This window comes from Xenopus tropicalis, chromosome 7, assembly GCF_000004195.4.
Source record: "Xenopus tropicalis strain Nigerian chromosome 7, UCB_Xtro_10.0, whole genome shotgun sequence".
NCBI lineage: Eukaryota > Metazoa > Chordata > Amphibia > Anura > Pipidae > Xenopus > Xenopus tropicalis.
Genome location: NC_030683.2, coordinates 126,508,683 through 126,579,267, shown reverse-complemented (window position 1 = coordinate 126,579,267; position 70,585 = coordinate 126,508,683). Strand labels below are relative to the sequence as shown.

General features: G+C 45.3%; 5 protein-coding genes across 6 annotated transcripts in view; all 5 read left to right on the top strand.

Annotated features, from left to right (window-relative positions):
- The first annotated feature begins 4,121 nt into the window (after nucleotides 1-4,121).
- LOC100488132 (sodium/potassium-transporting ATPase subunit gamma) lies at nucleotides 4,122-21,007 on the top strand. Its single transcript, XM_031906260.1, has 6 exons — nucleotides 4,122-4,431; nucleotides 13,566-13,601; nucleotides 14,764-14,838; nucleotides 16,969-17,002; nucleotides 18,401-18,432; nucleotides 19,286-21,007. Exons 1-6 carry the CDS (start codon nucleotides 4,401-4,403, stop codon nucleotides 19,303-19,305), a joined length of 228 nt encoding a protein of 75 aa, XP_031762120.1. The 5' UTR covers nucleotides 4,122-4,400; the 3' UTR covers nucleotides 19,306-21,007.
- A 6,437-nt stretch (nucleotides 21,008-27,444) lies between these two features.
- On the top strand, nucleotides 27,445-40,825 carry LOC100488380. Its single transcript, XM_002942647.4, has 11 exons — nucleotides 27,445-27,639; nucleotides 29,534-29,585; nucleotides 31,605-31,661; nucleotides 31,863-31,943; nucleotides 33,119-33,193; nucleotides 34,775-34,825; nucleotides 34,948-34,998; nucleotides 35,453-35,497; nucleotides 38,295-38,369; nucleotides 39,666-39,708; nucleotides 40,687-40,825. The coding sequence occupies exons 2-11, from the start codon at nucleotides 29,537-29,539 to the stop codon at nucleotides 40,709-40,711; spliced, it is 552 nt and encodes a 183-aa protein (XP_002942693.2). The 5' UTR covers nucleotides 27,445-27,639; nucleotides 29,534-29,536; the 3' UTR covers nucleotides 40,712-40,825.
- A 2,401-nt stretch (nucleotides 40,826-43,226) lies between these two features.
- On the top strand, nucleotides 43,227-53,821 carry LOC101734343 (chymotrypsin-like elastase family member 2A). The gene is made up of 8 exons (XM_031906580.1): nucleotides 43,227-43,266; nucleotides 43,719-43,813; nucleotides 45,559-45,656; nucleotides 47,538-47,666; nucleotides 49,962-50,098; nucleotides 52,417-52,562; nucleotides 53,523-53,675; nucleotides 53,750-53,821. The coding sequence occupies exons 1-8, from the start codon at nucleotides 43,227-43,229 to the stop codon at nucleotides 53,819-53,821; spliced, it is 870 nt and encodes a 289-aa protein (XP_031762440.1).
- Nucleotides 53,822-59,702: 5,881 nt separating this feature from the next.
- LOC116412071 (chymotrypsin-like elastase family member 2A) lies at nucleotides 59,703-65,654 on the top strand. Of its 2 annotated transcripts, none has more exons than XM_031905454.1 (8): nucleotides 59,703-59,784; nucleotides 60,345-60,442; nucleotides 60,583-60,680; nucleotides 61,247-61,375; nucleotides 61,584-61,720; nucleotides 62,121-62,266; nucleotides 63,780-63,932; nucleotides 65,415-65,654. In XM_031905454.1, exons 1-8 carry the CDS (start codon nucleotides 59,745-59,747, stop codon nucleotides 65,430-65,432), a joined length of 819 nt encoding a protein of 272 aa, XP_031761314.1. In that variant the 5' UTR covers nucleotides 59,703-59,744; the 3' UTR covers nucleotides 65,433-65,654. The 2 variants fall into 2 exon arrangements, with proteins under 2 accessions (XP_031761314.1, XP_031761315.1); XM_031905455.1 differs by having other exon boundaries at nucleotides 59,708-59,784; nucleotides 60,348-60,442.
- A 2,989-nt stretch (nucleotides 65,655-68,643) lies between these two features.
- The window catches only part of LOC100498609 (chymotrypsin-like elastase family member 2A), a 10,284-nt gene continuing 8,342 nt past the window's right edge, over nucleotides 68,644-70,585 (top strand). Inside the window, exon 1 of the mRNA XM_031905456.1 lies at nucleotides 68,644-68,706. Coding sequence (XP_031761316.1) covers nucleotides 68,667-68,706 — 40 coding nt within the window. The 5' untranslated portion in view covers nucleotides 68,644-68,666. The remainder of the gene's footprint in view (nucleotides 68,707-70,585) is intronic.

Below are 70,585 nucleotides of genomic sequence, written 5' to 3'. Positions count from 1 at the left end.
AAGGGACTGGGGCTGTGGGATAGCAGGTATAGTAGGGAGAGATGGTGCCTATAGTAGCAGTGGGATAATAGCCTCTGGGAAGGGACGGGGCTGTGGGATAGCAGGTATAGTAGGGAGAGATGGTGCCTATAGTAGCAGTGGGGGGATAATAGCCTCTGGGAAGGGACTGGGGCTGTGGGATAGCAGGTATAGTAGGGAGAGATGGTGCCTATAGTAGCAGTGGGGGGATAATAGCCTCTGGGAAGGGACTGGGGCTGTGGGATAGCAGGTATAGTAGGGAGAGATGGTGCCTATAGTAGCAGTGGGGGGATAATAGCCTCTGGGAAGGGACTGGGGCTGTGGGATAGCAGGTATAGTAGGGAGAGATGGTGCCTATAGTAGCAGTGGGGGGATAATAGCCTCTGGGAAGGGACTGGGGCTGTGGGATAGCAAGTATAGTAGGGAGAGATGGTGCCTATAGTAGCAGTGGGGGGATAATAGCCTCTGGGAAGGGACTGGGGCTGTGGGATAGCAGGTATAGTAGGGAGAGATGGTGCCTATAGTAGCAGTGGGGGGATAATAGCCTCTGGGAAGGGACTGGGGCTGTGGGATAGCAGGTATAGTAGGGAGAGATGGTGCCTATAGTAGCAGTGGGGGGATAATAGCCTCTGGGAAGGGACTGGGGCTGTGGGATAGCAGGTATAGTAGGGAGAGATGGTGCCTATAGTAGCAGTGGGGGATAATAGCCTCTGGGAAGGGACTGGGGCTGTGGGATAGCAGGTATAGTAGGGAGAGATGGTGCCTATAGTAGCAGGGGGGGATAATAGCCTCTGGGAAGGGACTGGAGCTGTGGGATAGCAGGTATAGTAGGGAGAGATGGTGCCTATAGTAGCAGTGGGGGGGATAATAGCCTCTGGGAAGGGACTGGGGCTGTGGGATAGCAGGTATAGTAGGGAAAGACAATAAAACATATAATATACATCTTTTTCTTTATGAGGGCGATATTTTACACCCCATCTTACTTTATGCTCCTAATGTTCTACAAACCCCCTACCCAGGGAGTGAGCAGTACAAGGCAGTTGGTCGCCCCAGAGCACTATATACACGAGTGCAGACTATGTATAATGCATTAATGGAAGCAAAATATAGAGCTTTAAATATTTCAGCAGCGCCGTTCCATTTATCAGCCACACCTTATACCGTCGTTCCTTCGATGTCCCTGACCCACTGTGTACGGATTGGACCATCAGTAAAACCTTTTTACCCTCATGTCCCCGGTTCTAATCAAGTTCTCCGCTCATTAGTTCCAAGGGGTTTACTACAGGGTTGGACTGAGTCTCCTTGGGCTCCTCCTTGGGCTAATGGGAAAGGCTTTTATACTGGATGATGGTGGGAATAAGGATAGGCTGGACATGGGCCTGGACATACCACAACCTGGGCCAATGGAAGGTCCTCATAGGACCCTAGTCCCAGATTACTTACCCTCTCATTTTGCCCCTCCATTCTGCTTTCCAAGTTTTTCACTAAAGGGAAAGTATTTTGCAATTTGCCCTCCTTTACGTTTTGGAAAATGAGCTGGAGCATCTCATTAGCACTAACGATTGTTGCTCAATACATTCCAATCAAAGGACATGGCCCAGGGGGAGGGGTTTATATGTCTGTGCTGTTCTGCCACTGGCTCCTAAGTGTTAAGGTAATACCCCCAGGGGTTCATTGATCATATGTTGTGACAACAGAACTGGCTCGTTCAGGTGTGGATCATTCGGACGTTGGGAGTATTCTCCCAGAGGGCTGAGCCCAATGACCTGCTTGACCATAAAGCAACCAATCATTGGATCTGCCAGCTGTCAGTCACAATGTGCTGATTACAAGCTAAACCCAGTGGTGTGCATAGAATTTAATGAGTCCAACAGTGATTGTAGGGCCAAAGGTTCACCAAAGCACATATTGATGTTGAGCATCAGTAGATATACCCAACTGTTACTCTATACCAGGGATCCCCAACCCTTTTTGGTTGTGAGCCACAATTAGATGTAAAAAGTGTTGGGGAGCCATTGTGATTGGCTATTGGGTAGTCTCATGGGGACTGCTGGCCTGCAGGAGGTTTTCTTGGAGTAAAACTCTCTGGGCTTGCAACTATAAAAATGTAAAAATGGCACCTACTTTGAGACCACTGGGAGCAACATCAAAGGAAGGGGGAGGGGTAAGCGACATGTTGCTCACAAGCTATTGGTTGGGGATCACTGTTCCATACTCTTGAGTTCTTCAGCAGCCTCCAGGTCTGGTACCTTTCTAAACAACCTCCAGAACTGCCATGCCTTTGTTATGCCCTAGGCTAAAACAAACTTATCTGAGATGTGGTGGATAACCCTTTCCCCAATGTGCTTTACCTCATCATCACCCAAATTAACTGTACACAGTAGGTAGGGTGTTCCTTACTCACCTACTTGCATTTTACATCAATTATTTATGTTTAGGATATCTGTACTGAGCCCCTACACTGGAGGCAGAACACAAATAATTGCCCCAAGCATTTACCCAGACATTTACTGGGATGAGATGCTTCTAAAGATACTTGGCAGGACACCAGGTTCTAGGAATAATATGATGGGACCCTTTCTCGTAGAGATAGTAGAGACAAATACTTCTAGAGATAGTGAGGTGGAACACTTCTTCTGCGGATGGGACAGTTGCTCCTGGAGATACTAGGGCAGGATACTTTCTTATGGAGAAGCTGGAAAGGGACGTTTGCTTCTGGAGATACTGGAGAAGTGACATCTGGCTTATGGAAATACTGGTATGGGTAACTTTCTTCTAGAAATACAAGAGTTAGATGCTGGGTTCTAGAAATACAAGAGTGTGATTCTGGAAATGACTTTAATTCTGAAGATAAATGTTCAGGCAACTTGCTTCTGGAGATACTGCAGTGGGATGTTTGCTTCAGGAAATACAAGAGTGGGATTCTTACTTTTGGAGATTCTGGAAAGGGACACCTGTTTCTGAAGATGCTGGGGTGGGATACTTGCTTCTGACATACAAGAGTAGGATCTGGCTTCTGGAAATACTGTTATGGGTTACTTTCTTCTAGAAATAGAGGGGTCAGATGTTTGGTTCTAGAGATACAACAATAGGATTCTTGCATTTGGAATTAACTGGACTGGGTAACTTGTTTCTGGAGATACTGGGGTGGGATGTTTTCTTCAGGAAATACAAAAGTGGAATTCTTGCTTTTGGAGATACTGGAAGGGACACTTGTTTTTGAAGATGCTGGGGTGGGATACTTGCTTCTGACATACATGAGTAGGATCTGGCTTCTGGAGATACAGGCATGGGTTACTTTCTTCTAGAAATAGAGGGGTCAGATGTTTGGTTCTAGAGTCAACTATCTAGAGATAGTGGACTCGGCAACTTGGGATGCTTTCTTTTGAAAATACTATACTGGTATTCTTGCTTCTAGAGAGACTGAGGGGGGTGCTTGATTCTGAAGATACTGGGCTGGGCAACTTGCTCATGGAGCTACTGGAGTGGGATGCTTGGTTCTGAAGATATATTTTTGGTTGTACTGGTCCTGGAGATACAGAAATAGGAGGCTTGGTCTTGATGACACTTGGGTGGGGCATTAGGTTCTGGAATGGGATGTTTTTGGAGACAGCGAGGTGAGACAATTATTTGCCAATGAGGGGCTGGCAATGTGCAAGTACAAGTCATTGGGCAGTACAGGCATAGGGCTAAAATCTGATAGGAACCAAGCAGAGGTGGGAGAATCTTGTCAGGGTGTGGGGAGAGCAGTGCAGATACGGCCGTAATGGTTGGGGGAATGAATGTGGGTGAGTTGAGGACAAGGCATGGAGGAAGCCCTGATGGAGATACGGAGAGGGAGCCCTGGCAGAGATAAGAAGTACCAAACAGAAATAATACAACACAGGGAAACTATAAGGAACGGGGAGCAGCAGGAGGAATATGGGGCAGATGTTAGCACTTCCCTGCAGCTCCTCTGCACTCCTAGCACAAAATCAGCTGCAACGGACCCAAAGCATCTCTCCGAGGGCCTGCACCAATCAGAAGGCTGTCGGTGTCTGAGCCTGCTTGGGATTGGCTGCTGGGGAGGGCCCCCTGGGAGAGAGGGAGTGATAGAGAATAAATGAAGAACAGGCATCCCCCACTCATGCACCTTTCCCAGCTGTGAGAGCCCAGGTCTGCGGCAGCATCAGCATCCGCTGTATCAGCCACATACACACATACACACATACACACAACTCCCAGCATCCCCCTCCAACCTGCACACACAACTCCCAGCATCCCCCTCCTGCATTCCAATGCACACACTTTCCCACTAACACACACACATACAACAAGCAACAGTGTCTGGGACAGACAAAGTGCCACACAACTAAGTGCCACAGTTTGCTGCATCGTCCGCCATGGCGACACCAACTGAGCCAAGTAAACAAGGTAGGGTGGCAACGTGGGGGCTATGCCGGGCGGGATAGAGTATTGCCTTCATTTAACCTGTTATTCAGTTTTGGCGACTTAACCAAAGGGTTAAGTTGATGTGTGTAAGTGAAAGAACACTTTCAGCTCTACGGAACACCATTGTCTTTTTTTTTTCTTTTTCTGTTTAAGATGCTGCACAGGGATGAAAGGGTTGATATAACTTGTCTGCGGCAAAGGATTAATGTTTCCCCGTGGCTGTTAATGAATCCATTTCATCTGTAGCCTTATTGCCTCCTGCTGGGGGTTGAGGGGGGGGGAGGCAGATCCTGCAGCTCCCACATAAGTGCTCTCACTGCAGCAAGCGCTAAGATCCTCACTCCCACCATCCCCACTGTAGGTGCAATGCAGTGTCCCGGCTGAGTATCCGGCTAAGCCCAACCCCACGCACACTTACGGGCAAATGCACGCCGGCACTGAATGCAGGGGGTTAATGGAACATGTGTCCTACATATGTTGCAGCACAGAATGGGAATGGATACACGTGTTGCAGGGTTGGGCAGACTGCAGCTTTGCAGGCGTTGTTGCACTAAAACTCCCAGCATCCCTTAAGCATCCAGAGGCTTTTAGGAAGGATGCTGGGAGATGTAGTTCAAAGCAACTGCAGTAGTTTCCCATGGGTGACATCATTAATGGCTTTCTATAATTAAAAGCATGGAAATGGGACGGGGGGGCGGCATATGCCCGGGCTTAGGACCCACTTAATGCAATCAGGCCATTAATAAATGAAGCCCCAGTGACTCCGCCTCTGGGTTGCGAAGAGTTAAATTACATATGGACGGACGGCCGTAAAAATCGGGGCATTTTCAAGCCAGAAACGGGATAATCTGCGGGGGAAACTGGGTCGATAGAATTAGAAGAGAATTTATATCCAAAAGATTAATAAAAAGGGTGGGGGGGAATATTCTGTATATATATATATCCGGGGAGTAGTGTGTGCTGAACTGCAGCTCCCAGAATCCTTAACGAGGTGGGAAATCACAGCAGTTGGAAAATAAAAGGCATATGGGCTTGCTTGGTATGGCTGCTTTATAGTTTAATTTAATGTTTTTAAGCCCACTTTATGCCCACGCTGCTGCTGCAGAGACTGGGGGGATAGGAACCTGCTTGCCCTGCAGCTCTCAAGGGCGCTCGGCTCGGCTTGTATAGGGACGCAGGGTTTCCCCCAAAATTGATTTGTGATTGGTTAATGTGGGAAACAGGGCTTTCCAGGGATGGGGGGATATCCAATCATTATCCAACCTGCTACTCTTTAGCTGTCACTGAACTACAACTCCCACAAATGTAAGGTGGAGGCAGCACTTTGCCCAACCCTCATATAATGTGTAACTAATACCAACCTGCCTCTCTACAGACACTACTGTATCATCATATTCCCTTGGGTGAGATTAATCTGGGGAATATGACAGCTACCTACTACACAGGTACTACCTCTCTCCCTACTATACCTGCTATCCCTCAGCCCCAGTCCCTTCCCAGAGGCTATTATCCCCCCACTGCTACTATAGGCACCATCTCTCCCTACTATACCTGCTATCCCACAGCCCCAGTCCCTTCCCAGAGGTTATTATCCCCCCACTGCTACTATAGGCACCATCTCTCCCTACTATACCTGCTATCCCACAACCCCAGTCCCTTCCCAGAGGCTATTATCCCACTGCTACTATAGGCACCATCTCTCCCTACTATACCTGCTATCCCACAGCCCCAGTCCCTTCCCAGAGGCTATTATCCCCCCACTGCTACTATAGGCACCATCTCTCCCTACTATACCTGCTATCCCACAGCCCCAGTCCCTACCCAGAGGCTATTATCCCCCCACTGCTACTATAGGCACCATCTCTCCCTACTATACCTGCTATCCCACAGCCCCAGTCCCTTCCCAGAAGCTATTATCCCCCCACTGCTACTATAGGCACCATCTCTCCCTACTATACCTGCTATCCCACAGCCCCAGTTCCTTCCCAGAGGCTATTATCCCCCCACTGCTACTATAGGCACCATCTCTCCCTACTATACCTGCTATCCCACAGCCCCAGTCCCTTCCCAGAGGCTATTATCCCCCCACTGCTACTATAGGCACCATCTCTCCCTACTATACCTGCTATCCCACAGCCCCAGTCCCTTCCCAGAGGCTATTACCCCCCCACTGCTACTATAGGCACCATCTCTCCCTACTATACCTGCTATCCCACAGCCCCAGTCCCTTCCCAGAGGCTATTATCCCCCCACTGCTACTATAGGCACCATCTCTCCCTACTATACCTGCTATCCCACAGCCCCAGTCCCTTCCCAGAGGCTATTATCCCCCCCACTGCTACTATAGGCACCATCTCTCCCTACTATACCTGCTATCCCACAGCCCCAGTCCCTTCCCAGAGGCTATTATCCCCCACTGCTACTATAGGCACCATCTCTCCCTACTATACCTGCTATCCCACAGCCCCAGTCCCTTCCCAGAGGCTATTATCCCCCCACTGCTACTATAGGCACCATCTCTCCCTACTATACCTGCTATCCCACAGCCCCAGTCCCTTCCCAGAGGCTATTATCCCACTGCTACTATAGGCACCATCTCTCCCTACTATACCTGCTATCCCACAGCCCCAGTCCCTTCCCAGAGGCTATTATCCCCCCACTGCTACTATAGGCACCATCTCTCCCTACTATACCTGCTATCCCACAGCCCCAGTCCCTTCCCAGAGGCTATTATCCCCCCACTGCTACTATAGGCACCATCTCTCCCTACTATACCTGCTATCCCACAGCCCCAGTCCCTTCCCAGAGGCTATTATCCCCCCACTGCTACTATAGGCACCATCTCTCCCTACTATACCTGCTATCCCACAGCCCCAGTCCCTTCCCAGAGGCTATTATCCCACTGCTACTATAGGCACCATCTCTCCCTACTATACCTGCTATCCCACAGCCCCAGTCCCTTCCCAGAGGCTATTATCCCCCCACTGCTACTATAGGCACCATCTCTCCCTACTATACCTGCTATAGGCACCATCTCTAAATGATCCATCTCTAACAGTCAGTCACCTAGCAACCAATCTGTTCTAGATAATTGCATTGCTAACATACAATCCTATTAACTGGTCTAAAAAGCAATACCTGCTCATTGACAGATCCACTACGGCTCTTCCTTTCATACAGTATGGGTGAGGGTGAACATTGGCTTTCCCTAATGTCTGTCAGTGCGGGGGAGGCCTAATGAGTTCATTAAGAAAGATGCGAGACTCGGCAATGAGCCCATGGGTACGGCAGAGGGATAACATATTTATCCTGGGGCTGCGTCTGATTGGGCAATGAGGGAGAAGCAGAGGGGGATAATTATTTACGGTGGCCCAGATATACAGCTATTAATATCCCTCACACTTACACTGTACAAGTGCTGGGAAAGAACCTGCCTCAGATGCTGCTGAGGAGATTAATATGGTTACATATGAGTAGATACTGAGTATATTACAGCGAGTAGGGTAAAGTGTATGAAAAGTAATAGACTGACCAGAATGATGGACTTTCCTCCAATACTTTCTTTGTTCTTCCTGTTCCTGGGCTGCTCTCCTCCCCATGGGCAGGAATGGACTTCCATATTTAGCACCATGGCACTTTAACCCCATTTCTAACCCCTACGGTGGCCTAGTGGTGATTAAAATATAGGGCATGGAAATGCTGTGTCTATGGGAGACACGCTTGGTTACAGACAGCGACGAGAAGTAGATTTGGGGGTGATTTGGACCCCATGCAGAGCAGTATAAATGTAAAGTAGTTTGATGGAACAAGAACTGCCCTACTGGCCCTGTACCTGGGCATGTAAGTATTATTAAGGTGTATTCACATACCCAGTTGAAGGTTGATGATAATATGGCTAATTTAAATTGACCCAGGTTCTTATCGGCCCGTGTAGGGCAGGAACGAGGGGCCTCCCTGACCAATATCTGGCTTGAAATTGGGCAGATATCGATTGGGCAGGTTAAAAGATTTGGTCGGATCGGGGCCACATTGGCTCATTGATATGGTCCCCCGAACTGACTGCCCCATTGCCGCCATTATAATTCAATCGTTTGGCCCCAGGGCCAAAAGACCGAATTACCCTAAATTCCCCCGATATCGCCCCCACCCCCCCCCTTAGGTGAGGATATCGGGAGAAGATCTGCTCGTTTGGCGACCTCTTTACGTGTATGGTCACCTTAACCCTTTAAACAGGGAATGATATAGAGTTCAAAGGGGCTAATATTCAGTGGGGGCTTTGGTTGGTAGGTCCAGCAGGAAGAGAACAAGTGTTGGAGGGAAGAGGGATTTAGTGAGCAATGTAGGGTGGAATTGGGGGGAAGTACAGAGATGGGGTAGGTAAATGCACCAGTGGGACAATGGGAAATAAACAGGTGGGCCCCACTGAGCCAGACCCGATCCCAAGCATTGGCCCTTTCCCACTGACCAACGTCCCCCCATTGCAGCAAACTTAAGTATAAGGTAAGTATGGTAGGGCGGGGATTGGGCAGTCAGCGGAGGCCCCTGAGGTTACAGGCCCGGTGGGCCCTACACACCCCAATGCCATGCAACACAAGTCAGACAGAGTATAAATGGGACAGAGAAGGAGAAGAGCAATTTGAAGTTTAGTAAAAAAGTTAAAGAAAGAGCAATAGACAGAAAATGGACAAAGCCGGCCATAAACATAAGCTGCCAACTCGGCCCCGCCGGACCCACTTAGGTGGCCAAACCAGCCCAAGTATTTAGTAGGGAGGGGTCTATGGAGCAGAAGAATGGGCAGGATGGATGTCAAAACCTAAATTAGCAAAGTATTAGAGGCCTGAAGGTTTTTGGGCAGAAGTAGACATAGGTTAAAAGAAGAAAAATGTGGGTGAAATGATGGAAATAATAATAATGGGGGGTGAGGGGAAAGGGCACAAACATATATTTCTGCTTTATAAATAGGGCCCTGAACTTTGGGTCCATCTGGGACCATTTACCCTTTGGAGGTTTCACTGGGTCACGGATTAAAGTGCCTCTGTCTATTGCCCAGAAGGCCCAATCATGATGAATAAATAATATTTAATATTGATCATGATCTGCAGGATCCCCCCACAGACCTATTCAGATCTCTTGGCAGATGGGATAAAGCAGGCAGCAGATTGTCTCTGGCAGTCTATGTCTCTGGCAGTGTATGTCTATGGCAGTCTATGTCTATGGCAGTCTCTGGCAGTCTATGTCTATGGCAGTCTATGTCTATGGCAGTGTATGTCTCTGGCAGTCTATGTCTATGGCAGTCTATGTCTCTGGCAGTCTATGTCTCTGGCAGTGTATGGCAGTGTATGTCTATGGCAGTGTATGGCAGTGTATGTCTCTGGCAGTCTATGTCTATGGCAATCTATGGCAGTCTATCTCTATGGCAGTCTATGTCTATGGCAGTCTATGTCTATGGCAGTCTCTTGCAGTCTATGTCTCTGGCAGTCTATGTCTATGGCAGTCTCTTGCAGTCTATGTCTATGGCAGTCTATGTCTATGGCAGTCTCTTGCAGTCTATGTCTATGGCAGTCTATGTCTATGGCAGTCTCTGGCAGTCTATGTCTCTGGCAGTCTATGTCTATGGCAGTCTATGTCTATGGGGGTTGGATTCCCTATAGCAAATAGGGGGACACAGCAAATGGGGGAGACTGCAAACCACTCTGTGTTTTCCAGCTCATTGGACATTACACTGGGGGGGGGGGCAAAGTGCCTGCAATCTCCCCATTGCCCTCTTACGGCTCCAGACACTGATATTCTTATGAAGAATTTGCCCCCACAGATTCACTATATCAATGCTGTGTAGGGACAGGAGGGGAATATAAAATCTACACACAGTATATATCAGAAGGCAACGTCTGCCCCCTCCCACTTCCCGGCTGGGGCTCTAACGCTTGGATTTATTTCTATGCCCCACCAAGCCCCACTAAGGCCTATTGATTCCAGCAACCTTTAAGTCTGTTGAGTTAAAATAGATTCATTATTACTTTCTGGCTGCCGAATGCTCTTGGCAAACAGAACTGCAACGGAGATGGGGGATCAGATCCTGAGCCCTTCTAAATATATCCAGTATCCGAGCATGAGGGGGGGTTTGCCCCTACTCCCCCTTATCTTTCTTATTTAGTGAAATTACTGGGAATAAAGGAGCTAGAATCCAGCAGCGTAACAAGTCGGCACTTGGCCCCCCAGCAAAAGAAAAATAATTAGGAGGGGCCCAACACACTGTCACTGGCCCCCAGCCCTACTGGCCTCAGTTCCCCATACCCACCCTGTGAGCCTCCCTGCTGGCCTTAGCTTCCCATATCCACCCTGTGAGCCTCCCTGCTGGCCTTAGCTTCCCATATCCACCCTGTGAGCCTCCCTGCTGGCCTTAGCTCCTCATACCCACCCTGTGAGCCTCCCTGCTGGCCTTAGCTCCCCATATCCACCCTGTGAGCCTCCCTGCTGGCCTTAGCTTCCCATATCCACCTTGAGAGCCTCCCTGCTTGCCTCAGCTTCCCATATCCACCCTGTGAGCCTCCCTGCTGGCCTTAGCTTCCCATATCCACCCTGTGAGCCTCCCTGCTGGCCTCAGCTTCCCATATCCACCCTGTGAGCCTCCCTGCTGGCCTCAGCTTCCCATATCCACCCTGTGAGCCTCCCTGCTGGCCTTAGCTTCCCATATCCACCCTGTGAGCCTCCCTGCTGGCCTTAGCTTCCCATACCCACCCTGTGAGCCTCCCTGCTGGCCTTAGCTTCCCATATCCACCCTGTGAGCCTCCCTGCTGGCCTTAGCTTCCCATATCCACCCTGTGAGCCTCCCTGCTGGCCTTAGCTTCCTATATCCACCCTGTGAGCCTCCCTGCTGGCCTTAGCTTCCCATACCCACCCTGTGAGCCTCCCTGCTGGCCTTAGCTTCCTATATCCACCCTGTGAGCCTCCCTGCTGGCCTTAGCTTCCCATACCCACCCTGTGAGCCTCCCTGCTGGCCTTAGCTTCCCATATCCACCCTGTGAGCCTCCCTGCTGGCCTCAACTTCCCATATCCACCCTGTGAGCCTCCCTGCTGGCCTTAGCTTCCCATATCCACCCTGTGAGCCTCCCTGCTGGCCTCAACTTCCCATATCCACCCTGTGAGCCTCCCTGCTGGCCTTAGCTTCCCATATCCACCCTGTGAGCCTCCCTGCTGGCCTCAACTTCCCATATCCACCCTGTGAGCCTCCCTGCTGGCCTCAGCTTCCCATATCCACCCTGTGAGCCTCCCTGCTGGCCTTAGCTTCCCATATCCACCCTGTGAGCCTCCCTGCTGGCCTTAGCTTCCCATATCCACCCTGTGAGCCTCCCTGCTGGCCTTAGCTCCTCATACCCACCCTGTGAGCCTCCCTAGAAAGGAAACAGGGGAATCAGAGAAAAATGAATATTTTATTGACACTTTGTTATGGTGGGCGCATTATCAGAGTTTGTAAAAATCTTCTGAGACCCATTAAATATTTATTTGTGGAGGATGCAAAATACTATTTCCTACTGGAACCCTCAGGCAGTAGCCAAGTCCCACTTTAATATGACCTTGAAAAACTCTCCTGGTAAAAAAGCTTTAGTGCTGAGGAACCCGCGGGGGGGGGGGGGGGGGGGGGCACATGGAGTCACACTTTATAAAAAGCATGGCAGCTCCAACCTCTGCTCTCACTTCTACTAAACGGTTTAGCCTGATATTAATAGCAGGAGAGCACCCCCCCACCCCACACTCCTATGGTTTGATTCCAACAGAAACAGACTGTTGCTGAGTCCCAATACCCCCCCCACCTCTATAATGCAATCACTTGAAGCAGTGTAACGTTGTATCAATTTAATTTGCCATTTACTATCATCACCAGCCCCATTCCCGGCAGAACTATAATACCCTGCAGGCTTCCGTGTCCTCGGCCAACCCTGAGATATCACACTTGAAATAATTAAGAAGAACACTGATTTGTTAATGGGCAACTTAAAAGCAGTGGTTTATGGCCCTCAGGTATTGTGTGCAATGGGGTGCCCATGTACCCCAAATATACTACTGTGTCCAACCCAACCCCCCCTCTGTCTTTGACAAAAGCTTCCCGGGGCCAAGGATATTTAAAGACAAGACTGATTGCCAGTAACAGTTACCCCAACATTTCTATATATCTTGTTATGGGCTAAGGGGGCTAAGGGGGCCCAGCCTGAAGGCCAGTTAGGGGGGATTTGGGGTGAGTGCTTATTTGTGCCCTGGGTACCCCTGGAACTATAGCAGGGTGACTGTTACCCCAATGTTTCTATATATCTGTAACCTTGTTATGGGCTAAGGGGGCCCAGCCTGAAGGCCAGTTAGGGGGGGATTTGGGGTGAGTGCTTATTTGTGCCCTGGGTACCCCTGGAACTATAGCAGGGTGACTGTTACCCCAATGTTTCTATATATCTGTAACCTTGTTATGGGCTAAGGGGGCCCAGCCTGAAGGCCAGTTAGGGGGGGATTTGGGGTGAGTGCTTATTTGTGCCCTGGGTACCCCTGGAACTATAGCGGGGTGACTGTTACCCCAATGTTTCTATATATCTGTAACCTTGTTATGGGCTAAGGGGGCCCAGCCTGAAGGCCAGTTAGGGGGGGATTTGGGGTGAGTGCTTATTTGTGCCCTGGGTACCCCTGGAACTATAGCAGGGTGACTGTTACCCCAATGTTTCTATATATCTGTAACCTTGTTATGGGCTAAGGGGGCCCAGCCTGAAGGCCAGTTAGGGGGGGATTTGGGGTGAGTGCTAATTTGTGCCCTGGGTACCCCTGGAACTATAGCAGGGTGACTGTTACCCCAATGTTTCTATATATCTGTAACCTTGTTGTGTGTGTATATAACGTTTTCACATTTACGCTCCCTCTCTCCAACCTGGAATTCATTACGAGACCTGGATTGTATCACTGACAACTAGAGAGCAGACTGATTTCAACTATAATTGTCGTTATGCATTAAGACGCACTGCTATGCTGTACCACTAAATATATTAACTGCGTAAAACTGTTTCTCAGTATCATGTTGGCTGGGTGAATGTACAACTGTGGGTTCACATATCTTACACTGTATCTCTCTCTCTCTGTAGCCAGCGTATATGGAGATAAGGATCCATTCCGCTACGGTAAGTATTAATTTGGAATAGCAATATGGTTATTTCTACAGAAAAGTAAAAATAATAATAATAATAAAGATATCATGGTTGGCTCCTTCAGAAATGATATGGGGACCTCTAGTGGGAAATCCAGATCTTGTTAAAGCCCAGTGGGGATTTCCTATTGCACTTCAGCCGTTAGGATGTTAGCCCTTGTACAGGAGAAACATTTGCACCATCGCATTAAAGGGATATAGCCATGATTTTTATGGGATACTTTTGATTTCTAAGTGACACTGTTACACAACAAATAATTCCCTCTGCCATTTAACCTTTTATTCTTGAACCAACAAATGTATTTGTAGCTGTAATATTGGTGTGTAGGCGCCATCTCAGTGCCTTGTGCCTGAGTCTGAGCTTTCAGCCAGCGCTACCCATTAGAACTGCTTTCAGCTAACCTATTGTTTCTCCTACTCCCATGTAACTGGAGGAGTCCCAAGCCAGACTTGGATTTCTTACTATTGAGTGCTATTCTGATACCTACTGGGAGCTGCTATCTTGCTCCCTTCCCATTGTTCTGCTGATCGGCTGCTGGGGGGGAGGGGGGGGCAACTAACCTGCTGACTGATGCTAGGGTTGCCACCTGGTAGGTATTTCACTGGCCCAGCAGGTAAAACGCCAGCCAAGGACAGAGCAAGTATCACAAATTTACTGACAATGTACTTCTAGTCCTTCTGCCCCCAGCTGCCTCTGATCTGCCCCCAGCTGCCCCATTATCTCCTCCTAGCTCCAATAGACTTACTAAATCCTGTCAAATTCAATCATTGAGGAGAAGGGGAGGAGTCTACTCCTTAATGTCATAAACCCTCCCCTTTGATGCAGCCCTGCCCATTTCTGTCACAGCCCACCCCCTTGCAGGACCACCCCCTGTCCAACCAGTATAGGCAGCCAAAAAGGCAACCCTAAGAGATGCAATGGAGGAAGTTGTGTTCTGGCTATTATGTTAGACATCTATTCACTCCAGCCTTTAGCTTTTTGGCTAACTAACTAAATAAAAAAAACATTTTTTTGTACAGCCTATTTACTTACCTGCTGTTGCTGTAAGCACAGGAAAGACTTGGCCCCGAGGTAACATCCCCTAAATAGTGTCTTAGTATCTGAAAAAAATGACACAGTTTCTCTTTTGATTAAGATTACGACACCGTGCGGATGACCGGCCTCATTCTCGCCATTGTCATGTTCAGTTTGGGGATCATCGTTGCTCTGAGTAAGTGTTCTCTTTCAGCATGTGTGCACCTTAGCCCCGCCCCTGAGGAACAGTATTGTCCCAACAGGTTGATTTCCTTTATATTAGCTTCTTACAACATGTGTCAACCTTCTACTGATCTTAATGCCACCTCTGAAGAGCAAAATGATGCCACAAGTTTGAGCCACTAACAGTGTTCTTATGTGCATCCATTTTGATCTAAGCCCCTTTTCTCTGTAATAATAAAACAGTACCTGTACTTGATCCCAACTAAGATATAATTACCCCTTATTGGGGGCAGAACAGTCCTATTGGGTTTATTTCATGGTTAAATGATTCCCTTTTCTCTGTAATAATAAAACAGTACCTGTACTTGATCCCAACTAAGATATAATTACCCCTTATTGGGGGCAGAACAGCCCTATTGGGTTTATTTAATGGTTAAATGATTCCCTTTTCTCTGTAATAATAAAGCAGTACCTGTACTTGATCCCAACTAGATATAATTACCCCTTATTGGGGCAGAACAGCCCTATTGGGTTTATTTAATGGTTAAATGATTCCCTTTTCTCTGTAATAATAAAACAGTACCTGTACTTGATCCCAACTAAGATATAATTACCCCTTATTGGGGGCAGAACAGTCCTATTGGGTTTATTTCATGGTTAAATGATTCCCTTTTCTCTGTAATAATAAAACAGTACCTGTACTTGATCCCAACTAAGATATAATTACCCCTTATTGGGGGCAGAACAGCCCTATTGGGGTTATTTCATGGTTAAATGATTCCCTTTTCTCTGTAATAATAAAACAGTACCTGTACTTGATCCCAACTAAGATATAATTACCCCTTATTGGGGGCAGAACAGCCCTATTGGGTTTATTTAATGGTTAAATGATTCCCTTTTCTCTGTAATAATAAAACAGTACCTGTACTTGATCCCAACTAAGATATAATTACCCCTTATTGGGGGCAGAACAGCCCTATTGGGGTTATTTCATGGTTAAATGATTCCCTTTTCTCTGTAATAATAAAACAGTACCTGTACTTGATCCCAACTAAGATATAATTACCCCTTATTGGGGGCAGAACAGCCCTATTGGGGTTATTTCATGGTTAAATGATTCCCTTTTCTCTGTAATAATAAAACAGTACCTGTACTTGATCCCAACTAAGATATAATTACCCCTTATTGGGGGCAGAACAGCCCTATTGGGGTTATTTCATGGTTAAATGATCCCCTTTTCTCTGTAATAATAAAACAGTACCTGTACTTGATCCCAACTAAGATATAATTACCCCTTATTGGGGGCAGAACAGCCCTATTGGGGTTATTTCATGGTTAAATGATTCCCTTTTCTCTGTAATAATAAAACAGTACCTGTACTTGATCCCAACTAAGATATAATTACCCCTTATTGGGGGCAGAACAGCCCTATTGGGTTTATTTAATGGTTAAATGATTCCCTTTTCTCTGTAATAATAAAACAGTACCTGTACTTGATCCCAACTAAGATATAATTACCCCTTATTGGGGGCAGAACAGCCCTATTGGGGTTATTTCATGGTTAAATGATCCCCTTTTCTCTGTAATAATAAAACAGTACCTGTACTTGATCCCAACTAAGATATAATTACCCCTTATTGGGGGCAGAACAGCCCTATTGGGGTTATTTCATGGTTAAATGATTCCCTTTTCTCTGTAATAATAAAACAGTACCTGTACTTGATCCCAACTAAGATATAATTACCCCTTATTGGGGGCAGAACAGCCCTATTGGGTTTATTTAATGGTTAAATGATTCCCTTTTCTCTGTAATAATAAAACAGTACCTGTACTTGATCCCAACTAAGATATAATTACCCCTTATTGGGGGCAGAACAGCCCTATTGGGTTTATTTAATGGTTAAATGATTCCCTTTTCTCTGTAATAATAAAACAGTACCTGTACTTGATCCCAACTAAGATATAATTACCCCTTATTGGGGGCAGAACAGCCCTATTGGGTTTATTTAATGGTTAAATGATTCCCTTTTCTCTGTAATAATAAAACAGTACCTGTACTTGATCCCAACTAAGATATAATTACCCCTTATTGGGGCAGAACAATCAGTAGCACTGACTTTCCTCTCTTTATTTCCCACTGCAGGTAACAAATTTAAATGCAAAAAGAGGAATCCAGAGTAAGTTTCTCTCTCCTGTTTGTGTCCTGATCATCCCTATTGTGTGCCCCAGGCTCCTATTGCTGTGTATATGGGTATTTGCCCCCCACACTCAGCTTGATACGGTGCCCGCTGAGCCAACTCAATGCCATTCCCAGGCTTTCACTGCTCAATGGTCTCTGGGCATTGACTCTGTATTACAGGGCTTCGCTAGCTTTGTTCCCCTAGTGAGCGCTCAGCCCTGCGTGATCTCCTTCCATCCACAGAGCTGGGGGTGAGCTTATTCTTAGTATATTCCCCTTTTATTCCGGCAACAAAATCACAGCGGTGTGAACTTTAAAGCTGCAGGAAAGGGCAAAAAAGATACTATTATTAACAGTTATAGATACCTGCCTGCTTGTTTGTGAAGAAGGAAAACAAACATTCATTTTAAAGTGATACTGAAACTTTTTGTTTATTTGAAGTCACTGAGGGGTTCTGTGCCCCCCATATAAAGGCACAAGGCTGCAGGCTGAGTTATACAGGGAACTCTGAGTATCACTCATGTATTATAAGGGATAATGTACCCCCTACTGTAAATGATAAGGATATTAGCAGTCACTGAGGGGTTCTGTGCCCCCCATATAAAGGCACAAGGCTGCAGGCTGAGTTATACAGGGAACTCTGAGTATCACTCATGTATTATAAGGGATAATGTACCCCCTACTGTAAATGATAAGGATATTAGCAGTCACTGAGGGGTTCTGTGCCCCCCATATAAAGGCACAAGGCTGCAGGCTGAGTTATACAGGGAACTCTGAGTATCACTCATGTATTATAAGGGATAATGTACCCCCTACTGTAAATGATAAGGATATTAGCAGTCACTGAGGGGTTCTGTGCCCATATAAAGGCACAAGGCTGCAGGCTGAGTTATACAGGGAACTCTGAGTATCACTCATGTATTATAAGGGATAATGTACCCCCTACTGTAAATGATAAGGATATTAGCAGTCACTGAGGGGTTCTGTGCCCCCCATATAAAGGCACAAGGCTGCAGGCTGAGTTATACAGGGAACTCTGAGTATCACTCATGTATTATAAGGGATAATGTACCCCCTACTGTAAATGATAAGGATATTAGCAGTCACTGAGGGGTTCTGTGCCCCCCATATAAAGGCACAAGGCTGCAGGCTGAGTTATACAGGGAACTCTGAGTATCACTCATGTATTATAAGGGATAATGTACCCCCTACTGTAAATGATAAGGATATTAGCAGTCACTGAGGGGTTCTGTGCCCCCCATATAAAGGCACAAGGCTGCAGGCTAGTTAGGAATTTAGGAATTTAAAATTAATGTAACTCCTACTTGTACATTTGTCTGTTTTTCTGACTAAAGTATTGTGTGTGCCCCTTACACTATATCTGTCTCTCCCACAGTGGAGCTCAGACTAACGGCCGGCTATCCCACAGTAAGTAACTGTGTAGTAGTGAAAGTAAGTAACTGCGTAGTAGTGACAGTAAGTAACTGTGTAGTAGTGACAGTAAGTAACTGTGTAGTAGTGACAGTAAGTAACTGTGTAGTAGTGACTATAAGTAACTGTGTAGTAGTGACAGTAAGTAACTGTGTAGTAGTGACAGTAAGTAACTGTGTTGTAGTGACAATACGTAATTGTGTAGCAGTGACAGTAAGTATCTGTGTAGTAGTGACAGTAAGTAACTGTGTAGCAGTGACAGTAAGTAACTGTGTAGTAGTGACAGTAAGTAACTGTGTAGTAGTGACAGTAAGTAACTGTGTAGTAGTGACAGTAAGTAACTGTGTAGTAGTGACAGTAAGTAACTATGTAGTAGTGACAGTAATTGTGTAATAGTGACAGTAAGTAACTGTGTCGTAGTGACAGTAAGTAACTGTAGTAGTGACAGTAAGTAACTGTGTAGTAGTGACAGTAAGTAACTGTGTAGTAGTGACAGTAAGTAACTGTGTAGTAGTGACAGTAAGTAACTGTGTCGTAGTGACAGTAAGTAACTGTAGTAGTGACAGTAAGTAACTGTGTAGTAGTGACAGTAAGTAACTGTGTAGTAGTGACAGTAAGTAACTGTGTAGTAGTGACAGTAAGTAACTGTGTAGTAGTGACAGTAAGTAATTGTGTAATAGTGACAGTAAGTAACTGTGTCGTAGTGACAGTAAGTAACTGTAGTAGTGACAGTAAGTAACTGTGTAGTAGTGCTACAGTATTTGTGTATGAATGATGAGTAAATGAGTTTAGAGGGGGACTCTGTGTCTCTGTAGCCCCTGACTGTTTCTCAATGTCTCTTTATCCCCAGCCCCAGCTGGAAGTGTATAGTTCCCTGGTTCCTTAACCTTATCACAAGCTGCTGGATCCTGTCTCTGGACCTCCATGAAGAACTGAGGGGAAGGGAAGGAAAGGAATCTGACCTCTTTTCACAATGTTGCAGATAGCGTGTTACATGCATGTACGACATTCCTGCGTGACCCCCCGTTTCCTACATGCACACAGAGCTTCCATCTCTGATCCCCCCCCCAAAAGACTGATTCAGAGAAGCACCACAACCCCCAATGTCCCTTTTTTCCAATACACAAGAGACGGAGATACACAGAAACAGAAAGCAGATAGAGAAGCAGAGAAAAACATAGACCACGCCAGGTCTCCAACACAAAACCCAACAACTTACTGGTAAATGTTTAGTAAGGATGTCCCTCTGTATCCCTTCAAAGAAATGTTCATCTTTTGTTGAACTCAAAGTCCCATCATCCCAACAGTTGGACATAGAAAGTCCTTTGATTGCCTTCACAGGTCTTTGGCAGGGGTCAGAACATGGTGGCATCCATAATTGTTCTATATCACTGGTCAGTAAATAATAGTATCTACCTGATAGAAAGGGTTCATCAGTGTCTAGTGGCCTCCAATGGTCCGTAGAAAGTCAGATAGATACTACTAGGTAGTCATTGGAACCTCTTTTCAGTGTCTGGAAGGCTGTATAAGTTATCGCAAAATTGTAGCTACTACTGGAAGACCACAGGAAAGTTTTAGAAGTGTCTATTGTTCTACAGAATTCTTTGGCAAAGGCCAAGAGGTGTAGGAACTGGAACTTCTTTTTCCATGTCTGGAAGGCTGTAGAAATTATAGCTACTACAGGTGGCTAAGGGTTTCATTGATGACTGGTTTCCTCCAAAGATCTAGATTAGTGGTTAGGAAGTGGTACCTACAATTTTTATCAATTCCGGTGGCTTCCAAAGGTCTCTGTCATTGGTCTTTATCAAAGGTCTCTGTCATTGATCTTCATCAAAGGTCTCTGTCATTGGTCTTTATCAAAGGTCTCTGTCATTGGTCTTTATCAAAGGTCTCTGTCATTGGTCTTTATCAAAGGTCTCTGTCATTGGTCTTTATCAAAGGTCTCTGTCATTGGTCTTTATCAAAGGTCTCTGTCATTGGTCTTTATCAAAGGTCTCTGTCACTGGTCTTTATCAAAGGTCTCCTCCAGTATCCTCTAAAGCTCGATAACAGAGGTTGGGAAGAGGTAGCCACCACTTGGTTTCCATATGAAGTTCTTTATCATTGTCCATTATCTTCTAAAAGTGCTCAGTAGGCCGAAAATGGTACTTCCTGCCATTGAGAAGAATGATCTGTAGTTAAGGTGACATTGCCCTTTATAAAGGGATATTGCATTCCATGACTATTACCTCTTGTGGGTACAGCCTCTAATCCACTCATCTAAGCAGTTGGTATGGGAACACATTTGGGACAATCATTACCCACAATTCAGTGGCTCATAATATAGGGGCCTATTCCTATCTCCTGGACTGGTCTCTAATTCTCTAATGAAGGCTTAAGCAGGCGCGGGGCGGATACTGGGAAGGTGGCCTCTTTTATTTTTCTGTATATATAGCATGTCGGAGAAATAGAAATATATAGAGAGAGAAATATATAAATATAAGGTTGTCGAAGACTGATCTCTAAAAGATATATGCAGATGCAACCAAGTCCCTACCTTGATGTTCTAATAAAATGACACAAATATCTTAGATATTTCTGATGTTTCTTTATATAAGCGGCCGCACATGTTTTACTACTTGATGGACACAGTTGGTAAGGATGATGGGTTCATGGCCAAGTGAGGCTAGAGATGGCATGTTCCATTCCAACACAGACCCACGTAGAAAGTCCTTCTATCTCACAAGCTTCCCTGAGAATTTCAATTTAGAAGAAATTTCAAGCAACGTGAAATGTGTGGCCAAGTGGGGAGAATTTGGATGCAAGCGAGGAATGGGTGTGCATCCGCACAATGTACAAACAAATCCCTGTGCCTACTGCTTGGCCAATGCCAGGGGCAAAGTATTGGGCCCCCTTGCCCTTCTGTGCCCTAAGCCTAGTGCTTCAGTCATAGAAAAGACTCAAGACTCAATTGTCACATCACAAGTAGATGCAAAAATACATAGGTGGTATGGCCCAGACTAAAGTAATCTCTATTTTAATTAATATAGGTACTACTGTCACCATTTTGCCCTCTTTTGCCATCATCTTGCCCTATTGTCTCCATCTTATTCTACTGTCTCCATCTTGCCTATTGTCTCCATCTTGTTCTATGGTCGCCATCTTGCCCTTTTGCCCCCGTCTTGTTCTACTGTCTCCATCTTGTCCTACTGTCTCCATCTTATTCTACGGTCTCCATCTTGCCCTATTGTCTCCATCTTGTTCTGTTGTCTCCATCTTGCCCTATTGTCTCCATCTTGTTCTTCTGTCAACATCTTGTCCCATTGTCTCTATCTTGTCCTACTGTCTCCATCTTGCCCTCCTGACTCCATCTTGCCCTACTGTCTCTATCTTGTCCTACTGTCTTCATCTTGTCCTACTGTCTCCATCTTATTCTACTGTCTCTATCTTGTCCTACTGTCTCCATCTTGCCTTACTGTCTCCATCTTGTCCTACTGTCTCCATCTTGCCCTACTGTGCCCATCTTATTCTAGTGTCTCCATCTTGCCCTATTGTCTCTATCTTGTCCTACTGTCTTCATCTTGTCCTACTGTCTCCATCTTATTCTACTTTCTCCATCTTGTCCTATTGTCTCCATCTTGTTCTATTGTCTCCATTTTATTCTACTGTCTCCATCTTGCCCTATTGTACCCATCTTGATCTATTGTCTATATCTTGTTCTATTGTCTCCATCTTGCCCTATTGTCCTCGTCTTATTCTACTGTCTCCATCTTGCCCTACTGTCTCCATCTTGTTCTACTGTCTCCATCTTGCCCTATTGTCCCAGTCTTGTACTACTGTCTTCATCTTGTCCTACTGTCTCCATCTTATTCCACTGTCTCTATCTTGTCCTACTGTCTCCATCTTGCCTTACTGTCTCCATCTTGTCCTACTGTCTCCATCTTGCCCAACTGTGCCCATCTTATTCTAGTGTCTCCATCTTGCCCTCCTGACTCCATCTTGCCCTATTGTCTCTATCTTGTCCTACTGTCTTCATCTTGTCCTACTGTCTCCATCTTATTCTACAGTCTCCATCTTGTCCTATTGTCTCCATCTTGCCCTACTGTCTCCATTTTATCCTACTGTCTCCATCTTGCCCTATTGTACCCATCTTGATCTATTGTCTATATCTTGTTCTATTGTCTCCATCTTGCCCTATTGTCCTTGTCTTGTTCTACTGTCTCCATCTTGTCCTATTGTCTCTATCTTGTCCTACTGTCTCCATCTTATTCTACTGTCTCCATCTTGCCCTACTGTCTCCATCTTGTTCTACTGTCTCCATCTTGCCCTATTGTCCCAGTCTTGTACTACTGTCTCCATCTTGCTCTATTGTCCCAGTCTTGTACTACTGTCTCCATCTTGTCCTATTGTCTCCATCTGGACCTATTGTCTCCATCTGGACCTATTGTCTCCATTTTCCCTACTGTCTCCATCTTGCCCTACTGTCTCCATCTTGCCCTACTGTCTCCATCTTGTCCTATTGTCTCCATCTTGTCTTACTACAGTATTTCCATCATGCCCTACTTTCTCTCTTAATGCCTTACTGTTGCTATCTTGCCCTTTTCTTACTGCCTTGCCCCACTGTTACAATCTTTGCTACTGCCTCCATCTTATTCTGTCACCATCTTGTCCTATTGTTTCTATTTCGCTTTACTTTTGTAAATGTGCCCTACTGTTGCCATCTTGTCCTACTGTCTCCATCTTGCCCTACTGTCTCCATCTTGCCATGCCATCTCCAGCTTGCCCATCTCAATCTTCTCATACTATCTGAGGGTCTCAGAGAAGTCATGCTCTTTTCCTAAATAACTTCTGATCACACACAATCTGCTGCTGGGAGCAATTAGACTGACTAGAGATTAGAGAGTTGCCTAATGGAGCCCCCTCTATGGTCACCTCCCCAGCCTATAATCTGTAGCCCTTTAGAGTTCAATAGAATCAAGCAGATTGGTATCTGACTTAATTTGACCCTTCTGTCTGCAAGTAATTGATTGGCTTACGTGCACCATTCTATACACAATTCCTGTGGGGTCAGTTTGGGGGCCCAATGGCATTTAGCAAGCCGCTGAAGAGATGGTGGGTGACCAGAGGGGACGGCTAGCTCCATGCCCAACATACCTGCCCAGATCTTTTCTTATAAATGGAGCAGATGAAATATTGATTGCACTGGACTCTCTGCATTATTCATAAGCATTGCCTGCGAGTGATTGGCAGTCAGTCCTAAAGCCCCCCTTGGGCTAAACTGCTCCCTGCGCCTCCTGGGATGGAAGGCCGAGGCTTACAGTGACCCTTGCCTAAAGGGAAAGCTAACCCAAACATGAAAACATTCATTTATGCACAGAATAAAGCTAAACACTTGTCTTGTTCCAGTTATTTGCTTCTCTGTTTGCCCTTTCTCCAACTTTGCTCCCTAGCAACTAGTAACTAGGGGATGTATAGACTTTTAGTATGATTTAGAGAGTAATAGTCTGAGACAATTTGCAATTGGTCTTCATTTTTTATTATTTGTAGTTTTGAACAATGACACCATTACTGGAGCTCCCATTGTGATGGGTGGGTGTGTCCAAAAACACAGTAGGATATGGGTAGCCAATCATAGCTCTGCCCTTGTACAGGGAGGGATAGACTGCAGTTCCCTATTCTGCCTAGTTGCTGATTGGCTGGCATCCTACAGTGATTCCTGGGAAAGCAGCCAGCAGGAAGTGGAAGGGATGGGTGGGGCTAGTAGGGTGTTCAGTAAAGCAGTAGCTAAAGGAACTTTTAAAGGCACTTTCCTTCTATTTGTGGGAGAATAAAGAAATGGCGCTTGTGTTTCAGAGTAAGTTCCCTATAAGTATTTCATACTGAGCTCTGCCGGAACCCAAGCACCAAGCAGAGGGCTCTACGGAGTCACTTACACAATCACTTACACAATCTCTTGGCCCCATTGCCCTGTAATAGGGGGGGTGGTCGCTTTATGTACCAATGTGCCTGGGGGGGAATAGGGGGAGATGTGGGAAAGTGACAGTTATTTCAGGCAATGCAGGAGGGCCCCTAAGTACCAGGAAATACCAACTCTGGGCCACTTGGCCTTTATAATATGTGTCGGCTGAATCTCCCCCCCCCCCCAGTGCCGGCTGTGCCAGAGGGGGTGCAGAACAGCCCAGAGGTGGGACTCCTATTGGCACAGACATACCAGCAATTTATTATGATTTATTATTTATTTATCTAAATCCCCCTGCATCTCCTGAGAGACTGATCCCCATTTCCTGCCTTCATTTCAGTCCATGCCGATAGGGTGGCCATCTTCTTTGTGATGTAATAAGGAAGTTATGTCACAAGAGGCAGGGAAATAAGCTGACTGGGAGGGGAAAATGGCTGGCTGGGCAGGGAAATGAGTGGCTGGGCAGGGAAATGGGCGGGCTGGGCAGGGAAATGGGGTGGACTGGGAAATGGGCGGGCTGGGCAGGGAAATGGGGTGGACTGGGAAATGGGGTGGACTGGGAAATGGGTGGGCTGGGCAGGGAAATGGGGTGGACTGGGAAATGGGCGGGCTGGGCAGGGAAATGGGGTGGACTGGGAAATGGGTGGGCTGGGCAGGGAAATGGGCGGGCTGGGCAGGGAAATGGGGCAGGCTGGGCAGGGAAATGTGTACCCGGCTGGGTATCAATCCTATGTGCCAAGGAAGGATAATTAAAAAGTCAGATAAATTGTAAATAATATCAGAGACATTTCTCTCTCACCTGCCATGAAGCAAAACCGAATGTGTGCAGGATTAACCCTGTACTTGCCAAATTAACCTACAGGCCCTGTTTTATTGAGTGCTGGCCAACTGGACAAGGAGCCCTGCGGGATCAACCCTGCGATGGCCAAATTAACAAGGATTTGTGTAGCTCTCGCATAGTCAGGCTTCTGCCCCGTGTAGCTGCGCCCAGGCCGAACCTGCCGTTGTCAGTTGTAAATGGAATACAAGGCTTTGTAAATCTTATACTAAATACAATCTTTTATGGGGAAAACGTGCCAGGGCGGCTAGTAGGGAACGACTTTGGATTCCAATAGAGCAAATCTAACCCCAAAGTGATGTTAAAAGCTGGGCTTTGTGATGTATGTATGTATGTATGTATGTATGTATGTATGTATATCTGTATTTATAAAGTGCTACTTATGTACGCAGCGCTGTACAGTAGAATACATTAATACAAACAGGGGGTTATTAAGATAATAATAGATAAATACACAGAATAACAATAAATACAGATAAATACAAGATACAGTTGCAATAAGTTAAGAGTTAAAGACACAAGAGGATGGAGGTCCCTGCCCCGTAGAGCTTACAATCTATATGGGAGGGTAACTTACAGACACAAACAGGCAAATATAAGTGCTGTAGGTCACAGTGGGTGACACTACATGTATCTAGAAGAGTGAATAATGATTCCCATACTGGGCCCCCATACCCCCATACCAAGCCCCCACAAGTGCCCAAAGACTGGTGCTGCAGAGGTTAATGCTAGAGTTTGTATAGACAGGAGCCCGTCTGGCTCTCAGTATCCAGCAGTTACACTGTGGCCGTGATATATAACAATCCTCTTAATAATTCATCACTAAATATATATATATTTAGTATCAGTCTGGAACCTGTGGGCAAAAATCAATGTAATGTTCCCGTGCCATAGGCAGCCGTCTGTACCAGGCAGATTACTCAGCAGAATTTCACATACAATTTGACTTAATTGATAAATACACAGTATAACAATAAATACAGATAAATACAAGATACAGTTGCAATAAGATAAGAGTCAAAGACACAAGAGGATGGAGGTCCCTGCCCCGTAGAGCTTACAATCTAGATAGATTGCTGGGTATTAGTGAAAAATTTTGCGAAACAGCGAAAATGTCGAGCGGCAAAAAATTTTTATTTATTTTTTTTAATTTTGTTGCCCACGGCTATTATTTTGTTGCCCGCGGATATTATTTTGTTGCCCGCGGATATTATTTTGTTGCCCGCGGATATTATTTTGTCTCACGGCTATTCATTTGTCACCCGCGTCTATTATTTCGTTGTGCGGCTATTATTTTGTTGCCCGTGGCTATTATTTCGTTGTGCGGCTATTATTTTGTCGCCCGCGGCTATTATTACGTTGTGCGGCTATTCTTTTGCAGCTCACGGCTATTATTACGTTGTGCGGCTATTCTTTTGCTGCCCGCGTCTATTATTACGTTGTGCGGCTATTCTTTTGCAGCCCGCGGCTATTATTACGTTGTGCGGCTATTCTTTTGCAGCCCGCGTCTATTATTACGTTGTGCGGCTATTCTTTTGCAGCCCGCGGCTATTATTACGTTGTGCGGCTATTCTTTTGCAGCCCGCGGCTATTATTACGCTGTGCAGCTATTCTTTTGTCGCCCGCGGCTATTATTACATTGTGCGGCTATTCTTTTGCAGCCCGCGGCTATTATTTCGTTGTGCGGCTATTCTTTTGATGCCCGCGACTATTCTTTGTTGATGCCGGCGACAATTTTTTGACGTGCAGCAAATTTTTCCACGGCGGATTTTTTCATCCATTTCGCGAAACAATCCGCCATTGGCGAAATGCGGAAATTCGCCGCGAATCCATGCCTGGCGAAACATTTTGCCCATCACTACTGGGTATATTCCGTGTCCATCACGTCGAACCCTTTGTTCATGGAATCCATGTTCCAGAGGAGGGTGAAACCCCCATGTAAAGCCCTCTCTAATTTATCTTAATATGGGAATAAAGTCCCCCTGACTGGGTCTATTGAGTAAAGGCAAAAAGAGCCTTTACAGCCCCACCTGCTGGTAGGACATGGCTCAGCAACAGGTGTTTGAGCTCCATAGTGCTGATGGGATGTTTCTTACACGCCCCAGTAAATCAGACCCAATACAGGCTAATGGTGGGGCACCCGTGCCCTAGTTACTGGGCTGAGAGCAGTGGGTACCAGCTCCCTCCCGTCTCTCAGGGTTCGGTTAGTCACACAGAGGATGTGGTCTCTGTAGGAAATGACACACTCTCTTACTTCCTCTCATGCTGAATTCACCTTCTCGTGCTCCGTCTCAGATCTAACAGCTCCCTGCCCTCAGCGTTGCCCCTCTAACCCCCCTCTGTATGCTGGGGCCCCTCACAGGGTGATACAAACCCCTACTGCTCAAGTGTGTGCTCTTCTGCCCAGGATAACCCTGCCCTCACTCAGGTAAGCAACCTGCTTGTGCTTATAGTATCCCCCCACTTGCTGCTCATTCTGGGGTCCCCCCATACCTACTGGGGGTACTGGTACCACAATCAAATCCAGTCTCATTGCCTAACCCAGAACCTATTCTGTATATAGGTATCAGAACTTGTGACTAGGAGCTGCCATACTGCTTTTCATTTCCCATACAGATCATTTTGGACATACTGGAGAAGATATGGGGCTCGTTTATCAACAGTTTGACTGGTTGCCATGGGTTACTGCCCACAGGCAAGATTGCTCAGTGTTGATAAATGACCCCCCCCCCTGAGATTCTGTAGCCCTTGTGTAGCTGTAGGATTATCAATAACCGCAGGAATATTGCACAACGGAGATATTATATTCATTACGCTGATTATCACATTGGCTGTACGGGTCTTTTTTCAGTCTCAACTACTATTATACTTAGTATAAAGACCAGCATAACTTGGATGTAAAGTGAAGGGTTTTTAATGGCTTTAGCACAGGTTACGACCCATGCAGGGTCAGACTGCCCCCAGTGCAGAGCCCACTGTGCCCCCCAATGGGCCCCAGCCACAGGCTTCACAACCCCCCAACACCCATCCGACCCCCTTGCCAAATGCACGTAAATGAAACTTACCTTCAGCACGTCGGGGGAGGGAGACCGACGGCTTGGGACACGCCCTGCGTGGATTGGGTGTGGGCCCCCGGGGCCAGTCGGACCTAGAATTGCCCAGATTTGCCCGTACAACCTCATTCAACCCCTCTCTGTATATATTCTCTGTACTGTTACTTCTAACCCCTGAAACAATGCAGCAGAAGCCATTAACTACCCTGGGGGGACAACTGACTTCTGCTACATTGTTTCTAGAGTCAGAACTAGAGGACAATAAAAAGGAATGAAGAAACACTGCTTTAAATGTAATTAAATAGCAATGAGATGTACAAATATAATTGTGAAACCATAGACAATATGCCATGAATGTATGTGGGGAAGTTGCTTAGAATGATATTTTCCTTTATTGTGCAACGTAGAATGCACTCAGTGCCAGTTATCAGAACCCTCGCCCGCCTTGTCCTGTGCCCCTTCACAGGCAGAACCAACCCCAGTCCAGTTTAGTCCAGGCTGGACCCCATCTATATGGCACCTACCATGTCCATTGTGAGAATGGGGCAGCTCTTTCCCATGGGATATACCAAGTGCCTCATGCGTAGGGGCTACAGGTCCCTTCTTGCCCCATATTGGCCCGACAGCCTCCACCAACCCAGCGCCACCCCAGCTCTGGCCTCCTCCCCTGCTGCATGTCTGCATGTTTGTGGCTGGTTCCAGTCATTACCGCTAACAAGTCAGCAGCAGGACCGGTGCAGAACAATAGGAACCATAGGAAGGTGCTGTGACTGTCTTTTATACTCCTTCTGGCCCACGGCTAATCAGTCGGACCTGGTTGGCCTGTGTATGGCTGCTTTAACTCTATAAATGCTGCAGCTTTGGGCATCTGTACCCAAGGCCCCCACAGGCCTTTAGCAGGGAAGATCTGTGCCCCCAAAGATGCCCCAGTAGCCCCCCATCTTCTTATTCCCAGCACATACTCTGTGCTGCTGTCACTTACCTGAGCTTAGGGACCCACCCACAATATATAGAATATGAATATGATATAAAAGTCCTAGGACAAAGATAATTAGTAATTCAGATTCAAAACACAACCCTAGTCAGCAAGCCCCGCCCCCTTGCTTGGCCTTGGGAAAGAGAGCAGCCCAGGAGAAGGAAATACAGACAATCAGACAAAGTTGGTGCAGATTCACATTAATAGTATCAAAGAAATAGAACAGTTGAGGAATTGGGCATTTCTGTCTGTTTCCTGCATTATTTTCTGTATTTTTGTGCTTCTCTCCATAGAACATGTGGTCTCTGCTGCTGCTGCTCTGTGTCTCCCAGCTACTGGTCCAAGGTAGGATGTACAGTAGGTGCTGGGGGGGCAATGCTATCCAAGAACCAATCAGAACTGGAATTTTCCCAGGGCTGCACCAACCAAAGCTCTAGGAATTCACACGTTGCAAGTAGCACAGCCTCAGACTATTCTAAGGGCTACATTAACACTCAGCCAATCAAATGTTTCAGACCTAATGGGGCAAGATAAACCTGTTTTTTTTCACTTAATAGAGCTTCTCCAGCAGAATCCTGCATCTAGCCATATTCTTCATTTCCCAGGGTGCCACAGCCATGTGACCTGTGCTCTGATAAACTTCAGGCACACTTTACTGCTGCGCTGCAAGTTGGAGTGATATCCCCCCCCCTCACCCCCAGCAGCCGATCAGCAGAACAATGGGAAGGGAGCAAGATAGCAGCTCCCAGTAGGTATCAGAATAGCACTCAATAGTAAGAAATCCAAGTCCGGCTTGGGACTCCTCCAGTTACATGGGAGTAGGAGAAACAATAGGTTAGCTGAAAGCAGTTCTAATGTGTAGCGCTGGCTCCTTCTGAAAGCTCAGACTCAGGCACACTTTACTGCTGTGCTGCAAGTTGGAGTGATATCCCCCCCCCCTCTCACCCCCAGCAGCCGATCAGCAGAACAATGGGAAGGGGGCAAGATAGCAGCTCCCAGTAGGTATCAGAATAGCACTCAATAGTAAGAAATCCAAGTCCGGCTTGGGACTCCTCCAGTTACATGGGAGTAGGAGAAACAATAGGTTAGCTGAAAGCAGTTCTAATGTGTAGCGCTGGCTCCTTCTGAAAGCTCAGACTCAGGCACACTTTACTGCTGCGCTGCAAGATGGAGTGATATTCCCCCCCCCTCCCTCCCCCAGCAGCCGATCAGCAGAACAATGGGAAGGGAGCAAGATAGCAGCTCCCAGTAGGTATCAGAATAGCACTCAATAGTAAGAAATCCAAGTCCGGCTTGGGACTCCTCCAGTTACATGGGAGTAGGAGAAACAATAGGTTAGCTGAAAGCAGTTCCAATGTGTAGCGCTGGCTCCTTCTGAAAGCTCAGACTCAGGCACACTTTACTGCAGCGCTGCAAGTTGGAGTGATATCCCCCCCCCCCCTCACCCCCAGCAGCCGATCAGCAGAACAATGGGAAGGGAGCAAGATAGCAGCTCCCAGTAGGTATCAGAATAGCACTCAATAGTAAGAAATCCAAGTCCGGCTTGGGACTCCTCCAGTTACATGGGAGTAGGAGAAACAATAGGTTAGCTGAAAGCAGTTCTAATGTGTAGCGCTGGCTGAAAGCTCAGACTCAGGCACACTTTACTGCTGCGCTGCAAGTTGGAGTGATATCCCCCCCCCTCACCCCCAGCAGCCGCTCAGCAGAACAATGGGAAGGGAGCAAGATAGCAGCTCCCAGTAGGTATCAGAATAGCACTCAATAGTAAGAAATCCAAGTCCGGCTTGGGACTCCTCCAGTTACATGGGAGTAGGAGAAACAATAGGTTAGCTGAAAGCAGTACTAATGGGTAGCGCTGGCTGAAAGCTCAGACTCAGGCACACTTTACTGCTGCGCTGCAAGTTGGAGTGATATCCCCCCCCCCCTCACCCCCAGCAGCCGATCAGCAGAACAATGGGAAGGGAGCAAGATAGCAGCTCCCAGTAGGTATCAGAATAGCACTCAATAGTAAGAAATCCAAGTCCGGCTTGGGACTCCTCCAGTTACATGGGAGTAGGAGAAACAATAGGTTAGCTGAAAGCAGTTCTAATGAGTAGTGCTGGCTGAAAGCTCAGACTCAGGCACAATGCACTGAGATGGCGCCTACACACCAATATTACAGCTACAAATACATTTGTTGGTTCAAGAATAAAAGGTTAAATGGCAGAGGGAATTATTTGCTGTGTAACAGTGTCATTTAGAGATAAAAAGTACCTACCGAATATCTATTAATATATCTAATATATATAATTATCCTCTATATGAACCCAAGTACGTAAAATATCCAACCTTCATGTATTAATAAAGGACTTTTCTCTCCCGCAGGTCCACTCCAGACCCAATGTGCAACAGAACCCACAAGTCCTCCCTTATGGAGAGAAGGTAAATCCGGGTAGTAGGTAGATATCATTGTGCGCTGATTGAAGGCAAATAGCTGATATACAATATTTACTGTATAAACAAGCAAAGTGGAAAGACAGCAGCTCCCAGTATGTGACTTCACAACACTAGGGTTATAGTTCAGCAACACCCCGAGGGCCGCACTTTGCTGGAGATTCCGCTAATGGAATGTCATTTTTTTAGAGACTTCTGCAACCTCAGTATCGATAACTGGAACTAATGGATCAGAGCCAGAGACGCCCGTAGAGGCTATACCTGCACGAGGTGAGTTCTGGGAGATTTAAAGGGGAACTTACAGTCCTGAACTACCCCCAATAGGGCTGTAAACTGACACAGCGCCCTCCCCAGGTGGGGAAATAATACTGACAATGCTGAATTAGCAACATAAACACAATCTGACAGGGCCGCCATCAGAAACTTTGGGGCACCCCCAAGTTATTTATAGGGAGGCCCCTATGAACAGCTGATGTTACTCTGTAATAAACAGGTCATATAAAGAGTTCTATTGATTAATGTGCTAATAAGTCATTCAGTTTATTGGGGGTCAGTGGAATTTGCCCTAAGTTTAACCCCTTCCCACCTACCTGCCCCTGCTCTGCGTTGGATATTGAAGTTACGTATGTTTAGGGGCCCAATGATATTGCTGCGGGGCCCCATAACTAGTCAGTAGTAGATCATAAAAATAGCTAAAATAATTACCCCATATTTAATAAAAGGCACCAAGTTTGCCCAGGAGCAGTAACCCATAGCAACCAATCAGCAGGTAGCATTTACTGGTCACCTGTTTAAAAGCAAACATCTCATTGGTTGCTATGGGTTACTGCTCCTGGGCAAACTTAGTGCCCTTTATTACATAACACCATTAATGTGCTAATAAGTCATTATTTTGATTGCGGGGGCAATTAAATTTATATGTAACGTTCATTGAAAGTAAGTTTTTGCACAAGTTACGTAATTGTGTAAGCGTCGGGGCCCAATGATGTTGCTGTGGGGCCCAATAACCAATCATTTCCCTGCTGGAAAGCTCCGCATTGGCTTTTTCTTCATACGCAAGTTACTTACGTCTCTAGGCAGTTACGTCATTTTCTAGGCAGTTTTTTTCGGAAATTACGTAAATTGCTTACGTTCTCGGCGTAACTTTATACGTAACTTACACAATTTGCGCCATGACCGGGACCCCTTACGGAAGAAGGTTTCATGGGGTCCGGCACCGGGTAGAAAAGCAGAATATAATGGACTTTTACACACTAAAATAAACCCCAAAAACTAAAAACAATTGAAGAAGGGGGGTAACAATGGGATTAGCCAATGGGAAATAGGGCCCCTAAGTGTCTGAGGTTCCTTTGGCTGTTACTGAGAAGTTGAAAGTTGCAGTTCAGTTACACATGGAATAATGCAGGCAGCTCTGATGGATCTAATGCCAATGTTATTGTTTCCAGAGGAGAATATAAACTCATCCCTTGGACCAGAGAATGTAACGACGGTAACGGCACCACAGGATACGGCAGCAGGAGGTAAGTATCCGGCTATGGGAATATATATATATGATTTTATTGGCCAATACTATGACATCTATATAGTAATGGGTAGAAGTAATAAAATAATTGTTAGTTAATTATCCACAAGCAAACGGCAGCCTTCTTTTTAATTTGGGGTTGATGGAAATTGCCCTTTCTGCTTAACTTCTCAATGGTCCAAACATTTGTCGCTTCGCTATTTAGAACCAGAGGGTAGGAAGTCATTATCCTGAGGGGAGGAAAAGGGACCTTAAAGGAACAGTTCAGTGTAAAAATGAAACTGGGTAAATAGGCAGACTGTGCAAAAATGTTTCTAATATAGTTAGTTAGGCAAAAATGTAATCTATAAAGGCTGGCGTGGGCATATGTCTAACATAATAGCCAGAACACTACTTCCTCCTTTACAGCCCCCCCTCAGGTCACTGAAGTTGGAGGAAGTTGGCTTATGGCTATTATGTTAGGCATCCATTCACTCCTTTATAGATTACATTCTCCATCTTGAGTAACTGTCACCATTGTGGCCTGCTTTCTCTATTTTGCCCTACTGTCCCCATCTTGCTCTGTTGTCCTTATCTTGCCATACTGCCCCCATCTTTCTCCATGGTCTCTATCTTGCCATACTGCCCCCATCTTTCTCCATGGTCTCTATCTTGCCATACTGCCCCCTTCTTTCTCTATGGTCTCTATCTTGCCATACTGCCCCATCTTTCTCTATGGTCTCTATCTTGCCCTACTGCCCCCATCTTTCTCTATGGTCTCTATCTTGCCCTACTGCCCCCATCTTTCTCTATGGTCTCTATCTTGCCATACTGCCCCCATCTTTCTCCATGGTCTCTATCTTGCCCTACTGCCCCCATCTTTCTCTATGGTCTCTATCTTGCCCTACTGCCCCCACCTTTCTCTATGGTCTCTATCTTGCCCTACTGCCCCCATCTTTCTCTATGGTCTCTATCTTGCCATACTGTCCCCATCTTTCTCTATGGTCTCTATCTTGCCCTACTGCCCCCATCTTTCTCTGTGGTCTCTATCTTGCCCTACTGCCCCCATCTTTCTCTATGGTCTCTATCTTGCCCTACTATCCCCATCTTTCTCTGTGGTCTCAATCATGTCCCACTGTCCCCATATTTCTCTATGGTCCCCATCTTGCCCTACTGTCCCCATCTTTCTCTGTAGCCTCTATCTTGCTCTACTGGCACTGTCTTTTCCTGTAGTCACCATTGCCTTCAACTGTTGCCATCTTGCTATATCTTATTACTAATTGTACTCTCTTAAACACAGTTCCATCTGGAGAGTTTACATTCTAACTGGGCCAATGATTATTTGTTGTTCTGGATACCACTGGAACTCTAGCAGGGTCACCACATTTATATAACTCCAGTTGGAGATACAATGAAAATCCCTTTATATTACATATAAGGTTGCTGTTATGAGATATTGCAAGGAAGCCTTTGCACAGTTGACAGATATTGTGGGGTACTACTAAGAAGCAACCCTATCTATATATTAGCCCTGTATAATATATAGCAATGCTATATGGGATGTTCTCACTCATATATATAATATAGTCTTGTATTCTAGGTGTTACAAGCAAAGAGTCAATACCTGGCGTAACTGAACATACTAATGAAGGTGGGTCACACTCTGGTTGAGTGTGTTGACTAATTTTGTGATGTTGGTAGCAAGGGTGCATTATAGTATAAATCCAATCTATACCCCAGTTTCACACGGATGTTCTGACATTGTTGTTCTAGGTGTCACAACACAAAAGCCAAGAACAATGAGTACTAAACCGACCACTAAAGGTAAGTCAGCCAGCTATATTATATCTAGGAGGAGTCTTTCCAGAAGCAGATGTAACCTTATATATCTTGAAAACAGTGAACAGTGCGATCTAGATCTACAGCCAATCAGAGACTGGACTTTGTTTAATTTTTGTACTGGGAAATACATCTCCTCTTTAGGTGGAACTACCTCAACCTCCAGCGTTTTACATACACAACTTTATTGTCATGTGACTTCTTTTTGGTTCAGTTATGTCTCTATGGTGCATAGAGAGGGAACATTTTAGGGGCTGGTCCTGTAGAAGGCCGCCACAGTCCATAAAACTCAATTTTAACAAATTAAAAAAAAGTAGGAAATTGTCTCAAAAAGGAATATTGACCTCGAAATAAAACTCTAGGGTTCACTTTTGTCTGCAAAGAATACACTTGAGCATCTGAGGACAAAATGGAAATAAGCTAATGTTGTATTTTTCAGATCTGAACGGACAAAAAGGCCATGATGAGAGGCTATTTTATTACGGTAGGTGGGATGAGAGGCTATTTTATTACGGTAGGTGGGATGGGAGGCTATTTTATTATGGTAGGTGGGATGAGAGGCTATTTTATTACTGTAGGTGGGATGGGAGGCTATTTTATTACGGTAGGTGGGATCGGAGGCTATTTTATTACGGTAGGTGGGATGGGAGGCTATTTTATTACGGTAGGTGGGATGAGAGGCTATTTTATTACGGTAGGTGGGATGAGAGGCTATTTTATTATGGTAGGTGGGATGAGAGGTTATTTTATTACGGTAGGTGGGATGGGAGGCTATTTTATTACGGTAGGTGGGATGAGAGGCTATTTTATTATGGTAGGTGGGATGGGAGGCTATTTTATTACGGTAGGTGGGATGGGAGGCTATTTTATTACGGTAGGTGGGATGAGAGGTTATTTTATTACGGTAGGTGGGATGAGAGGCTATTTTATTACGGTAGGTGGGATGGGAGGCTATTTTATTACGGTAGGTGGGATGGGAGGCTATTTTATTACGGTAGGTGGGATGGGAGGCTATTTTATTACGGTAGGTGGGATGGGAGGCTATTTTATTACGGTAGGGTGGGTTTTCGAGGTGGGGAGGCTATTTTATTACGGTAGGTGGGATGGGAGGCTATTTTATTACGGTAGGTGGGATGAGAGGTTATTTTATTACGGTAGGTGGATGAGAGGCTATTTTATTACGGTAGGGTAGGTGGGATGAGAGGTTATTTTATTACGGTAGGTGGGATGAGAGGTTATTTTATTACGGTAGGTGGGATGAGAGGCTTTTATTACGGTAGGTGGGATGAGAGGTTTTATTACGGTAGGTGGGATGACAGGCTATTTTATTACGGTAGGTGGGATGAGAGGTTATTTTATTACGGTAGGTGGGATGAGAGGCTATTTTATTACGGTAGGTGGGATGAGAGGTTATTTTATTACGGTAGGTGGGATGAGAGGTTATTTTATTACGGTAGGTGGGATGAGAGGCTATTTTATTACGGTAGGTGGGATGAGAGGTTATTTTATTACGGTAGGTGGGATGAGAGGCTATTTTATTATGGTAGGTGGGATGAGAGGTTATTTTATTACGGTAGGTGGGATGAGAGGCTATTTTATTACGGTAGGTGGGATGAGAGGTTATTTTATTAGGGTAGGTGGGATGGGAGGCTATTTTATTAGGGTAGGTGGGATGGGAGGCTATTTTATTACGGTAGGTGGGATGAGAGGTTATTTTATTAGGGTAGGTGGGATGGGAGGCTATTTTATTATGGTAGGTGGGATGAGAGGTTATTTTATTAGGGTAGGTGGGATGGGAGGCTATTTTATTAGGGTAGGTGGGATGGGAGGCTATTTTATTAGGGTAGGTGGGATGGGAGGCTATTTTATTAGGGTAGGTGGGATGGGAGGCTATTTTATTAGGGTAGGTGGGCATAGACACACACAGTCCCTACTACACACAGACACTTGCCTATTACTGCTGCTAAACACAACACCAGATTTTTTCTGGGCTACTGTTTGAAAGGAGGCACCTGATTGGCTGCTATTGGTTACTTCAAATTGAAGTAACTTAACCTTTAAATAGAGCTGTGAGTCTATAAAGTCATAATGTATTTTGGGGGCTTTCTGGATAACGGATACCATACTTTATATATTCATAGGGTACATCTTTGCCTTTTATCAACTGAACATATCAGGACCTCAGAATTTCCCACTGCCCTAGTGGGGGGGCCACACAGGGGGGACTTGTCCATATTTTTTACCTGTTCTTTCCACTCATGTACCTGTATCTCTGAGGCAGAATATGTAACAAAATGGCAGCCATTGCCCAGGACATGTAACAAAATGGCAGCCATTGACCAGGACATGTAACAAAATGGCAGCCATTGCCCAGGACATGTAACAAAATGGCAGCCATTGCCAGGACATGTAACAAAATGACAGCCATTGCCCAGGACATGTAACAAAATGGCAGCCATTGCCCAGGACATGTAACAAAATGGCAGCCATTGCCCAGGACATGTAACAAAATGGCAGCCATGCCAAGTGCATGTAACAAAATGGCAGCCATTGCCCAGGACATGTAACAAAATGGCAGCCATTGCCCAGGACATGTAACAAAATGGCAGCCATTGCCCAGGACATGTAACAAAATGGCAGCCATGCCAAGTGCATGTAACAAAATGGCAGCCATTGTCAGGTCATGTAACAAAATGGCAGCCATTGCCCAGGACATGTAACAAAATGGCAGCCATTGCCAGGTCATGTAACAAAATGGCAGCCATTGCCCAGGACATGTAACAAAATGGCAGCCATTGCCAGGTCATGTAACAAAATGGCAGCCATGCCCAGGACATGTAACAAAATGGCAGCCATTGCCCAGGACATGTAACAAAATGGCAGACATGCCAAGTGCATGTAACAAAATGGCAGCCATTGCCCAGGACATGTTGTTGTCATCATACTCAGCCCATGAAACCAGCAGGGATCTATTTCATTCCCATCATCCCTTGCTTTAAAATGTTAAAAAAAAAAGATTTTAGCAAAGAGTGTAGTAGAGACATTACATAGTTACATAGTTACATAGGGTTGAAAAAAGACCAGATTCCATCAAGTTCAACCCATCCAAGTAAACCCAGCACCTACATACCCACACCTACCAATCTATACACTCACATACATATACTATATATACAACCACTAGTACTAACTGTAGGTATTAGTATCACAATAGCCTTGGATATTCTGATTGTTCAGATATTGCTAATAATGACTAACTGCAATACTGCTGTGTGTTACAGATGTAGATACCCTCAGGCTGTGGGGGCTGGTGTGCGCGCTCATCCTCTTCCTGCTTGGGATCCTGATACTAATGAGTGAGTATCCCCCCCCCCCCGGTCTCAGGGGCCAAACACTGTGCAAAAGGCCCGATCATTTGGGCCTAACACTTTGCTCCATTAGTAACGAGGCCTGGGATTAGTAGGGAGCAAAACTAGTTCACAAATTTGTCCATTTGGTTTAAATTGTTTATTGAACGAGGAGATGAGAATGAGTTTGTTCCCAGCAGAGACGAGGAGATGGAAGTAACAGGAAGTGACATCATATTCAGTCGTCCATGATCTGCTACTTCCTGTTCCCAGACACGGCAGCCATTATGAGTTTGGAAACACCGTGTTCTGGGCTGCTTGTCAAAATAATGACATCCGAAGCCCACCCATATCTAGACTCTAAGGGGCCGATTCATCAAAACACGAGTTCGAATCCCAAATGGGAAAAATTTGGATTGGATACGATAATCCGCAAATATAATACGATAATATCGTATTGGCGATCTGAAAGTCACAAAATTTTCGCGCCCAACGATTGTAAACAGCGGGAAAACCTTTCCGATTTTTTTGCGTACGGAAAAGTTGCGCAAGTGTCGAAAAAATTGGCGAAAATACGCTCGGAGCGTTTGTGTCTTAATAAATCTGCCCCTAAGAGTGTGATATAATAAAAAGTGCAAAGTCTGTTCCAGGCCTAGTTGCCCTCTGCAACCAATTAGCACACAGAGATGACTGTGAGCTGTTTAAAAGCAAACATATGATTGGTTGCTTGGCTTTCACCAAGTGCCATTGCGCCCACTCAGTCTGCTCCAGTGAATTGTGTGTACAATTGCATGTATGGATGCAAGGTAGGGTTGCCATCTTTCCCCCCTGCTGAAAGCCAGACGGGGGTGGGTGGTGACATCATGGGGTGGGACAGTGATGTCACGGGGGCAAAACTGTGACATCACGGTGGTGGAAAAGTCCTGCCCAGACAGCCCTTCCTGTCCAAGTCAGAACCGGACGGGTGGCAACCTTAATGCAAGGGAATTACTGACCACTCCTAGATGCCCTGTGCCCCTCTACCTGCAAACCGGATGCCAGTTGGTGCCCATATTGGTGGATAAAGCACAAGCTGCAAACTACTACTCCAAAAATTGCACCGGTAGTGTCATAGAATTTGCTGGGCCCTTATCAAAATAGGTTTTTGAAGCCCCCCCGCATTGTGTAACCACAGGACCCGTGACCCAGTATTACTGTACAAGGAAACTAAAGCTTGATTGGCTGATGCTAAATAAAGACCAAGGTAAAATTCAGATTTTTTTATTTTCCAGTTCACAGAAAATAACCCAAATCTGTATTTTGTAGGTGATAAATGTTCCCGATGTTCCTGCAGAAGGAGGCAAAGACGGTAAGTGTCGCCTATACGGGAGACCTGGGGAGCAAAGCTGGGTGCTGCCCCCTACAGTCCAGGCAATGTATTAGGTTATTCCTGCCATAAATGGAGATGTCATTAGAGGCATGGGGGGGGGTACAGTATGTATGTACAGTATGCACTGTAGTTCAGTATGTCACACTGGGCCCCATATGTTATACTTGAACTTATGTGTCACGTGGGTCGGTCATGTAACAACCATACAGTAGGGGATTAGGGGGCCTGGAGCGCAGGGTTTGTTATATAGTCCCACCTCATACCTGCCCATGCCTCCATGTCTCCTCTCCCCACACTCTTTGCCAAAAGTTAGTTGGGGGTCCCGGCTGAGACACATTTTGCCACTGACATGGCAGAGGTGCAGACCTCCAGTACCTCCCTAATTCTCATCATCAGGGTCGGACTGTGCCGCCAAGACACCGGGAAACAACCCGGTGGGCCCCCGGTGGCCCAGACCCAACCCTTTCCGGGAGCTCCCACTGCCGACAGTGTTCCTCCCCTGACATGTTAAATTTACGCGCACTCAGGGGAGGATGTTGGGCGGGGGCCCCTGCAGGGGGTTAGGGAGGCTCAGCAGGGGGCCCCTGCAGGGGGTTAGGGGGTGCAGCAGGGGCCCCTAGGGGGTGGGGGGGACACAGCCGTCAGAGGGCCCTGTACCCTCCAGTCCAACTCTGCTCATCACGGTGCTTCTGTGGAGGAAGATTAGCTCAACCAATCATGACCTCTGAATCCCTGAAGTTACACCTCTGAGGAGACATAATAATTTTAGTGACCCCCCCCCCAGGAGCTTTATGAGGTTTGGAGGCATTCACGGCCCCCTTGTTGCAGCCAAGATGGTGCAGACCCTTTTCTGAGCAGCTGCTGGGAGTTGTAGCGCCGCTGAATAAAGGCCACGCCTATTACCCAGAAACCCTCTTCTTCGCTCCATGGAGACTGACTTTGTTTTTTGCTTTGCAGGAAATACAACGTAACATTCGCGTGATAGGATGGTGGATACGGTTATTAGAGAGACCTGTCTCATTCCAAACAGGACTTGAAAGCACAGTTTATTTTTCCAAAAAATGTATCTGTACAATAAAACTCTTTATCACATTTACACTGGTTTCCAATTTGCTTGTGTGTGTGTGTGTGTGTTTTTTTGCATAGAATTGAGTTCTGGTTTTAGTATATAGGGGGTGATTTATCAACAGTCAGGTTTAATTATTCTTCTCGATTCGTGTTTTTTATTGCTTAGGGTTCAAAAACTCAAATGCCTGGTATTTATTAAGTGCAAAAACCCCCAAAAACTCGAATGTAAAAATTCACCACGTAAAAGCTTGAGAGTTCCTATAGAAGTCAATGGGAGTCGTCACAGGCAAATTCAAGCCGTATTCTCAAATTCAAATTTTTCAAGTTTGAAATTTGAAAGTTTTTTATTCAAACGAGTTTTCCTTATTAATAAATAAGCGACCATTTTATATGTGAGTTTATTTGATTTGGAAAAACAAACTCGAATTCACATATATAATAATAATTCTATTTTGTTTTTTACATAAGGGCTGTAATCTTCTCCTCAAGAACTCAAGAGACCTAACTTTACTCAGGGCCTCCAGCACATCCACCCCCTGCATTTGGAGGAGTCCATAGAGGAATAAGCATGGCTTCCCTTCTCTTTTATAGACTAAAGAACCAGAAACTGCCTATTATACACTTAGGCCCATGGGAATGCCTCCCTCCCACTGGGAGTAGTTTATGGGGCTTCCTCTAATGTGGAGTCCATAGAGGAATAAACATGGTGTAGCCCACTTTTATGCATGTGGCGCTAACAGGAGCCCTGTGCCCCCGCTTACTATGGGGGGCAGGTACAATATTACTGGTGTGCCTCCACCCAGGGTAGGGACAGGTTGAACTGTAACACCCCTCCCTGGGAAACTCTGTACAGTCCTCCTTGTGTATGGACTCCCTGCAACTCCTGGGACCTTGCCCTCCTTGGGGTGGGTGCTTACCAGGCAGTTGAGGTTCCAATCCTTGAGGACACTGGAAGTGCTGATTAACCAGATGAACTTGTTTATTGTATTCACACACAGTCTCCAGTAGTATGACATGCAGGTTCGGGTACTCTCTCCCTTAGGAGACCCTCTCGCTTAGGCCTATTCCCGCCAAGAGATCCTTTCTTAGAGTTCTCCCTGGTACTCACGCCAGAAGACCCTCTCTTAGGGCTCTCCCCAGTTCTCCCACCAAGAGACACTCCCTCAGGACTCTCCCCGGGACTCACGCCATGGCAATCCCCTTTCTGTGGTCCCTAGCTACCACCTGAGCTGGCCACTTAGTGTACCTGAACTCCGGCCAGTAATGCCGGGAGGTCATAATCTCATTTATCTCCTGTTGGGGCTTCAGACTGCCTTTTCTAGATACTCTGTCTATTCTCTAACTCCTAGAGTGACTATAACATATCTCACTGATCTCTATAACTGGAGCCTGTAGCTAGCCTCTTACAGAGGGGGGGGGGGGGGGGGGGGTCCCAGGACAAAAGACCTTACACATGGTGTGTGCCATCCTATTTTATACTGCAGCATCCCACCTAGTGGCTGTTTGATAGAACTACAGGAAACTCCCTTTTCAAATACAAACAGCTAGGACCACCCTTAGGTGTCCATATCCCACAAGGCCACCCTCTGGTGCCTGTCTAAAGGGGAACCCAGGCAAAGGGGCCCAAATCTTGGGATCCCTACAATGGCTTCCCTTCTCTTTTATAGAATATGGCACAAGGAACTGCCTATTACACGCCTAGGCCCATGGGAATGGCTCCCTCCCACTGGGAGTAGTTTATCTCTTTGGGACTTCATCTAAGGTAGGGTAAGTTAACTCTTTCCATCCCATACATATATTTCATATAAAGAAGAACATTAATATGATTGTTTGTGTGCTCCGTATGAGTTGGGACATGGTCCGACTGAATGCAGCAGAAGTTCTAAGGGATCATCCTTGAGGCACTTTTGGTTCTATAACCATGTGGCCCCTACATGCATTGACCCTGTATATCATGGGGCCCATCTCATGTATTATCTCAAATGACCACAAATCATTCATTTAGACACAGAATGCAACACAATGTCTCAGGGACTGTTCCATAATATATAGCCACACAATGCCCAAACATGTGGCACCATTGGCCAGAGGAAGGTGGAGACATCGGCCATTGATGTGGACGGAAAAAACCTGCTTATGTGCAAGTTGGGAATTGTACACGTTGCCCTTACACTCCCCGGCTTTACCCAGCTATGGGCTATATTGCCTATAATTAATACATTCATTTATAGTAATAAGAAGTCTCTTGAAGCTCAGAATAACTTTATTATTTAGATAATAACAAGGTCTAGCAAATATTTTGACGGTGGGAAAAATGCCACCCCTGCCTGGTTTATTTTCTCATCCTGTCAAAAACTGCGCAAAACACTGATAATGGGTTTGGATAAATAAAGGGCAAGTCATGAACACAGCAGTTTCCATTCAGCATCATGAGTGCGCTGTGGGTCTTGGCGCTGTGCGTGGCTGCAGGTAGGGTTATAGGTGGCCTCCATATTAATGGCCTTTTTATAACTATGATCACTTCAACTCTACTGGCAAATTGGGCAGTTACCCATAGCAACCAATCAAACGTTGGCTTCTATGTATCTACCTGCAGTAGACTAGCTATTTACTGTGACTTTTCTGTTTCCCCTAGCTTATAGGCATAACTGTGTTGCTACTTACCCACCTGATGTTTCTAACTTTTAGATTGTAAGCTCTTTTGGGCAGGGCGCTCTTTACCTCTTGTATCAGTTATTGTTCTGTAAATAATCAGTAAATTTAATGTATATGCCCACTTATTATACAGCACTGCAGAATGGGTTGGTGCTTTATGTGTTATTATTAATGATAATAATAATAATAAGGCAGATACCCATAGCAACTAAACATTCTACCTGCAGGGGACTAGACATTTACTGTTACTTTTCTGTTTCCAGTAGCCTATGGGCAAGAATGTGGCGTTCCTACTTACCCACCCGTTGAATCCCGAGTGGTCAATGGACAGGAGGCTGTTCCACACAGTTGGCCCTGGCAGGTCAGTTATCTGTACAATTTCTATTAAATGAATGTGGGGAGGAGAGCAGTAACAGGGATAGCAAGCCCCATGACTTCTAGAGGGGCCCACGGGGGTCCTTGAGAAAAAGTAATTTGTCTAAAGGTGTGGGGGTCCCTGAGTGGTTTGTGCTGTGAAACCCACAATGTCTGATTATTTTGATAAATGTGTGTGTTTTAAAACTCTGTCTAATATCCATACAATGCTCATAGTTCCTCTGTCTGACACACCTGATGTCAATGTGCACCAAAGGCAAGTCATTACTCAGCAATCTAGTGTGGTGGTTCCCTGAAGGCCACGTAGGGTGAGATCTGGGAAGAATGTTTCCTAGAGTCTATGAAGATTCTCAATCATCCAGGTCATGATATACAGTATCTAGTAGAATGAAGTCTAAAGCAATTGGGCTTTCTGAGTTTTCTTGAAAATGTTTTACCCCTCATCCGAGTGGCTTCTTCAGTTACTTTAGACTTAACTCTACTAGATACTGTCTCCCATCATAAAGGCCAGGTAGGGTGGGATCTGAGAAGAATGTCTCCTAGAGTCTATGAAGATTCTCATTCATCCAGGCCATGATATACAGTATCTAGCAAAATTAAGTCTAAAGCAATTGGGCTTTCTGAGTTTTCTTGAAAACTCAGCTTTTTCAGTTTAACAGGCTGAACTGAAGAAGCCACTCAGATGAGGGATGAAAGGTTTTCAAGAAAACTCAAAAAGTCCAGTTATTTTAGACTTAACTCTACTAGATACTGTCTCCCAGATACACTTGGAAGTCCTTCCTAAAGGTCAGGTAGGTTGAGATTTGGGAAGAATGGCTCCTAGAGACTATGATGATTCTCATTCATCCAGGCCATGATATACAGTATCTAGTAGAATTAAGTCTAAAGCAATTGGGCTTTCTGAGTTTTCTTGAAAACGTTTCACCCCTCATCTGAGTGGCTTCTTCAGTTTAACAGGATGAACTGAAGAAGCCACTCAGATGAGGGGTGAAAGGGTTTCAAGAAACCTCAAAAAGTCCAGTTAATTTAGACTTAATTCTACTAGATACTGTATATCATGGCCTGGATGAATGAGAATCTTCATAGACTCTAGGAGCCATTCTTCCCAAATCTCAACCTACCTGGCCTTTAGGAAGGACTTCCAAGTGTAACTGGGAGACAGTATCTAGTAGAGTTAAGTCTAAAGTAACTGAAGAACTGAAGAAGATGAGTGGTGAATATTTTTCAAGAAAACTCAGAAAGCCCAATTGCTTTAGACTTCATTCAGCTAGATACTGTATATCATGATTGGATGAATGAGAAACATCATAGACTCTAGGAGACATTCCTCCCAGATCTCACCCTATGTAGCCTTTAGGAAGGACTTTCAAGTATAACTGGGAGACAGTATCTAGTAGAGTTAAGTCTAAAGTAACGGGACTTTTTGAGTTTTCTTGAAAACCTTTCACCCCTCATCCGAGGGATAATGTCTCCCAGATACTCTTGGAAGTCCTTACTTTGGTTAGTGCTGTGCTCATACATATTCTTGGCACCATGGATCAGCAGCTGATCCTGAACCCTGTTATGTGGACCTCAAAGGAGGCTGAACTGAAAAAGTCCACTGATATAAATACAGGTTCCAGGAAATCCTCTTTGTTCTTTGGCAAAGGTTCTCTAGAGTTGAGACTATGCACAATGCCTTTAATATAATATAGGAATTGAAGGAACATTCTGCTTGCTTTGTCCCTGTAGGTTTCTGTGCAGTATATCAGTTATGGCTATTGGTATCACACGTGTGGGGGGAGCCTCATTGGACGCAGATGGGTTCTAACTGCCGCTCACTGTATCAGGTATGTCATTATTGTACCTCTTTTATTCTTGGGGGAAGGGCTGGATGGGAATTCAGCATGAATAGAATGAAATGCAGTAGTACAGTGTGCCTGAGTCTGAGCTTTCAGCCAGTGCTACACATAAGAACTGCTTTCAGCTAACCTATTGTTTCTCCTACTCCCACGTAACTGGATGAGTCCCAAGCCGGACTTGGATTTCTTACTATTCAGTGCTATTCTAATACCTACTGGGAGCTACTATCTTGCTCCCTTCCCATTGTTCTGCTGATCGGCTGCTGGGGGAGGGGATATCACTCCAACTTGCAGCACAGCAGTAAAGTGTGCCTGAGTCTGAGCTTTCAGAAGGAGCCAGCGCTACACATTAGAACTGCTTTCAGCTAACCTATTGTTTCTCCTACTCCCATGTACCTGGAGGAGTCCCAAGCCGGACTTGGATTTCTTACTATTGAGTGCTATTCTGATACCTACTGGGAGCTGCTATCTTGCTCCCTTCCCATTGTTCTGCTGATCGGCTGCTGGGGGTGAGGGAGGGGGGGATATCACTCCAACTTGCAGCGCAGCAGTAAAGTGTGCCTGAGTCTGAGCTTTCAGAAGGAGCCAGCGCTACACATTAGAACTGCTTTCAGCTAACCTATTGTTTCTCCTACTCCCATGTAACTGGAGGAGTCCCAAGCCGGACTTGGATTTCTTACTATTGAGTGCTATTCTGATATCTACTGGGAGCTGCTATCTTGCTCCCTTCCCATTGTTCTGCTGATCGGCTGCTGGGGGTGAGGGGGGGGGGATATCACTCCAACTTGCAGCGCAGCAGTAAAGTGTGCCTGAGTCTGAGCTTTCAGCCAGCGCTACACATTAGAACTGCTTTCAGCTAACCTATTGTTTCTCCTACTCCCATGTAACTGGAGGAGTCCCAAGCCGGACTTGGATTTCTTACTATTGAGTGCTATTCTGATACCTACTGGGAGCTGCTATCTTGCTCCCTTCCCATTGTTCTGCTGATCGGCTGCTGGGGGGGAGGGGGGGGGGATATCACTCCAACTTGCAGCGCAGCAGTAAAGTGTGACTGACGTTTATCAGAGCACAGGTCACATGGCTGTGGCACCCTGGGAAATGAAGAATATGGCTAGCCCCATGGGAAAAACAGATTACAATGCAGGATTCTGCTGGAGAAGCGCTATTAACTGATGTGTTTACCATGACAGTATTCCTTTAATTCAGCCTAAGACCCTCTTGTCTATAATTGTTTCACTCACTTTAGCCTGTTATGCACACTGACTGCCTATCAGGTCTAGACTGGGATACAAAATAGGCTCTGGCATTCCCAATACACAGAGGCCCAACCCTACCCCCCCCCAGCCCAATAAATAGTGACTGTCTGTGGCACCTTACAGCCCCCCTGGCATTCCCAGTACCCAGAGGCACAAACAGCCCCCCCCAGCCCAATAAATAGTGACTGTCTATGGCACCTTACAGCCCCCCTGGCATTCCCAGTACCCAGAGGCACAAACAGCCCCCCCCCAGCCCAATAAATAGTGACTGTCTGTGGCACCTTACAGCCCCCCTGGCATTCCCAGTACCCAGAGGCACAAACAGCCCCCCCCCAGCCCAATAAATAGTGACTGTCTGTGGCACCTTACAGCCCCCCTGGCATTCCCAGTACCCAGAGGCACAAACAGCCCCCCCCCAGCCCAATAAATAGTGACTGTCTGTGGCACCTTACAGCCCCCCTGGTATTGGCCAGAACCCACAGATTGCCAGTCTGGGCACATGAACGTTTACTTACACCATTGTATGCCATGTGATAATATGATCTACTACTGGATCTATTTCTTTCTAAGATAACTGTAAAAAACAAACAATTCTTTCCTTCTTTCCTTTCAGCTCAGATAAAACTTACAGAGTGCAACTCGGGAAACACAACCTTCAACAGATTGATGCCGGGCAGCAAACAATCAGCGTGATTGGACTTTATAACCATCCAGGCTGGGACCCAAACAACTTGGCCAATGGGTAATGTCCTTCTAGCTAAGGGGTTCCCTGTGCTTTGTGTGTATTCAATAAACCAGGCAGTTAAAGGGTGGGTGTGATGCTGCCAATCAAGTGTGAGAGTTAAGGTGCCCATACACCAGCGGTTCTCAACCTGGGGGTCGAATGACCCTTTCACAGGGGTCGCGACAGTCCCGGTTTTTACAGTGCGTCCCGCTGTCCCGGATTGTTCAATGAATGTCCCGCATTACGGAAATGCAGAACATTCATTAAACTATCCAGGCCAGCGGGATGCACTGGCTGCAGCCGACCGCTCACAGTCTCTTCTTGCGGCTCCTGCTTCTTATTCGGCTCCTCGTACGGCGGCGACAGTTCCTTTTATAAGGTTGCGCCCGTGCGTACGTGTGACGTCACACCCACAGGCGCAACCTTATAAAAGGTCCTGTCGCCGCCGTACGAGGAGCCGAATAAGAAGCAGGAGCCGCAAGAAGTCTGTGGGGGAATTTTGTATTGGAGGTACTCTCTATGGGGGCAATTGGGGGGCTCTGTGTATGGGGGGGTACTGTGTATGGGGGGACACTGTATGGGGGGACACTGTAAGGAGGGCTACTGTGTATGGGGGGGCTCTGTGTATGGGGGGGCTCTGTGTATGGGGGGGCTCTGTGTATGGGGGGACACTGTATGGGGGGGCTCTGTGTATGGGGGGACACTGTAAGGAGGGCTACTGTGTATGGGGGGGCTACTGTGTATGGGGGGCTCCTGTGTATGGGGGGGCTCGGTGTATGGGGGGCTGTGTATGGGGGGGTACTGTGTATGGGGGGCACTGTGTAAGGAGGGCTACTGTGTATGGGGGAATTGTGTATGGAGGGTACTTTCTATGGGGGCTACTGTCTGTGGGGCAATTGAGGGCATGGTCTATGGGGTCAATTGGGGGCACTGTCTATGGGGGGGTACTGTTTATGGGGGCAAATGAGGCACTGTGTATGGGGGGCACTGTATGGGGGGCACTGTATGGGGGTGCTGTCTATTGGGCCATCGTGGGTACTATTTTAACTATTTTAAAAATGGGGTGTGGCAATTGGGGCGTGGCCACAAAGTGGGCGTGGTCAAAAAATTTGCCGCGCTGCGCGCCAGGTCTTTTTGTGGGTGTCGCCACAACATGAGGAATTGTATTAAAGGGTTGCGGCATTAGGAAGGTTGAGAACCACTGCCATACACTATAAGATCGGCTCGCTTGGCGATGTCGCCAAGCGAGCGGATCTTCACCCGATATCCCCACCTACGGGTGGGCGATATCGAGTAGCAAGGGACTTAAAAAAAAAATAATCCGATCATTTGGCCCTGGGGCAGTCGGTTCGGGGACCGCATCAACGAGCCGATGCGGTCCCCAATCCGACCGGATTTTCTAACCTGGTCGATCGAGATCTGGCCAATTTCAGGCCAGATATCGGTCGGCCAGGCCGCTCGTTTCTGCCCCTACACGGGCCGATAAGCTGCCGAATCGGTCCAAGGGACCCATATCAGCAGCTATAATCGGCCCATGTATGGGGACCTTTAGGGATCATTTACTGTTCATCACAGCACTTAAAGGGAAACTATACCCCCAAACAATGTAGGTCTCTATAACAATATATTGCATAAACAGCTCATATGTAAAACCCTGCTTCATCTAAATAACCCATTTTCATATAAATATACTTATTTAGCAGTATGTGCCATTGGGTAATCCTAAATAGGAAACTGCCATTTTAAGTACTAAGGGCCGCCCCCTGGGATCATAGGAGTCACAGTGCACACAAACAAGCCAAGGCACACATACATGCTAGGCCTCATCAGCCAATGAATGGGCAAAGTTCTGCCTTTTGCTCCCACACTACTTCCTGTTACAGTTAGAGCTGCATCACTTCCTGTCAGCTGATCTCTGAGGGAGCACACAGCCCATCACTAAATGGCGGCTCAAGGGAAAGGATGTAAAAGGGCAATATTTACTGATATATATATTCCAGTTTGGGGAGATTCTTTAATAGGTCAAGTATTGGTTAAGTATTCATTCTGGGGGTATAGTTTCCCTTTAAGGACTATGCACTTATCTACTGCGACTGGGGCAATAGCCATAGGGCACGTTATTGCTGTTATTTACTAAGCATTCCCTAAAGGGGCATCCAAAGTGACACCCACTTACCACCCTCAGTCTTTTCCCTCATGAATACAATGGTGCTGAACTCAAGCAGTGCTGTATTCATGGGTAAGGCACATGTATTTGTAATAGTGCCATTATTTGTATTTATGTCTAATATTATCATTTTTCCCCATTTCCAGATACGATATCTCGCTCCTCGAACTGCAGGTAAAGGTGGATTACAGTGACACCATCAAGCCTGGCTGTTTGCCCCCCGCTGGGTACATCCTTCCCAACCAATTGGGCTGCTATGTAACAGGCTGGGGGTATTTGCAGAGTAAGTCATACCCTTAATGCCCCTCACTTGCCCCTGTCATGTAGCCATGCCAATAAAAGGTTACAGCCTAGGTTCATTCTGCAGCTTTTTACTCTTTAACCTTTAAAAGGGAAACTATACCCCCAGAATGAATACGTAACCAACAGACAGTTTATATTATATTAAGTGGCCCATTAAAGAATCTCCCCAAACTGGAATATATATATCAGTAAATATTGCCCTTTTACATCCTTTCCCTTGAGCCGCCATTTAGTGATGGGCTGTGTGCTCCCTCAGAGATCAGCTGACAGGAAGTGATGCAGCTCTAACTGTAACAGGAAGTATTGTGGGAGTAACAGGCAGAACTCTGCCCATTCATTGGCTGATGGGGCCTAGCATGTATGTGTGCCTTGGCTTGTTTGTGTGCACTGTGACTCCTATGATCCCAGGGGGCGGCCCTTAGTACATAAAATGGCAGTTTCCTATTTAGGATTACCCAATGGCACATACTGCTAAATAAGTATATTTATATGAAAATGGGTTATTTAGATGCAGCAGGGCTTTACATATGAGCTGTTTATGCAATATATTGTTATAGAGACCTACATTGTTTGGGGGGATAGTTTCCCTTTAATTAATGTTACATTGCCTGGAAAAGTGGAATATTCCTAATAGTACTGCTGTCCTGTCTGCAGTTTAATTACTTGAGTGCAAAACTACTTAATTTCTTGGGAAAAAAAGGATAATTTTATTTATGAAATCATCCAAATGGGCTGCAAAGGGCCTACCATTGCCATGTTCTGCCAGAAATTGGTGAACTTGTTCCAACTTAGCACTTTCGTTACTTGACGCAGACTTAATTAATGAATTAATTCATTAATAATATTATTGATTCCCTCTGTTGCTAACCAGAACTACGATTGGCCAATAGAAAGGAAACTACCTGCTGCCAGGATCAATAGAATGGACAGGAGCTACAGGATAGGAATCTAGTTTAACTGTCATTACAGCTGTAATGGGAAAGGCAGACAAACACGATCATAGCCTGTACAGTGAGAGTACCTGTACTTGATCCCAAGATATAATTACCCCTTATTGGGGCAGAACAGCCCTATTGGGTTTATTTAATGGTTAAATGATTCCCTTTTCTCTGTAATAATAAAACAGTACCTGTACTTGATCCCAACTAAGATATAATTACCCCTTATTGGGGGCAGAACAGCCCTATTGGGTTTATTTAATGGTTAAATGATTCCCTTTTCTCTGTAATAATAAAACAGTACCTGTACTTGATCCCAACTAAGATATAATTACCCCTTATTGGGGGCAGAACAGCCCTATTGGGTTTATTTAATGGTTAAATGATTCCCTTTTCTCTGTAATAATAAAACAGTACCTGTACTTGATCCCAACTAAGATATAATTACCCCTTATTGGGGGCAGAACAGCCCTATTGGGTTTATTTAATGGTTAAATGATTCCCTTTTCTCTGTAATAATAAAACAGTACCTGTACTTGATCCCAACTAAGATATAATTACCCCTTATTGGGGGCAGAACAGCCCTATTGGGTTTATTTAATGGTTAAATGATTCCCTTTTCTCTGTAATAATAAAACAGTACCTGTACTTGATCCCAACTAAGATATAATTACCCCTTATTGGGGCAGAACAGCCCTATTGGGTTTATTTAATGGTTAAATGATTCCCTTTTCTCTGTAATAATAAAACAGTAGCTGTACTTGATCCCAACTAAGATATAATTACCCCTTATTGGGGCAGAACAGCCCTATTGGGTTTATTTAATGGTTAAATGATTCCCTTTTCTCTGTAATAATAAAACAGTAGCTGTACTTGATCCCAACTAAGATATAATTACCCCTTATTGGGGCAGAACAGTCCTATTGGGTTTATTTAATGTTGCAGACTTGAAGTATGGAGATCCACATTATGGAAAGATCCCTTATCCAGAAAACTCCAGGTCCAGAGCATCCTGGATTACAGGTCCCATACCTGTACAAGCTACAGTTTTATTATTACAGAGAAAAAGATATAATTTTGTAAAACGTGAATTATTTGTATTTAGTGAGGAGCGAATCTGTTGCGCGACTTTTTTGTCTCCCATGCCCATTTCTGACGCAACAAATTTTGATGCACAACAAATTTTTCCGTTGCAAATTTTCATGGAAGTTTTGCAAAAAAAAATTGAGAAGGCCTTTTGATAAATCATAGCTTTCCCCATACTAAAGTAAAGAACTAAAGTTGCTTTTTTTATCTTAAAACTTTCTCCTGTGATTGGACATTTGGATCTATGATGCTAAATATCTGATTATTATTCCAGCGTCCGGCCCACCGTCAGAGAAATTGCAACAGGGGCTCTTACAGGTGGTGGATTACCCGACCTGTTCCCAGCCGGACTGGTGGTGGGGAACCGTAAAGCCCAATATGATCTGCGCTGGGGGTACCGGCGTCACCGCGAGCTGCTACGTAAGTAACAACCGAGCAATTCTGGAAAGGAGCACAAATTCAGTAGCAGGAGATACGCTAGGGCTGGGCATGGAGAAGGAAACACTTTGGTTCCACCCCTAGCTGTAAAGATATGGCCAATCCACCTGTGTTGGTTTGTTTGTTTGTTTGTTTACTATAAAAGCCTATAGTTGTTTCCCTCTTGGTTTGCAAATAAATATTGCTTTCTGTACACTACAAATATTAGAATATAGTTAAACGTCAGATTAGGAAAGAATATTGGCCTGCTACCAAGCATGTGCAAGCCCTAAAGATGGCGGCCCCTTCTGGACAACTTTGAAAGCATAAATCATTATTTTAATTAGAATGTTTCAGAATGTTTATATTTATGTTCAGTATACAAAATACAGCATTTCTAATGATTTTCAGTTTTTGACTTCAGTTCTCTTAAAGGGAGCAGAGCTCACAGTCTGGGTCCCCCTGTCCCCCAGGCCCCCTCACAACTGCAAGGTTTGCTTCCTATATATGCCAGTGATTATGCTGTGTAAAACAAAAATGGTTGAAAAAACGGTGTAAAAAATAAATAGCAAATTTATCAAGGTGTGTTTTATTTTACACCATCCGAGCACCAGATATGACGTTATTTCCGGTGGAAGTCACTCGAAGAAAAACCAGCAAAGATTGGTGATGTGAACATTAATAATATTTCTGCCCCCATGTGTGTAAAATTAGCGCCATTAATCACTTTAGCCCAGTAATCCCCTTCCCTCTGCCCCCCATGATAACCTTTTATTGCAGTGGACAAGTTGGAAACCCCCAAGACAATGCAGCCATTCCCTGTAAACTGATTTCAACCAGTTTGGACCCCACATTATAACCCAGTTACATTAATATAACAGTGTAAAGGGGAGGGGGGGCATTTCAGTTTGTACAAATGAGAATGATGATGTTTAGATTCACTTGCTGTTCTCTCTCTGACAGGGGGACTCTGGGGGGCCGCTCAACTGCAAGAACACTGATGGCGCTTGGGAGGTCCATGGGGTGGTCAGTTTCGGCTCGGCCGCAGGGTGCAATTATTACAAGAAGCCCTCGGTCTTCACTCGCGTCTCTGATTTCAATGGCTGGATATGTGAGGTGAGAATGTGGCCCTGCAGCACGGGGGGGGGGGGGGTATCTGGGACATATTTAAACACATTTTTCCTTTCTAGGGGATAGCCCTGTGTGCCATTGCCCTTACAGACGTTCAGTCGATTGTTCTGCTGAAGGGTAGGCTGCAATGAGACATCAAAATCTACAAAATTCCAGAAACTTTCCTAATCACACCTATAGCCATTGCATACAGCAGTCCCTCTCATTTTACAGCATGGCAGAAAGGACTGGTGAGCTGCCCAGAATGGGGCAAATGCTGTAACCAGGGCCCCTAGGCCTGTTGCACCCCTTCCCCTTTAGGCGCTCGCACCCCTGGTGCTCACCTTACCAATTGGCTGCACTGGGGACTAGGTGGGCAGGAGATTTAAACAGCTGTCAAAATGTCCCATCCAGTCCCCAGTACAGATGCGGCCGATCTTTGCTGATCTAGCCCCGGGCCTTTGTGGCCTGCCCACAAATCCGTGCCTGGCTGTAACATTATTATGTTATTATTATTATTATGTTACATTATGTCATGGAAGCCTGGGTTTGATTCCAATGTCCATCTAATGACTGGAAGCAGGCGTCTAATATATAATTTTAAGCTAATATCCAGCAGAGCTATAGTTGATACCTGGCTGGTAAATGACCAGCTGGTGCCAGCACCAATATTACACATTTACCAGAAATCTACTTGCCTGGAAATTTCTAATACACTAAAGGGATTGTGTAATGAAAAGCACAATGTTTGCCCAGGAGCAGTAACCTAGAACAACCAATCAGCAGGCAGAATTTACTGGTTACCTGTTTAAAAGCAAACATCTTATTGGTTGATATTGGTTACTGCTCCTGGGCAAACTTAGTGCCTTTTATTACATATGGAGATTTCTCCACTACCATTAGGTAGTGTTAGGTCATTAGAATACTCATAACAAAAGGTTGTAATAATATGTAGTTTAGGAACTGTGAAATCGGTTGTTGGGGGAACCTTTAGCTGGGGGTACTTTCTCATTTATATGGGGGAGAATGTAGAGAACTGGGCAGATCGGACTCAGGGTGTGTGTGTGCATATCATTTAACATGGTATAATGCAGGGGGCCCTCCTGTCCTATCTGTTTTTTATTTTCTCTTGGGATCTTGTGGTAAATATACATTTTTTTTATATATGCTAATATGTTTCCTGTTACTGATGACTTTTTTACTGAATTATAAAGTCCTTGAGTGCATAACTGTACCTACATATGAATACATACCTATAAATGTATCGCTATTTTGACAGCACCCGGTACTGTCAGAAATGTTTGTTTATACACATTCTTCATGATGATTAATTTTGTGATGATTTTCACTTTTCAGACTATAATGGGAAACTAAGATGCTGTGAAAGCCGACCTGGAGCAGCCCTACCCCCGGGGGCTCTGAGCATCATTTGTTGGATTTTACAATTGTTCAGTGTTTGTATAGAAGTGTATGGGGGCAGGATAGCGTCTTATAAACAATAATAGGGTCATTCATTATGTATTTTAGAAACATGCTCTTAATTAAAAACAAATATTCTTGGATTAACCTTGGCTTTACTTTCATCAATAAAATAACAATATGTGTAACTTTTCTTTGCTTGAGTTGGAACTGGGCGGTACCATCTGTATCGGATTTTAGTCATGTCATTATATAAAACAAAGCGGCCATCTTCCCCAGTGCACATAACTGACTTCCTGTCTGACTCCCTGACTTCCTGTCACTGAGCTTAAAATGGCAGCTAATGCTCCAGCTTGCAGGGAAGCAGTGTGACTAGGTTTCTTTCTGTAAGGATTTCACCTATACATGTGTGAATGATATGAAATGTATTTTCATACCAGAATCAAGGGAGGTTTAGCAGCCATTTGACTGCTTGTCCACCATGGTCTCTTATAATTTACAGCACTCTCCCTCAACTTACTGTAGTTCTGTCTCCCCCACCTACGGTTGCCAGCTAGCCAGTATTTTACCCGCCTAGCCAGCCAGTAAACATGATGCTTGGTGCCAATGTTAGTAATAACATTGAAAGATAAACATATTGGATTTTTTTCCAGAAAAAAGGTGGCAACCCTACCCCCACCATTAGGCAATAACATACCTCCCAACTGTTCCGATTTTAACAGCTCAGCCCACAGTTCTGGAATCTTACTGAAAAGTCCCCCATTTCCCTTTGATCTCCTGCACTGAACGCCAAAAAAAAGATACAAAGTTTCCCAAATGTAATTAGATAAGTAGCTTTTGGCAGAGCCCAGAATATTCACCCCCTGCACTGAGATACAATTGTAACTAATAAGCTAAACAGGTCTCTTGGGAGTGGTATTTAGGGGGTGTGGTAAAAAAAATGGGTGTGGTCAAAAACATTTCTTTCAATTTTTCAAATGTTGGGAGGTATGCTCCCAAATTTCAAGGAACTCGCTCATGTTTACATAAGATTTCAACCCCCAGAAGCAGACTCATCATAACCAATAAGATGTTTTTAAACTGGTGACCAGTAAATTCTTCGTGCTGATTGGTTGCTATGGGCTACTGTTCCTGGGCAACCTTAGCGCCTTTTATTTTATAACCCCATAAGGTGGTAATGTAAAAATAAATTCCAGCCAATCAGAAGATAGTATTTACTGGGCACTAACTGAAATATCTAATTAGTTTTTCTTGGTTACAAGAAATGGGCAACTTTGCAGTATTTATCGCTTCATAAGACCAAATCCTAGTTGGCAATTGTTCTCGCTGGCAGAAAAGACACAGATAGATACAATGCTGTAGTGAAGCAGAGCAGACTCCGCTGCTACTGGAATATAGCTTGAACTGATCATTGTTCTCACAGTCTGGGTGCTAAGGTACCCTAAAATAATTTTGCCATTGGGCCTATAAACATCTCACTAGGACAATGCAAGGGAAAGGTCCAGTTTGGCCCCAAGCAGGACCCTAGCAGTCAGATAACCATTCCAACAACAAATTGTCCATGATTACAAACCACAGTTGCAAATTGTCTTAATTCAAGGGAATATTCTCCCTTATCAATTATGGTCTTGCTGGAACCCTCTGAGGAAGAGGCAACATCTCCTGCATTTGTTTAAAGAAGAAGGAAAGGTAAAAACTAAGTAAGCTTTATCAGAAAGGTCTATGTAAATGCAGCCATAAGCACTCACAGAGTCCTCTATCAAAAGAAACACAGCATTTTTTTTTCTTGTTTTGTGTAAACATGTTCTTCTGTGTCAGACTTCCTTCTTTCAAAAAAATCCTTCAGGGCATGGGTACAAGTCTGCTCAGGTCTTTCCCTCTCCCCCTCTCTTCTCCTGCTCCCCCTCCCATCATAATTTGCTCCCCCTCCCAACCCTGTGTAATCTGAGCTCCCAGCAGCTGGAGCTGCAGCAAAGAAGCTACTGAGACCAAGCTAAAGTGGCAGCTTCTATCTTAAACATACAGAGAAACTTCTAGGCAGGCCCGAATATGTGGAGAGGCCACAAAGACACGGGCCTAGGGCAGAACAAATTTAAGAGCAGTATCCCGTAGCCACACTGAAACTTTGCTCACATACAGAGCAATGGGGACCAGACACACAGGAAACTTTGGCGCGTCCTCTCCCAACTGCTCCTTATGTAAGTTAATGCACGGGGGGCGGGGCAGGGAATGGGGGTGGCCTCGGGGCACCATGATAACGAATCTGGCGTAGCTTCTAGGGCTGTTACTCTGGTATAGTAAAGCTTTCTGCAGAATAAATATAGGGTTCTAGGTGGCACTAATGAGGCAAATCTATTGGCAGTAACATGCCAAAGTGCCTTTCCTTTTGCCTTAAGTAAATGGGGTGATTGTGGTGCTACTGAGGCTTGAGGCAGCAGACCCTATGTGACCCCCCTATTACAGATTATAAGGTTGGTGCTACCCTTAATTAACTATTAATTAAACATCTGATACTAATACAATGCTGTAGAAATAATCTCAGTAGTGTTAGCCATGGGACAAGGGAGTAGACTGTGAGGGTCCATCATTTTTCAAGCACTAAATAACAGCATAAAGTATACTTCAATATGTGACAGAGGGCCCAAAAGTCACCCATAGACTGACCCTTAGAGAACAATGTTGATTTGTTATGGTGACCCACCAATGGGTGCTGGTACCAGATCCTTGCAAGGCCCCAAAAGTCACCCTAAGAATGACCCTTGGAGAGCAATGTTGATTTGTTATGGTGACCTACCAATGGGTGCTGGTACCAGATGCTTGCAATCCCCTAAAAGTCACCCTAAGAATGACCCTTGGAGAACAATGTTGATTTGTTATGGTGACCCACCAATGGGAGCTTGAACCAGATCCTTGCAAGCCACCAAAAGTCACCCTAAGAATGACCCTTGGAGAACAATGTTGATTTGTTATGGTGACCCACCAATGGGAGCTTGAACCAGATCCTTGCAAGCCCCCAAAAGTCACCCTAAGAATGACCCTTGGAGAACAATGTTGATTTGTTATGGTGACCCACCAATGGGGGCTTGTACCAGATCCTTGCAAGCCCCCAAAAGTCACCCTAAGAATGACCCTTGGAGAACAATGTTGATTTGTTATGGAGACCCAACAATAGGTGCTGGTACCAGATCCTTGCAAGCCCCCAAAAGTCACCCTAAGAATGACCCTTGGAGAACAATGTTGATTTGTTATGGAGACCCAACAATAGGTGCTGGTACCAGATCCTTGCAAGCCCCCAAAATTCACCCTAAGAATGACCCTTGGAGAGCAATGTTGATTTGTTATGGTGACCCACCAATGGGTGCTTGTACCAGATCCTTGCAAGCCCCCAAAAGTCACCCTAAGAATGACCCTTGGAGAACAATGTTGATTTGTTATGGAGACCCAACAATGGGAGCTTGTACCGGATCCTTGCAAGTCTCCAAAATTCACCCTAAGAATGACCCTTGGAGAGCAATGTTGATTTGTTATGGAGACCCAACAATGGGAGCTTGTACCAGATCCTTGCACGTCCCCAAAATTCACCCTAAGAATGACCCTTGGAGAACAATGTTGATTTGTTATGGTGACCCACCAATGGGAGCTGGTACCAGACCCTAGCAAGCCCCCAAAAGTCACCCTAAGAATGACCCTTGAAGAACAATGTTGATTTGTTATGGTGACCCACCAATGGGTGCTGGTACCAGATCCTTGCAAGCCCCCAAAAGTCACTCTAAGAATGACCCTTGAAGAACAATGTTGATTTGTTATGGTGACCCACCAATGGGAGCTGGTACCAGATCCTTGCAAGCCCCCAAAAGTCACCCTCAGACTGACCCTTGGAGAGCAATGTTGATTTATTATGGTGACCCACCAATGGGTCATCCCTAATACCCACCATGTGGGATTGTGCTTCTGTACAGAAAGATTAACTCTTTGTGCCTATCACCCCCATCAATTTCAACAGCCCAGATATAACCTCTGAATCCTAAGGTTACACCCCAAGGAGACCTAATGCTGACCCCCAGCAAGTGTATAAGGGTTGGAGACAGCTGCCAATAGAAATTATGAAACCATTTCCAAAATTAAATGTAATTCTGCATCCCAGAGTTATGGTAGGACACAAACCAAGTATTTTCTCCTTATCCAGAACAAGAGGGAGAATCACAAGGGCCAACGCCATCTTTCCCCAGTTGCCCAGGTACCCCCGGAACCTATTTCTCCTCCATCCAACCAACTTTTTTGATAACAAATGGTACCAATCCCATTGAAGGGCAGATGAGGTCAATAAAACAGCCCTGAAAAGTGCCATTAAATAGACACAGCCCCTTTGTTGGCTTCTCTTCCACCCATTGGGGCACAAAGCTCTCCTGCCCCCAATCAATACGTTCACTTTTAATTGTAAATCTTTTTCTGATCTTAATATTTATATAAAAGATTTGCCTTATTTAAACCTTCAGATGGAAATAGTTCCCCAAGGCCTAGCAAATATTGTTGGAAAATAGCCACAGCTGCCCCGAGTCATTTCTTCTTATCGTATCAAAAACAGAGCAACACATTGATAAAGGCAAGGGATAAATAAAGGGCAAGTCATAAACACCGCAGGTCCCAGTCGGGAACATGACTCCTCTGCTGGTCTTGGTGCTGTGCGTGGCTGCAGGTAGGGTTATGGGCAGCTTGATTTTTTCTATGGAACCTTTTAAAGGGAAGGCAAAGGGTGTAATTATCATTTATTACGGTACTTTTTAAACCTTCCATCTCCGTGCTGCAATATCTATCTAACAAGCTGCTCAGGCTCCCTTTCTGTCAGTCCGTGACATCCCCACGAGTGGGCGGCAATGGGAAAAGCTGAAATCACACGTTATAGACAGACAATAAACAGTTAATCCCTGAGATCCCAGCAAGAACTAGAAATAAAGAATAAAAAGGTGACGCCTTGGGATCACTTAGGTAATAAAACTGGCAAATTTGCACTAACTTTTAGATTGCAAGCTCTTTTGGGCAGGGCGCTCTTTACCTCTTGTATCAGTTATTGTTCTGTAAATAATCAGTAAGTTTAATCTATACGCCCACTTATTATACAGCACTGCAGAATGGGTTGGTGCTTTATAAATATGGGTTATTATTAATGATAATAATAATAATAAGGCAGATACCCATAGCAACCAAACATTCTACCTGCAAAGGACTAGACATTTACTGTTACCTTTCTGTTTCCAGTAGCCTATGGGCAAGAATGTGGCGTTCCTACTTACCCACCCGTTGAATCCCGAGTGGTCAATGGGCAAGAGGTTGCTCCACACAGTTGGCCCTGGCAGGTCAGTTATCTGTACAATTTCTACTTGTCGTATATATATATATTCTTGGAGCTATGGCTCATTGGCCAATACAGTAATGTTTCCGTGTATCTATATCCAGTGGAGATGTGAAGCTATCCCTTCCTTCTATTCCTGTGTAGGTGTCCCTGCAGTACATTTATGATGGATACTGGTATCACACGTGTGGGGGGAGCCTCATTGCACCCAACTGGGTTCTAACTGCCGCTCACTGTATCAGGTATGTCATTACTGGGTTCTGAGCGCATTCACCTTTTTAATTTTCTAGGGGAAGAGGACGATTACAATTCAGTATGAATGAAAATCACAAACAGTCTGTTCAATACACAACTAACAATTGGAACATACTCGTATTCAACAATAAAAGTCAATGTATTGGCTCCATAACTCATTTCATTTTGCTTTAATGTCGTATCAGCAGGGTTCCTAAAGTGCGGGTTTTGTTCCTCCAGCAGTTCCTAAGCTATGGTTCCCATCATCCCACCAACTACTATATTAGACAGAAGCTTCTAAGATGACTTTTAACTACATCCCATACACCATGACTGGGGCTCATTCATAAACAGCCACTAACCTATGGCAACCAGTCAAATCCCTGATTTTGCCCCAGGGCCCATGAACCTTTAGTTGCACCATTGGTTACACTTGTACATAGAGATAGGGCCCTAGATTACACACATATAAACCTGCAAATTATTCTAAACTCCATTTTGCCATGTGATTTACTATTCAATCTATTTCTTTCACAAAACAAATCAAACAATTCCATTCCTTCTTTCCTTTCAGCTCAGAGAATACTTACAGGGTGCAACTTGGGAAACACAACCTCCAACAGTTTAACGATGGGCAGGAAACTATCGGCGTCATTGGACTTTTTAACCATCCTCAGTGGAACCCAAACAACTTGGCCAATGGGTAATGTCCTTCTAGCTAAGGGGTGTGTAATGTGTTTAACCAGCCAATAGCTAAGAGGTTTCTGATCAATCAATGTTGGAATTAGAGTTCATTTACCATTGCGGGAAACAAGGGTATCGGCACCCAAGGCAATGCGAGGGGCTTGTAGCATGTACTTTCCGCCGTTGTATTTATAGGTTTAATATTATCAATCTTTTCCCATTTCCAGATTTGATATCTCACTCCTCAAACTGGAAAGAGAGGTGGATTACAGTGACACCATCAAGCCTGGCTGTTTGCCCCCCGCTGGGTACATCCTTCCCAACCAATTTGGCTGCTATGTAACAGGCTGGGGGTATTTGCAGAGTAAGTCATACCCTTAATGCCCCTCACTTGCCTCTCCTCATGTAACAATGGAAATAATACGTTAGCCTAATTCATATTGTAGCCCTTTACTCTTTAACCATATAAATAATACCCCCTTGCCTGGAATAGGTCCCCCCAAAAGTGCTATCTACCACTGTCCCATATAAAACCTGTAGGTTAATCAACTAGAAAAAGAATAATTTTATATATAAAATCATCCATATGGGCTGCAAAGGGCCTACCATTGCCATGCTCTTCCAGAAATTGGTGAACTTGTTCCAACTTAGAACTCTTGTTGCTTTAATCAGACTAATTGTCGCTAACCAGAACTGGGGGTGCTGGATTTGATTTGCCCCCAAGACTTTTTATATGTGAACACTTTATCTGATTATTATTTCAGCGGAAGGGCCTCCATCAGCGACGCTGCAACAGGGGCTGTTAAAGATAGTGGATTATGCAACCTGTCGCCGGTTGGACTGGTGGTTTATAAACGTAAAGACCAGTATGATCTGCGCCGGTGGGGACGGCAACGTGGCGAGTTGCTATGTAAGTAACCAGGCACAAGAAGAGACAAACAGGCAGTAGGGGGAAGATATGCAAGGGCTGGGCATGGAGAGCAACTTCACGCACTCAGAAATCATTTGTCTGAATAATAACACAAGGGATTCTGGGAACTAATTCCCAAGAGCTCAAAGAAAACCCTATTTAAATGGGTTTATCCTATAGGCTAAAGCTCCCCCACTGGGTTTAAAGCAGAAGCCGGGATAATAGCTGATCCGATTCCCAACTACAGACCGGTTTTTTTTATTGAAGCCTGAGGGTGCTTCATATCACCCAAGTGCAAAAAACGTGCAAGTGCAGGTGGGTGCAAGTTGACTTAGTCCCAAAAGGGACCCAAGTCCATAAAAACCTCAGGGCACCGGCCAAAAGGCACAAGTGAAAAGGAGTCTTCAGACTCACCTTCGCCCGAAGGCTAGGGTGAGCCCCTTTATCCCCGACCTCCCCAGCCAAAAGGCACAGGAGGAGGCAAGGGTCTTCAGACTCCCTTCACCGCAAGGCTAGGGGAGTCCCTTTCTCCATCTCTCTCCCCACCGAAGTAAAGGAGAGATCTGGACATCAGTGGACCTCCGAAGAGATCCCGGCACCGATTTGCGCCCGCTCCAGGGGCCGGTTTCAGGGAGAGAAGGAGCCTAATGGCCACACATCTCTCCCCTAGATTAGTGCAGCCCCGAAGGGTAAGCACCCAATCCAAAAAAGTGCAAAAGTGCGTAAGTACCATAAAAATAAATAGGGGTGGGGTAAAATTCATAAAAAGTGCAGTGACCTGCCCCAGCCTATCGGCCGGAATTTAAAAATTTTTATGCCCTAGCCAAAAGGCCCAGGACATAAGAGCGAGTGGAAAGCATATAAAGTGAGGATGTGTGCATACCCGCATTGCCCGTGACAGTTAGGGCACCTCAGGTTCGCAAGGCCTGGGGCACTTCGACTCAGGCTCAATATGCAATCCGGCCCCCGGCCAGAGGATCAAGTGCCTCTCTGCCCGGCAGTGAGGAGGGGCAGATCAGTGCATCCCTTAGACAAACCGGTTTTGCCCTTCTTGGGGCTCATCAGTGTAGTGCGGGGTTTTCTGATCAGCTTAGGGAGAGCCAGGAGTGCGTATCCACCGATAGATCATTAGGGTTGAGGAGACTGCCTCATATGTATGCAAATAAACAAAAGGAATTCTGGGAACTAATCCCAAACAATTTCAACAAATTTCCATTTGAATGGGTTTATCCTACAGGCTAAAGCTCACCTACTGGGTTTTAAAGCAAAACCCGGGATAATAGCTGATCACATTCCCAAATACAGACCATTTTTGCTCTTTTTGGGACTCATCAATGTAATGCAGGGTTTTCTGATCAACTTAGGGAGAGCCAGGAGTGTGTATCCACAGATAGATCATTAGGGTTGAGGAGACTGCCTCATATGTATGCAAATAAACAAGAGGAATTCTGGGAACTAATCCCAAAGAATTTCAACAAAATTCCATTTATGATATTCCTGTTCTCTCTGACAGGGGGACTCTGGGGGGCCGCTCAACTGCAAGAACGCTGACGGAGTTTGGGAGGTCCACGGGGTGGTCAGTTTCGGCTCAGCCTCGGGGTGCAATATTAACAAGAAGCCCTCGGTCTTCACTCGCGTCTCCGATTACAACAGCTGGATAGACCAGGTGAGAATGTGGCCCTGCAGCACGGGGGCATGTATAGGAACACTTTATAATCCTGTGAGTCCAAAGCACCTGTGATTGAAGGCAAACAGCTTTGTTCCTATGAATTAAAGGAACAGTAACACCCAAAAATGAAAGTGTTTTAAAGTAATTAAAATATAATGCACCATTGCCTGGCCCTGGTAAGACTGGAGCGTTTGCTTCAGAAAGCCTATTCTATAGTTTATATAAACAAGCCACGGGGCAGCCAATCAAGCTAGAAAAAAGGAAAACAGGCACAGGTTACATTAGCAGATATAAGCTCTGTAGAATACAATGGTGTTCTACAGAGCTTAACCATTAGCTGCTACGTAACCTGTGCTATTTAGCCCTATTTCAGTTTAAATGACTTCTCCCATGGCTACACAGCAGTGTATTTAAATAATAATCACCTGGACCCTGCCGGGGCACCAGTGGCATAACACTAGAGTTTGTGGGCCTGCGGAGGAACTTTCATCGCCCCCACAACTCATTCTCTTCCCCATCCCTCACTCATTCCCTTACTCCCTCCCTCCCAGTTCTGCCCGCTTACTCACTAGCTCCCTCCCTCGCTCCCTCCCTCCCAGTCCCTCCGCTTGTTCACTCGCTCCCTCCCTCCCAGTCCCTCCGCTTGTTCACTCACTCCCTCCCTCCCAGTCCCACTTGCTCACTTCCTCCTAGTCCCTCCGCCTGCTCACTCACTCCCACACTACCTCCCTCCGCCCACTCACTCCCTCCCAGTCCCACCCACTCCCTCGCTCCCTCCCAGTCCTTCTGCCCATTCACTCACTCCCACACTCCCTCCCTCTGCCCACTCACTCTCTCCCAGTTCCACCCACTCCCTCACTCCCTCCCAGTCCCTCTGCCAATTCACTTGCTCCCACACTCCCCCCTCCACCCACTAACTTACTCCCTCCCTCCAAGTCCCGCCTGCTCATTCCCTCCCTCCGCCCACTCACTCCCCCCCTCCGCCCACTCACTCCCTCCCAGTCCCTCCTCCCATTCACTCACTCCCACACTCCCTCCCACTAACTTACTCCCTCCAAGTCCCGCCTGCTCATTCCCTCCCTCCGCCCACTCACTCCCTCCCTCCGCCCACTCACTCCCTCCCAGTCCCTCCTCCCATTCACTCGCTCCCACACTCCCTCCCACTAACTTACTCCCTCCCTCCAAGTCCCGCCCACTCATTCCCTCCCTCCTCCCACTCCCTCCCAGTCTCGCCTACTAACTCATTCCGCCCATTCCAGTGATGTGATGCATAACTTTATTTATTATAATACACAAGTTTCAGTGAGTCTATGACAGGAATTACATCACAAAGCACCGTTTATAACTGATGACATCACTAAGCACTGTTTATAAGGATAACATTTACAGGGTATCCATGGCTCTTGTGTATTACACTGTATATATATATATACACATATCCTAAATGATGTTTTTTTAATGATTTTTCTGACCTTTCAGATTATGGTCAACAACTAAGACACTAATGAGAGCCCCCCCGGAGCCCCCCTTTCCCCGGCGTCGTAGAAGATTGTAACTTCCAACTGTTTGATATTAATTGTATAGAAGTGTAAGGGGGCAGGATACCATCTGTGGTTAATAAACAACACGGGGCCATTAGTTATGTAATGTAGAAACAAGCTCTTAATTTAAGAAAAAAAAATTGCTTTGTCTGTCATCAATAAAACAAATATGACTGTTCCCAAATGAGTCCGGTTACTTTCCCTTTACACAAAGACTGATTCCCACAATTCAGCCCCTGTACACAAACATATATGCACTTACATATTTTACACATGTTTGTAAACTGTATCAAGGGATTTGGGGGGACCCTGGGGGGGGGGTTTGAAAGTCTTATATTGCCCCACATAGAGGTGCCGTGGCAGCGGCCAATGAGCTGTTTCTGTTTCTATATTGCATTATTGTTTGTTGCTACAGAAGCAGGTACAATAGAGAGGCTGGCAAGGAAGCAACTGGAAGTGACATCATATTCATTCGCCCATAATCGGCAACTTCCTGTCCCATCAAACTAAGGCTTTGGAAAAAAGCCTGTGATGCTCTTTTGGCAAATTCCCTCCTAATTTCTGCTTGTTGCAACAAATGTCTAGATAAGCTTCTAAGGGGGTGAAAAGTTTGTTACAGGTCTAGTAACTCGTAGCAACCAACCAGGAGGCGGAGTTTACTGGGAGCTATATCTAAATAGAGGCACAGAAGAGGGGTCCAAATTGATTGGTGATTTTAGTATATATATATATATATATATATATATATAGAGGCTGAACTGGTCATTGTTCCCACAATTTGGATATTATAGGACCCAAGATCATGATGTTAGTCCTACATAGGACACTGCAATGGAAAGGTCCACGTTGGCATTCAAACCACAACGTAGCCTAGGGAAGGTGGGACCCTAGCAACCACATCCCTATGCCAAGTGGGAGGCAAAACACAAAGACAAATGGTCCAAAATCTACCTACGGCAGTTGCAGATTGGTAATTTCAAGGGGAAATTCACCTTTATCCTATGTTTGGACTGACGGGACCTCCACTGGGAGAAAAAGTGAGGTTGGGAACTGATGGTTTTGAAACATTAACAGATAATACATGGGAAAAAGTACATTTATTTCTGTAAGAGACACACATAGAATAGACATGTACTGTAGGTACGGAAGTATCCATTTCAGCCAATGAGTTGCTTGCTTTCATTATTAGAACTGTAGTACAGTAGCACAAATGTACAAATTACCAATTATGTGCTCAGAGTGGGGCAAAGATTTTTAAAAAAATTTAAAAAAAACTGAAATCTGTCTCTTAAAGTTACATCTGGCAGTCATTTGCCCCCCCCGGAAAAGCTTCCACAAAGCAATAACTTTCACCCATGGCAAAAAAATGCCCCTTTGGATAAGAAAGTATCCAAATCCCATTGACCATGGATAATATTGTATCCAGAGTGTCCTTTTATTACACAGAGTCATCTAAAACAATTAAAGCTCATTTCTGATTGGTCGTTTTTGCTTACTGCTTTCCTTTGCCCCCTTATTTGCTTGTTTTATTATATGACCCCCTGGGATGTGACTCGTTATTACTGTACATAGAAATGAAATCCCCATAAATCTAATGAATTTCCTAAACAATCACAATACCCAAGGCTATTGTGATACTAATATCTACAGTTAGTACTAGTGGTTGTATATATATAGTTTATGTATGTGAGTGTATAGATTGGTCAGTATAGGTTGTGGGTGCTGGGTTTACTTGGATGGGTTGAACTTGATGGACTCTGGTCTTTTTTCAACCCTATGTAACTATGTATCTATGTAACTATGTAATGAAGAATTTTTTTTTTCAGGCTGTAGAGATAATGACTGGATGGAGTGAGCGTAGAAGTGACTGGATGGGGAGGGACGGAGATGGAGAGGAGACTGAAGTCCGACCGGAGTGAGAACAAAATCGGTTAAGGAAAAAGAAAGTCATTTTGGCATTTTACTGCTTATAGATTTGCCACATTAGTGCCACCTAGAACCCTATATTTATTCTGCAGAAAGCTTTACCATACCTGAGTAACAGCCTTAGAAGCTCCCTCCAATAGCAGCTGCCATTTTAGTTTGGTCTTGGTAGCTCCCTGCTGCAGTTATAGCCGTTGGAAGCTCAGATCACACATTCCTAAGGGAGGGGCAAGTGAGTTCTTATGCATTCTTATGGGAGGGGGGAGCAGAAGAGAACTGAGCAGACTCAAGCCCCAAACCTGAAGGAGCCCTAAAAGAGAGGAAGTCTGATACCAAAGAACATGTTCCCAAAAAAGAAGACAAGAAATCCTGTGTTTCTTTTGATAGAGGACTCAGTGCCGCGTTTCTGTGAGTGCTTGTGGCTGTATTTACATAGACCTTTCTGATAAAGCTCACTTAGTTTTCACCTTTCCTTCTTCTTTAAGACAGAAAAGAACAATGCAGGTGTAGAACTGAGTTGAGAGAGTGGACTGGAGCAGGAACAGGGGTGAAAACATGGAGCAGACAGGAGCCAGACCAGGGTACAAGAGCTAGGGACCATAACTCAGAGATCAGGTAACTGGGCCAATGCTCAGGCCCAGGATGTGAAGTGAGCAAGGCTTTGGTCCTGATTGGCTGGCCAACCCCACCAACAGGAGTGCTGGGACAGAGCAGGAAAACCAAAAGAAACTAAAGGTGAAAGGAAAAGAAAAGAGTCTATCAGTGGTTAAGGAAAGCAGCCAGAGGGTCCCAAGTTCAAGACCCAGCAGAGCCTTACAGGGTTGTTCTTCACTCCGGAGAGATTAACTCTTTGTGCCTAATTACCCCCATCAATTTCCAGTGCTCTGGGTCCTGAAATTCCACCCCAAGGAGACTAGTGCCCAGTCCCCTTTGCCGTGCATAAGCCCACTATCATTTTTGCTTTGTAGGCAGTACAATGGCTCCTTTGGCCACTCTTCCAACCGGTGGTGGGGGCAGAAAGCTATCCTGTCCATACTCAATACATTCATTTTTAACTGCAGTTTTTGCAGTTCTAAATATATCGATACAGGATTGTCCCTACATCGAAACTGTCAGATGGAAAAGTTTACCAAGGTCAGGCAAATATTGTGAGGGTGGAAAAAAACACTCCTGCCCCATTTTGTGTCAACAAAAATGGCAAAACATTGATAAAGGTAATGTATAAATAAAGCCCACGGCGTAAACACCGCAGGTCCCAGTCAGGAACATGACTCCTCTGCTGGTCTTAGCGCTGTGCGTGGCTGCAGGTAGGGTTATGGGCTATTATATGTATATTATTATACGTTATTTCTGTGTAACTATTCCAAGGACTGTAAAGGGATGGAATTATCATGTATAATGGTACCTTCCAATAAGCACTGTAACGAATGAAAGTAGTCTGAGCGATTTCCTTCTATGAATCTACCTGTAGTAGTCTGACAAAAGCTATGGGTTCTTACAAGCTTGTCCTCTTTGAGTAGATAGGTTTAGTAAAGTATATAGAAGTATAGAAACAAGTGGATCTTTGATGGGTCGCACCACTCCTGTGGGGTTCCAGATTAGGCTGATTCAATAGTTTGGCACCTTTGTATTGCAATGCGGTCTTTGCAAGAATCTCAAACCATACATTGATGAGACAGACCCTAGTTTTGGTCCAATACACCAACTAATACATATGGAGGCAATGAAAAAAAGGAAACCATTGGATCTTTGATGGGCCGCACCACTCCTGTGGGGTTCCAGATTAGGCTGATAAAATTGTTTGGCACCTTTGTATTGCAATGCGGTCTTTGCAAGGATCTCAAACCATACATTGATCAAGCAGACCCTAGTTTTGGTCCAATACACCAACTAATACATATGGAGGGATTGAAAAAAAAGAAACAATTGGATCTTTGATGGGCCGCACCACTCCTGTGGGGTTCCAGATTAGGCTGATAAAATTGTTTGGCACCTTTGTATTGCAATGGGGTCTTTGCAAGGATCTCAAACCATACATTGATCAGAAAGACCCTAGTTTTGGTCCAATACACCAACTAATACATATGGAGGCACTGAAAAAAAGGAAACCATTGGATCTTTGATGGGCCGCACCGCTCCTGTGGGGTTCCAGATTAGGCTGATAAAATTGTTTGGCACCTTAGTATTGCAATGGGGTCTTTGCAAGGATCTCAAACCATACATTGATGAGACAGACCCTAGTTTTGGTCCAATACACCAACTAATACATATGGAGGGATTGAAAAAAAAGAAACAATTGGATCTTTGATGGGCCGCACCACTCCTGTGGGGTTCCAGATTAGGCTGATAAAATTGTTTGGCACCTTTGTATTGCAATACGGTCTTTGCAAGGATCTCAAACCATACATTGATCAAGCAGACCCTAGTTTTGGTCCAATACACCAACTAATACATATGGAGGGATTGAAAAAAAAGAAACAATTGGATCTTTGATGGGCCGCACCGCTCCTGTGGGGTTCCAGATTAGGCTGATAAAATTGTTTGGCACCTTAGTATTGCAATGGGGTCTTTGCAAGGATCTCAAACCATACATTGATGAGACAGACCCTAGTTTTGGTCCAATACACCAACTAATACATATGGAGGGATTGAAAAAAAAGAAACAATTGGATCTTTGATGGGCCGCACCACTCCTGTGGGGTTCCAGATTAGGCTGATAAAATTGTTTGGCACCTTAGTATTGCAATGGGGTCTTTGCAAGGATCTCAAACCATACATTGATGAGACAGACCCTAGTTTTGGTCCAATACACCAACTAATACATATGGAGGGATTGAAAAAAAAGAAACAATTGGATCTTTGATGGGCCGCACCGCTCCTATGGGGTTCCAGATTAGGCTGATTCAATAGTTTGGCACCTTTGTATTGCAATGGGCCTATGTAGTCTTTGCAAGGATCTCAAACGATATATTGATCAGACAGACCATAGTTTGATCAAATACACCAACCAATACATATGGAGGGCATCAATAGGGAGAGGTGGGAGAAAGAAGTGGAGGAATTTCGGCTAGGAAAAAGAAAAAATGGGCAAGTATAATAACATATGGAAGCCCTGGATAGAATTGTATAATAAGTCTGGTTAAATGTCCTTAGGGGGTAGGAGTGTAAATCCTCTGTATTTCTTAT

Excerpts from the sequence above, each read along its gene's own strand:
- LOC116412071 (XM_031905454.1), top strand. The coding sequence starts at position 59,745 with ATGACTCCTCTGCTGGTCTTGGTGCTGTGCGTGGCTGCAG. Across the intron at positions 59,785-60,344 it reads GGTGCTGTGCGTGGCTGCAG|TAGCCTATGGGCAAGAATGT; the intron begins GTAGGGTTATGG and ends TTCTGTTTCCAG. Across the intron at positions 61,721-62,120 it reads AGGCTGGGGGTATTTGCAGA|CGGAAGGGCCTCCATCAGCG; the intron begins GTAAGTCATACC and ends TTATTATTTCAG.
- LOC100488132 (XM_031906260.1), top strand. The coding sequence starts at position 4,401 with ATGGCGACACCAACTGAGCCAAGTAAACAAG. Across the intron at positions 4,432-13,565 it reads AACTGAGCCAAGTAAACAAG|CCAGCGTATATGGAGATAAG; the intron begins GTAGGGTGGCAA and ends CTCTCTCTGTAG. Across the intron at positions 13,602-14,763 it reads TAAGGATCCATTCCGCTACG|ATTACGACACCGTGCGGATG; the intron begins GTAAGTATTAAT and ends CTTTTGATTAAG.
- LOC101734343 (XM_031906580.1), top strand. The coding sequence starts at position 43,227 with ATGAGTGCGCTGTGGGTCTTGGCGCTGTGCGTGGCTGCAG. Across the intron at positions 47,667-49,961 it reads CCAAACAACTTGGCCAATGG|ATACGATATCTCGCTCCTCG; the intron begins GTAATGTCCTTC and ends CCCCATTTCCAG. Across the intron at positions 52,563-53,522 it reads GCGTCACCGCGAGCTGCTAC|GGGGACTCTGGGGGGCCGCT; the intron begins GTAAGTAACAAC and ends TCTCTCTGACAG.
- LOC100488380 (XM_002942647.4), top strand. The coding sequence starts at position 29,537 with ATGTGGTCTCTGCTGCTGCTGCTCTGTGTCTCCCAGCTACTGGTCCAA. Across the intron at positions 31,662-31,862 it reads TCCTCCCTTATGGAGAGAAG|AGACTTCTGCAACCTCAGTA; the intron begins GTAAATCCGGGT and ends TCATTTTTTTAG. Across the intron at positions 39,709-40,686 it reads TGCAGAAGGAGGCAAAGACG|GAAATACAACGTAACATTCG; the intron begins GTAAGTGTCGCC and ends TTTGCTTTGCAG.